Source organism: Salvia splendens, chromosome 9 (genome assembly GCF_004379255.2).
Source record: "Salvia splendens isolate huo1 chromosome 9, SspV2, whole genome shotgun sequence".
In the NCBI taxonomy this organism is placed as follows: Eukaryota; Viridiplantae; Streptophyta; class Magnoliopsida; order Lamiales; family Lamiaceae; genus Salvia; species Salvia splendens.
In genome coordinates, this window is record NC_056040.1 from 24186068 (window position 1) to 24258156 (window position 72089).

The 72089-nt window shown below is 39.0% G+C and overlaps 4 protein-coding genes, 1 non-coding gene and 1 pseudogene across 10 annotated transcripts; 3 read left to right on the forward strand and 3 right to left on the reverse strand.

Moving 5' to 3' along the window:
* Positions 1-12515: 12515 nt before the first annotated feature.
* On the forward strand, positions 12516-15814 carry LOC121747346 (transcription termination factor MTEF18, mitochondrial-like). Its single transcript, XM_042141388.1, has 2 exons — positions 12516-14548; positions 15687-15814. The coding sequence occupies exon 1, from the start codon at positions 12692-12694 to the stop codon at positions 14438-14440; it is 1749 nt and encodes a 582-aa protein (XP_041997322.1). The 5' UTR covers positions 12516-12691; the 3' UTR covers positions 14441-14548; positions 15687-15814.
* A 720-nt stretch (positions 15815-16534) lies between these two features.
* On the forward strand, positions 16535-18714 carry LOC121747347 (annotated as a pseudogene).
* A 98-nt stretch (positions 18715-18812) lies between these two features.
* On the reverse strand, positions 18813-37897 carry LOC121747345 (pentatricopeptide repeat-containing protein At3g53360, mitochondrial). 6 transcript variants are annotated; one of them, XM_042141384.1, is made up of 8 exons: positions 37763-37857; positions 25233-25293; positions 23600-23784; positions 20683-23253; positions 20203-20581; positions 19591-20049; positions 19278-19336; positions 18813-19145 (listed from the first exon to the last, which is right to left on the reverse strand). In XM_042141384.1, exon 4 carries the CDS (start codon positions 22983-22985, stop codon positions 20703-20705), a length of 2283 nt encoding a protein of 760 aa, XP_041997318.1. In that variant the 5' UTR covers positions 22986-23253; positions 23600-23784; positions 25233-25293; positions 37763-37857; the 3' UTR covers positions 18813-19145; positions 19278-19336; positions 19591-20049; positions 20203-20581; positions 20683-20702. The 6 variants fall into 6 exon arrangements, with proteins under 6 accessions (XP_041997318.1, XP_041997317.1, XP_041997319.1 ...); XM_042141383.1 differs by lacking the exon at positions 25233-25293 and having other exon boundaries at positions 37763-37897; XM_042141385.1 differs by lacking the exons at positions 25233-25293; positions 37763-37857 and adding an exon at positions 23921-24055.
* Positions 37898-45522: 7625 nt separating this feature from the next.
* On the forward strand, positions 45523-45594 carry TRNAG-UCC. Its single transcript has one exon. It is a non-coding gene; the product is annotated as a tRNA-Gly (tRNA).
* Positions 45595-49996: 4402 nt separating this feature from the next.
* Positions 49997-50797, reverse strand: LOC121749325. The gene has a single exon (XM_042143905.1). The coding sequence runs from the start codon at positions 50795-50797 to the stop codon at positions 49997-49999; it is 801 nt and encodes a 266-aa protein (XP_041999839.1).
* A 19092-nt stretch (positions 50798-69889) lies between these two features.
* On the reverse strand, positions 69890-71905 carry LOC121747138 (cold-responsive protein kinase 1-like). The gene is made up of 5 exons (XM_042141133.1): positions 71171-71905; positions 70853-71063; positions 70555-70786; positions 70307-70487; positions 69890-70213 (listed from the first exon to the last, which is right to left on the reverse strand). Exons 1-5 carry the CDS (start codon positions 71891-71893, stop codon positions 69920-69922), a joined length of 1641 nt encoding a protein of 546 aa, XP_041997067.1. The 5' UTR covers positions 71894-71905; the 3' UTR covers positions 69890-69919.
* Positions 71906-72089: the final 184 nt, after the last annotated feature.

Sequence of the window (72089 nt, forward strand, 5' to 3'; positions counted from 1 at the left end):
CAAACTTCTATGACGTATGCCCTTAAAATAAAATAATATTTTTATTAAAAAATAAATAGTGCAAATAGCTTGAAACTTTCTAAATAAAATATGGTACCAGTAGCTAACGGCAGAGGAGTTAACATAGCAGTAATTTTTTTGACAAATTTCAAAACAATAGAATATTTTATAATCTGATATTTAATGTGAATTTTCTATAATTTCATGAATATATACACCAAACAATCAAAACTATATTGATATAACTTATTTTTTTAAATATCAATTTTTTTGAGCGGCCCATATTAATGTACTTATGTACCAAACATGTATTTTAGGATCATGTGTTACAAACTTTTATCGCTGAGTGACCTATATTAATTTATTATGTTATTATGGGATAATAAGATGATGTTTCATATGATTTGCGTACCAATTGTGCGGTGCGCAAATATTTAATTTGCTTTATACTAATCTAAATTTATAAAAGTTAAGCAATATCTATACCACACAAAATAAAAATATATCCTTTCATAAACACCTATTCAACGGCAACAAACTACCAATCAGTGCCCACAAACTCTCTCATAAGAAGAGCCATGGGGCCCATGGAACCCCCAATATTCAAAAAAATTTGTAGGGGTATTTCAGTAAATTCACATTAAAATTAAATTAAATGTTATCTAATATCTATCAATATATAAAGTGATGAGAATTTTTTTAAAATGCCAGTTTTGCCCTTTTTGGCCGGAAACTGTGCATTACCACTGCTGTTTTTTGTGTTTTTTTGCACCATTTTGTGTTAATATTCTATATCATGTTTTTTTGCACCATTTTCGGCCATTTTGGAAAAATGTGTAGAGGCAGCAGGCCTATATCAGTTTGATTAAAAGTAAAGCTTATATCAGTTTGTATGTACCGAGAATTGTGTGGGGGTAGGATGCAGCCTGTGTGTTTTATACTTGCATAGGCTTATGTAAAAGAAATACTATTATATTACACAATATATGTATACTGTATATTCTATTCTTCCAGAATATCTTTCCATCTCTTCCCAATGAAATTAATCCCTGAACAAATATTAATATCATGTTAGCACTCATACTCAAAACCTATAATGTATACATACAATTTTAGAACATGAAAAATAAGAAAGAAAGGTCTTAGAGTGGGACAGAATATAAATTTATAAATCTGTTCTAAACGAACAGATACAATACCAAATGAAAAACCTATCAAATAGTATATATATTTTAAAAACAAAGCATTGAATTCGTTTGTGTAAAGAAAATTGGAGGCATAATACATCCTATTAAATAAATAGATAATAGGATTTGCAAAGAGTAGCAATTGTAGTCATTAAATATGTATTCTATTACAAAATATATATTTTACATATTTCCAAAGCTGTCATTGGTAGATTTGTGTATTTTAATGCAATTTGTCTCTGATAATAAATGCAACATATATTAGTAATCAATGTAATTCGTTTTTGTAAATAAAATAGGAAAAATGTAGAAATCCCAATAAAGTCAATAATATTAACTACAAAGCATTAAGTAATTAGTATATGCAAAGTAATAATGTCACTGTAATGATTAGTATATGAAATTTATTTCGAACTATTGTTTTATTTGTGGCAGTTTAAAAAAATGTAACCTCTTAATCTTTTCCAAGTCTTAATGTTATTTTTCGAAGGTATTTTGCTTCGCAATCAAATCTAAGACTACTAATTCTAAATTTACTCTGATTCACTAATAGTATTGAAGACCTAATCTCCTTTATGCTCAAGAATGGCATGGAATTAGTAACTTGAAACTGATTCAATCTGAATGACAGATTATTAAATGTAATCTAAGTTGTATTGTGCTAATTGCAAAGAAGATGTAGTATTATGTGGTTAATATTTAAAGTATATGTAGTTAAAAGTATATAATTCTGACTAGGTATAGTAATTAATTTGGATCCATTAGAGTGAGATGCAAGACATATAACTGAGTCATTTTGTTTTCATATTTAAAAAGAAAAGAATTTCATACCTATTCTGTTTTATGTTGACGAAGTAGAATAGGTTTGAACCCCTCATGTCTGACATGTCATGTCATGTGTGCTTTGGAAATCTAAATTACTTTTTTTAAGGAGCATGCTGACCATTTTTACCCTATAAATACCATTTCCTACACTTCTATCACTCACCCACTCCTCACAACTGAAAGACTCAACCGAATCAACAACACAAGCTTGGATAAGTTTCTTTTCAAATTCTATCTGCACTCCTCTTTATTGAATCTTCTTTATAGTATATTTCTTCCTGTTTCTGAAATGCCCTATATGTATTGAAGTTAGTTTATGATATTTAGCTCCGGTAAATACTTAGTTACATGATGATGCAGTTATCTAACTTGAAATTGTCAGTAGTTCCATGTTTATGTGGTCTTATTTCTCAATGTTATTAAAATTAGCATAATTAGCATAGTAAAAACTCATTTTATAATGAATGTAGTTTTCTAACCTTGAATCTGCCATCACCTCCATGTTTATATCATCTTTTTTTGCCATGCCTCCGTTGTTTGATATTTTTGTAGATCATTCCCTGCAATCAATATGTGATACGGAGTATTATTTTCTCTGTTTCGATGTTCACTATGTTTCAAACCATTTTAAATTAGTAGTTAGCTCCTGTTAATAGTCATTTTACCTTATTTTACAGTTTCTATGCATTCTTGGATCTTTTCCTGCCACTTCGATTTGCAATCTATGAACATCATTACCTGCAAAAAAATGTTTAAATTATTTTCTTTTATTTAGAAATATAATTATATGTAAATTTGTTGCATACTAATAGGAAGAAATGACTGAAGTTGAAATCATTCCAATTGAATATTAGCTCTAAATTGATGAGATTAGTTTGCTATTTTGTCCATCTTTATGTGATCTTTATTAACATTAGAATCTGCTTCTGTTTCTACCATATTTGTTTATTCCCAGTATTTCATTTAGTTTATGAAGATTAGGCATTACCTCATTAATATTTATATATAATCTGCTTTCCATAGCTGGCATCGATACTTTTTTTTATTAATCCCTGCACAAAAGAATGAAGTTCTCAAATAGTAATTCCTCTGAATACTAATGCATTCAGATTTGAGCTTCATTTTTGGTTCTTCTCATTCTCCAGCATGGTATGTTTACCATTTTTTATGTGATGTTTAACAATATTAGTATCTACTTTTGTTTCTACCATATTTGTTTCTTCTTAATAGTCTATTCAGTTTAACTAAATTAGGCATTACCTCATGAATATTTATGCATCAATACCTTATTTTTCAATCAGTCTCTGCACAAAAGATATGAAATTATGTCAGTAATTCATGCATCGAAAATTGCATAGGTGCAAACATATTTATATTAAAATTGCCTAGGGGTTCTACCTTTAAATAGATAATTAGAAATTAGATATATTTACAATTTTAGCCTCAAACAGAATTGGCTCACAAAAAAAGCTGATCAACATCGACTCAAGTGCAAAGATTGTGTAGAGGCTCATTTTCAGAGAGGCTTGAAACATTTTTGAAAATTGTTATTAATCCGCAGAGATGAGTTTTGAATTATTAATAAATATGAAGTTGGCTACCGAATACACTTTAGGTTATCAGAATTATAAATAGGACAGAACCATCAAGTCTTTCTCCATAACATTTCCAATTAGAATAACAAAATTTTCCTGTTACAACAAAAGCCTGAAGAGAGTTAGAGGCACAACAAGTCAAAGTAAATGTGACATTGTGATTGCAATTCAAGTAGAGTGAGAGCCATCAGATGCAATTGTTTTTCATACAGCAATTGGTATGCAAGACCATCAACAAACTCTAATTGATCTACTATCTCGGTTAAGGTAAAGTTTTATTAATACTATCAGTTTACACTGTTGTATGAATGAAGTCGTTAAAGTGATTTGCATAGAACAATGGAAGACACAGGCAAAGAATAGTTCTCAATCAGAGTGACGGAAATTCCATCATCAACAATAAATATAGTCACTAAGCAGAGAGATATCACCACATTTGTTCCTTCCACAACTCAGCTTGAAAGATAAACGAGGGTTTGTTCCATGAATAATATACAACTCATAATCAGGAAAGGGCTCATGCTACAACATAACATGATTCAAGTCACACGTTGACAATCATGAAGATCTCCACAGTTAATCTGTAAATGAAATAGCTCTAAGCTTTACCTTTTACAGGAACCGGCATTGATTTTCATGATTTTAAAAGCTCTGCAGCTGAGAAAATGAAAGCTTATCGATTTTTTTAGATCCAGTCCTGCTAACATTTTTTCACTGAAATTAGTTCATATCTAAACGTGTAATGAAGTACCTTTTTTGGTGAGGGAGAGATGATCGGTTGCCGATCTGGTAGGGGTTTGAAGAAATCGCTTCGGCGTCCTCTGTTTCTCTTTTTTCGATGGTGGAGGCAGCTCGAAGGTAGAGGGAAATAGGGTTTTGTCACTGAGGCGGCGAATAGGATTTAGACCGCCGTCGGCGACTGGCCAAATGGTTGAAGCGTCTCCGATTTGTTGTTCAGTCGAGTCGTTGCCGGCGTTCTCTTCCTCTTTCTCCGTTTTCGTCGGTCGAGGCGTGGAGAAGATAGAGGGAATTAGGGTTTTTCACCGAGGCGGCGATTAGTGTTGTTACTGTCGTTGGAAACTAGCCTTAAGGTGGAGGAGTCGCCGATTTGTTGTTCCTGGACCCGGTGTCACCGTCCACCGCCTTTCTTTCTCCATTTTTGCAGGTGGAACCGTGGAGAAGTTAGAGAGAAATTAGGGTTTCCAATCTAGGTGGCGCATGAAATGTGACAAAAACACTATTTATATCTTCTGAGCAATAAGTTAATAATTCCTAATGTCTTTAATTATGCTGATTAATTTTAGTTAGTGTAATGTTAAGTTTTAGCAAGTTATTGAAAAAATCGTTTGGGCTTTTATAAATATATTGAGATGAGATATTCGGCCGCTATAATTTTATCAGTTAATCAAATTGGGCAATATAGAGTAAGAATATTTTGGGCTTCTATAATTTTATCAGTTAATCTAATTGGGCAATCTAGAGTAAGAATATTTTGGGCTTCTCAATTTAGTTTGGAGTATTTGAATTGGCTGTTTCTAATACCTATACCGATAAAGAAAATAGGCCAGATGTTAATTTTTTTGTGGCCCATTATTATGATAAATTTGTATGAATTATATTAAATTTAATAAGAGTAATTGTTTTAAATATATTTCCTCTTTTATATAATAGTTTTGCAAATGTTGATTTCTCTCTAAATTTTTTAAATTTGTAAAGAATTTTTTATTTGAAATTTAATTATATTTAATTTACATTGATTCGACTAATAACAATTTTTCTTTTTGTAGTTGATGTTGGTGGATTCGTTGATAGATCCATTATTTTAAGTGATAGGTTATTAATCAACATGGTTCGCGTAACGTGAGTTAGATTAGTTTGAATTCGTCAAATTTGAATCTGGGTGGAGGTATTTTTTTTACACTTTGTTGTATATATGGTTAATATTATTTATGCATTAAATTATTTTAGTTTGTATATATGGATTATGTAATGGCACAAGATTACTAATTACACGATTAGGTGATTATGTTTTGTTGGTTGGCCATAATGTTGGGCATAAAGTTTTGATCCCTCGAAGGTCTTTAATTCCTTTTGATCCAAGTTTGCCATTCAAATTTCAACGACTACAATTTCCTTTGGTTGTGTCGTATGCAATGATAATTAACAAAAGTCAAGGTCAATCTTTGGCTCATGTTGGGTTATCTATCATCTATCAATATATAAAGTGACAGTTTTTTAGAATGACACCTAGCACATTTTTGGCGGGAAAATGTGGTTTCATTGCTTTTCTTTTTTAAATAATTTTTGTAGGCTTTAATTTTTAGAAGCATATTTTAAAAAATTTCGGGCCAGTTGTTGCGCATGTTAGGGCGTCCACTATGGTAGGACGCGGCTATAGCCGCGTCTTGGGGGCGGTGGGCGGGCGGTGGGCTATAGTGGGGAAGGTGGGCGGACAACTTTTGGGGGCTATTGGGGCGGCGGACGCGGGATAGCCGCGTTCGGGGCGAGGACGCGGCTATTGGAGGGCGGTGAAAATGTAGAATTTTGTATTTGGAATTTGGGGGCTATTGGAGGTGTCCACTATAGTGGCGGAAATAGAATTTTGGGGCTATGGACAACAAAATTGGAGGCTATGGACAAAAACTGGGGCGGGGCTATTGGGCGTGTCCGCCTTATAGTGGATACCCTTAGAGTGTCCACTATGGGAGCGGACGCCCGACCGCCGCGCCGCCCCCCCTTCTCGCACAGCCGCCCCACCGCCGCGCCGCTTGCATCCGCCCCGTTTCCACACTATAGCGCGCCGCGGCCATCGCCCCACCCATTCTTCCTCCATTCACCCCAGCCACGGGCTCGCCCCGAACGCGGCTATCCCGCGTCCGCCACCCCAACCGCCCCCAAATGTTGTCCGCCCACCTTCCCCACTATAGCCGCCCGCCCACCGCCCCAACCCGCGGCTATAGCCGCGGGCGTCCCATAGTGGACACCCTTAAACTGCAGTGTGATGACTATCTTTTGAGATTTTCTTGGTTGTTCCAATGTCCATGTTGCAGGCCTATTTAAACAAACTGATTAGCTTTTACATTGGAAATATAAAATCCAAATCTATTACTACAAATCTTGATTATCTTTATTAGCTTTTCAATCAGCCGGTTCTCCTCTTGTGCGTCTCTTTACTACAAACCTGCAATTTAAAATAATTTAGAAGCCATAACTAAAAGTATAATCTTGATTTTTACATTGGCAAATAAAAATTTAACACAAATCTAATTCCTACTATCCCTTCAACCCTATTTGTCATCAAAATAAGTATTCCAACCCCGCATAATTGTAGAGTATAAACTTAATATGTTTCATAATTGACAGAATAATAACATATACTCCTATATTACTTGGGCATGATTATAAAACTAATCGAATTCTGTCAATTTATGAAAATCAAGATTAGTAACACTATTTTGAACCAGCAATCATATCTGCATTTTTCTTTTCTGAAATCATAACTTAAAACGAAAACAAATTATATATATACTTTTACTATCTTTCTATTTCATAAAAGAAGTTATTGACAAAGTATGATATTGTATGGATGCAATTTTTAAAATTTTTGGAGGGGTGCTATTCTTAATTTTTTTTGCAGCAATTATTAAGTCTTATGAAGCATATTATATTTGAAACAAATTTAAAGCCCTATGCGTTTTGTGAATGAAGTTTTAATAGTATACCTTTTTATCTTCTTTTGTCCTACTTCTTCCTGAACCAGTCTAGGCTATTAGGGACTACCACAATTCCACAAAGAAGACAACTGCTACTATCTTTTTAGGTTATGCTAGCCCTATTTATAAAGTGCATTGTTTTTGTAATTGACACGTGGCGGCTACTCCTTAATTCTATTGTTTGGTGAAACTTTTTGTTTGTTTGTTTATTTGATGTATTACTTTAAGTCTATTTTATTTGTTTTGAAAGTTAAAGTATTTGATTTCAAGGCCTTATTTACTCTGTTTATTGAGATGTATATTAAGATTTACTTAACCTAATATATTGATCATTTATACTTTACTAATCGTAATATTATGTTTGCAGGTGGGTATAATAAATTCTATTTATTAAATGCAATGAGTTTCCAATTGACAGGCTACACTAAACTCTATTTATTCTAAGATTTACTAAACCTAATTATATAATACTACATAATAATATTTTACTAACCATAATAATATTTTTCAGGGATGATAATTTATATCTGATACTTATATTTGTGTTATTTGGAAGGTCCTTTCTATGATTATGTTTTTAACTTTTTATGGGGAACATGCATACTTTTGGATTACACAACAGGCCCACCTTTTATAATGTAAGCCCACGTTTTTTTCTCTATAAAACCTACTATTCTTCCAAAATTTCTATCAAGTGAAACAAGCAACTGAAATATTAGGTAGTTACCTCCACATTCTTTCTTCCCAGATTTGTTCTCTTTTAATCTGCTTCGAATAGATCTTCTGCATTCCATATTTTTAGTTGCTTCCTTTCAAATCTGCAATATTCAAGCAGTAGCATTGTAGCATATTTATTTATTACATTGCCAACATTCATATGAACTCAATCGTGCAACATTCTTATTGTCACGCCCGCATTTCCTAAGGATAGAAAACACGGTTGATCGCGACTAGGGGAGGATTAAAGAAGCGGGTAAGAAAGGGGAAAACAACACAACTAGACCAAAGCTCGAAATAAATTGGAATAGCTCGAATAAAATCAGAGTATCTCAACAATCAACAACTCAAAAATGAATACTATCTCAACGATACAAGAACTCAAAAGAAGAACAACTACTTAGCGAAAGCATTTGAGAGAAGGAATATGTCATGTGTGAAGACATGACACATTCTACACACTTAAATTTCTTCAACGGTCTTGCTCAACACCCACCGCACCCGTCACGCTCAACCTGCACATTTTTTAAAAAAATGCAGGGCTGAGTACTTGATGCACTCAGTGGACTCATGCCGAAAACATTTTATAAAAAGTATTTATCATGCCACTATTGAGTGACCTTGGGGTTTTAACTTTAGAAATCGCCCAAGACACTAAAATCATTTCCATCGTAAAAACTCGTGACTGCAGTCATTTTCCCATAGATGTCTACCATATCTGATCTATTGATGACAAGGAACGTGGCCACATTCCAAGTCACTAGACCGGCCGACCCAAAAGACGGCTCACGATCTCCATAGGTGTACACTAGCCTGAATAAGGACTCACTCCCTAGACAGACCCGAATTCGATTATCCATTGATGGCAAAAGCCACATCAGATAGGTTCCATAGATAAAACAAAACACGGCATGACAAATATTCATATTATTTTCACATAAAAATATACTTAGGACATAGTCCTTATTTAAAAAGAGAGCCCACCTCGTTCGCTTAAGGCTTTAACTTGTGTTTCATTCCGTCCTCGAAAAGCGTGCGTAAAAAACCTTCGTCATCATGAGTGTTCTCCTTAGCCCACTTTCTAGTTATTCAATTTGGGCAGCCCCTTTATTCTTTACCAAGGCCCAAGCCTCTTAAAATTAATTAATTGACCCAAAACTTGTCACACCCATTTTGATTATTCAAGAGGCGGACGCATCTTCTCTCTTCACGCTAAAAAAAAGTCACCAAATTCTCTCTTCAAGAAAACAGCAAGCTCCTCATCTTCATCACCCTATGCTGCAGCTGTTGCCAGCATATCATCTCTCTTCAAGAAAACAGCAAGCTCCTCATCTTCGTGTCTCCGGCGTCCAGCAGATCTCGCCATCGCTGTCGTCTCATGTCCGGTGTCACATCAAATTCCCAAATCAGAGCACAATCTCACCTCTCTCTCAGCGTTGCTGTTTTTCTCCCGTCGTGGCTGTGCGCGATCCAGCCCAAAGCCGAGGTCGCGTCGCCGCTGCTGCTCGGTCGTGATTCAAGACTGAAGCCGCCGCCGTCAATGCCGCGACGCAGCAGGAGCTGCCGCTGTTCGTCGTTGTTCTCTCTCTCTGTGTCAATTCGCCGCCTCTGTTATATCGCGCTCCGCCTCGAGCCCTCTTTCTTTGATCTGCCAGCCCCTCGCTGCGACACCGCCGCCGCCACTGCCTCCTCGGATTTTCGTTAGCGCGTTGCTGCTGATCGGAGTAGGAGTCATCGTCGTCCAGCCCTGTTGTTGGAGCTTGTGCAGCCTTCTTCTCAACACGGCACCACGGTCGCGCCGCTTCTCCCTTTTTCAATACGTCGTTCAACGACCTAGCTGCTGCTGCATTCGGTTGAACCGGAGCCCTCATGCTCCTAATGTTGCCAATTCTCTCTCTCTCGCTGCCTCTCTCTCTCGCTGCCTCTCTCTCTTCTCTGATATCTTTCAATTTGCAAACTGTGGGAGGCGTGAATTGTGCATATAAATACCACAGTTTGTACTTTGGGATTGGATAAGAAGATTTGTTCCTATTTTTCAGCGATGCAGGATCGTGGCAAATGTCTTTGTATCAGATTTGAGTGGAAGAAAATCTCATGCTTTTAAAATCTTGATTGGGCTTCTCCGAAATTGGGCTCAAAAGAAAGAAATACCGTGTATCTTGGGCTCATAACAATTGAGTTTCAAATTGGGCTAGGAAAGAATAATTGTTTGGCTAAAAAAAAGTAAAATTCTTCTCTCGACAAAAGAACCAAGGTCGAAAAAATTTTCAAGTGCACAAACGACAGTCCTTTCAAGGAAGCAATAAAAAGGGTAGAAAAAGTCGGGGTATTACACTTATGTACCAGAATATTTAAATAAGCTAATTAAAGTGTCTACTAATTTTTGTGTTGGGGCAAAAAAGATAGATATTTTTTTTTGTGCTATTTTGTTTGGTGGCTTTTTAGGTTTTAATTTTGTACTAATATTCTTTAAATTATTAATGTAATTTTTGTATTATTATTATTATTTTTAAGTTTTTAGTAAATTATTTCTATTTCTTTTAATTTGAAAAGTAATAATAATTTAATTATATATTATTGATTAATTTTCTACTAATTTTGATTTATATTTTGTATATAATGTGGGTGGATCATTCCAAAGTCCTATAGTTATAAGTAATGTTGTTTTTTATGAACGTACTTCATCTATTGTCAATGAGAGCATTTTAGAATCATCGATTTTGAATGAAGATTGATGTATTTTCGTATTACTGCTTGGTTTGATTATTAGATTGTAGTTTTCTACACTCAATAATTGATAGTTGAAATTATTGTAACTTTTATAAACGATTGGTAATATTTCACCAAAATTTTTTTGTTGTGTATTTGAATCATAAATATAAATCTTAAGCTTTATTAAACCAAATAGAATTTAATCCAAATCATATAGTATGAGTTTAAAGATCTTTTGGCTCCACATTGTATAAACTATATTCAGTAAAATGTTTCTTACCTTTTCAGATTATTTGTATTGTTTATGCTTGTGCATGCACTAGAAACAAGATTTGTTCCATCGTTCCAAAGTTGCTTTGATTCAGGTTCAGTCCTTCTTAGTTCCTGTAGTGTACTTGAAACGTATATACTTCATATGTCCACGAAAAATAGTCTAGTTTTGCTATTTTGGGATGTCCACATAAAATAGTCTCATTTCGTAAAATGGAAAGTTTCTCTCACATACTTTTTCACTTTTTCTCCCCTCTTCATACTTTACCTACTTATTCTCCCCATCTCTCTTACCTTATCAATTTCTTATTAGAACTTGTGCCGTCCACAAAGCTAATATTACTATTTTATGTGGACAAAGGGAGTATTAAATTTTTTTAATTTCTATGTATAGTATTCTTTGAAATACCAGTTTATGATTATATGTACATTGAGCACATGTAAAACAGTCATAAGTATTGAGGGATGCTAATTATTAATACATTTTTATGTTAGTTTACAACTTCAGTCTTTAGTTCTAGATATTATGTAAACCTTTTTTATAATGTTTTTTATTAGACATTTATTCTTTTTCAGCAAGTATAATTATACAATTTTTATCATCTATCTCTTTTTTGTTCATTTATCTTAGAGTTCTCTGAAAATTTTATGGCCCGTGCATAGCACGGGTGGTAAAACTAGTTTAATTAAAGTTAAACATAGATAATTAGGAGTATTTGAAATCGGAACTTCTCTACTAGAATTCAAATCCGACGCTGCCCATTCTCCATCTTTCTCCTACCTTGGATACTCAAAAAACGTTTTGTCTTCACTCACTTGCTGCACTTAATAACACTTTTTAGAATTTATAAATAGTGACATTTTTATTACAACAAATAAAATAAAAAAATATCGTACTGACATCTCTGAAAATAGTTCCAAAACTCGCCATTTTTATTACTATTATAGATATAAATTTGATTATTAATATTATTTTTCTATGATACTCATTTCGACTATTTTTAAAAAATAGATAAAGTTGCAAATGACACAAATTTTAATGTGCAATTGTCAAAAAGAGATAGAGGAAAAGGTGGTGGAAAATTAAATTTTTTTAAAATTTTCATATTTAAAAATTAATCTAATTTTGGCTGACGATGGTAAAACTAATCTATGTTTTGCTATTTCGCTTTCGCTTATTTCTATGTCTTCTGTCATTTTTAAAAAAAATAGACTATTTTGTGTGTAAGTAACTAACCATAAACATAATTTATGATAATAAAATATTTTATTATTAGGGGAAATTGTGTTTTAATTTTTGAAATTGGAATTGAATCTCTTGCATAATTCATCCTTTCAAAAAAAGTTAGTTTTACTTAAAATAAATCAGTTCCATTTTTTTCCAAAATGATGAAAAGACTAAATTTATCAGTATTCTAATTTAAAAAATAAATACAGCTATTCTTTTCTTTTTTCCTTTTAGTTTAATTTCCAATGAGGGTATAACATCTCTTCAACCGTATACAGTAGTCAAAGCTGTGGAAGCTCGAAGCCCATGTCCAAACTCCTTCAAGAAAACCCCATCAAGGTGATAAACTCAGCTGCGAACTCAACGCTGGAAAAAGGAACAGTCCTTTTCTTTCCCTTAATTCTTTGATTTGTTACAGATTTTGTGAAAAAAATACTAATATTCATGAGCAGATTACAGATTATCAGAGCACCTCATTTGTTGCGATGGATTTCTTTACTAAGCGCAACTAGCAATTTTAAATCATCAAAATCCAATCTTTATGGTTATGGCTCGCATCATCTTGTACAAAAGGTTAGGTTGTATATAACAGAGAGTTCAATTGATTTGAAAAAAGGTGTGGGTTTTGGTGGGAGTGGGAAAATGGGGCGTATAGTGAAAGCACAAGCACAATCTGCTTTGGTAGAGTACTTCCATTTAACTAGGAGTTTGAGGATCATGGATGCTGAAAATATGGGGAAAAATACCCCTGAGTTTTTCAATAGGTTGATGAAGAGAGTGGCTATAGATGATGATAGCAAGATTAAGCATTCTGTGATGCGTTTTTTGAGGTACCATCCGGTTAATGAGTTCGAGCCCTTCTTTGAGAGCATAGGATTGGATTATTCCGAATACGTGGAGTATCTTCCTAGAAACTTGATGTTTTTGTGTGATGATGAGTTGCTGTTGGACAATTATTATGTTCTGCATAACTATGGCATTGAAAGGAATAGGATTGGGAAGATTTTCAAGGAAGCCAATGAGGTATTCCGGTATGACTATGGCTCTCTGCAGGAAAAGCTTCGATCTTTTGAGAATTTGGGGTTGAGACGGTCTCTCGTTGCCAAGATTGTTGCTGCGAGTCCTCGTCTTTTGAGGGGGGATGTTGATGAATTTGTTGAGTTTCTGGAGATGTTAAAGATGGTGGAGATTGAATGCGAATGGCTTTTGGAGAATATATGTGAGGAGGATTCTTACAGCTGGAAATGCATGCTTCAGCTCATGTGCTTCTTGTGCAAGTTGGGCTGGAGCGAGAAGCAAGTCGGGGAAATAATCAAGCAGCATCCCGATCTTCTGCTCAAGTGCTCTGGCCGCGTTACCTTTGGCCTAATTGGGTTATTGATAAAATTTGGAGCAACAAAGAGTGATCTACACACTCTTTTTCATCAGTTTCCTCAAATACCAGTTTTGAAGTTTACTAAGAATTTACATACTTCCTACATGTTCCTCTCTGAAATAGACATGGCTGCCATAGATATCGGTAAAATAGTCTGCTCATACCCTTCACTTTTGGGTTCCATTGAACTAAAAAAAGTGAATAGCATATTAAGCCTACTGTCCTGTGGCAAGAATAGGCTCTGTCAAATGGTCAATGATGATCCGTTCACTTTGGAGGCATGGGTCCTTGGTAGGAGAGTCGAACGACTAGAGACTCAAAAGAGGGCTGTTAAAAGTAAGGCTTTGAAAACTGAGTTTCTGATAAGCCTAGGCTTCAACAAGAATTCAGAGGACATGGAAAAGAGTCTTAAAATGCTTCGGGGCAGAGGAGTGGAAATTCAAGAGAGGTTCGATTGTTTGGTGAAGAATGGCCTGAGCCGCGAGGAGGCAATAAAGATGGTCAGAGTATCTCCTCAAATTCTCAACCAGACTCGTGATGTTATTGAGACAAAGATTCGGCTTTTCTTTGAGGAGTTGGGCTATGGAGTGTCTGATTTACTCACTCATCCCAAAATTATATCCTACACACTTAAGAGGGTGAAGCTTAGGCTTTTAATGTACAGATGGCTTAAAGGTCAAGGAGCAGTGCGTCCCGGTTTGTCCCTGAGCACGCTCTTGGCTACCACGGATGAAGAATTTTTCAGAGCTTATGTAGCTCCTCACGCTAGAGGGCTTGAATTTTGGATAAGTCTGAATAAAAAACATATCATTAAATAGTTTAGTTTCAACGAGCTCTTGGACTGGAATTCTTATGGCAGGCAGGCAGGGAAAAGTATGGTTCACTACCAGCAGAATCTGAATAAGGCAGACTATGCATAAGTGCAGGTACATGCTAATTAAACTTGGGTGTTAAACTATTGTTAACATTACAATATCACTGCAAACTATAGCTGAATGGAGATGTCCTCACTGTTTGGTTTCTGCCTTATGCCATTTCCCCTTAATTGTCGGTGAATGAGATTTTACTCAAAATGTCTCTGTTATTCAATCTGTCATTCTAGCACTGCTTTATTAGGATGTTTTATCTCTATTTCTTGTCTCCTTTACACCTGTTGGGATTTGGGAATTGCTTTCACAGTAATTCTTTTGGTTAAATATGCTTGAAAAGCCTATAAAAACTCAAATTTCATCAAGAGTCATAAGTCATATATGCTTTTATGCTTGTAGTGATTCTGAGTCGTAATTAGTTACGCAGAAAGCTCAGGTTGTTGAACTGGGAATGAATGATGATATATTAAAATGGAGATTGCTAAAACTTAAAGATTGAGTCAAATTTCTAATTTTGCTGAAGTTTGTTAAGTTTTCTGGTTACATGCTTCATATATAAAACTCACCTGTTCTTCTCTTGAGTCTTGCCCCCTTAGGTATGCACAATATGTGGAGTTGTTTTATTGGAATGATTTAGTTGGTAAAATAGATCACATTAAAGCTATAAATATTATGAGTTCCAAGTCTGGTGTACTATACTACTTTGTGCCTTTTTGTTGATTCATTAGCTCCAATAGGTTGCCTTGTAATACTATTTTGCAAGACAACAATAAGTTTGGTGTTTCTATTATTGTACAAGAATTAATACCATCATTAATAAAAGGGCTTTTGTTATTACTAAGATTTCATTTCTTTTATTTTTATTTGGAATAATTTAGCATCATTATGAAATGGGTGTAAATAAACATTAACATTATAAAGTTTTGTTGGATTTCAAGAACTTTATTATGAATTGCTTGAATTGGAATAATTAGCTTTGTTGAAAGAATGAGACAATTAAGAAAAGAGAGAACTACATTTTTACTCCTTGTACATTGCACTAATATCATTCGCGGTTCTTATTCTTTGAAAATATCATCAGACATCCCCAAACATTGATATAATATCACTGGAAAGACTTTTGCACTTTTTAATGACTCAAATTATAAGCACAAATGGCCTCCACTCCTTCCTTGATTCAATATTCAATTTGCAGATTCAATTCATGATTCAGATTTGAAAGGAGTGCAGTGCAGAGCTCGGCTATCTAGTGAGCCGGGACGGAGACCGGGCGGAGGACGGTTGTAGCATGGGGGTTCGGGGTCCAGTGGCGGTGGCGGTGGCGGTGGCGGTGGCGGTGGCTTGTCCCCAAGCAGATCCGTTGCTGAGTATTAGCTCTACTTGATTCTCTCAGCCATTGGTGATTGAAACAGATGCTTCAAGTTATGGGATATGAGCTGTTCTTATCCAGAGTGATCATCTTATTGGCTATATTAGTAAAGAAACAACTTTTTTTTTAATGAGGATCAATAATTGCTCCCCATCTATCTTATGATGACTCGAACCACCAACTTATAGGACAAAAGAGAAGCTTGGGTTATCCACATGGGTCATTCTGTAATGTATGCTATACAGACAAGAGATTATCTTCTCAAAACTATTGGGATAAATAGAGAAACAGATAAGGGCATATATTAGAGTTTGTTTTATCTGATACGGTCAAATGGAGGTGATGAATAGATGCTTGGAAATCTACTTGAGGTGTAACAGAACTTTTACAAATCATGAATGAAATAGCAATTTCTCTTCCATCTTAAAATGGAAATAAAAAAAGGAAATTACGGAATTAAATAAATCTTTAAAAAAAAAACTAAAAAACCAATAATTTCACTCATCAAATGATTTCTGATAGTCAAAATTCCTCCAACGAATCAAAGTGGCTGATTTATCACTGTACCAAGGTGACACTGAAGAAGAAGCCAATGAAGTAGAATCGAGATCGAGTCTTTTATTAAACGGGGATTATGATGCAAATATAGCTGATAAAGCTTAGAAAAGTCGCAAGCTCAGAATGACTTGAATTCACATATTGAAAAATGAGTAATAAATGTATATAAACCAATCACTATTCAAGTGATGAAAAAAAGTCAAGCTGCAGTGACATTCTTCCAAATCTGTCCTTGCTTTGGATGAAGTCTCTCTGAAACACTGCTTCGGAAATCCACCGTGATTGCCCATTGTCAGGTTCTCCACACAAAAGAGCTTTCAACTCCTGGCTTCTGTTTTTGTTTTGATACTTGTTTCAATTTATTTAGCTTTTCAAGTATTTTTGGGAGAATACCAAAAAAGAAGCCACTTTTAATTCAAAGACCCCATTTTTATTGAGACCCCATTTCAATTTAAAATAATGGATGTGGGGTTGAATAATCTGATTTACAAAACAGCCTCAATGGATGGTCTGTAGAGAACAAGAATGGAAAAGGGCTCTTCTTCTTCTTCTTCTTCTTCTTCTTCTTCTTCTTCTTCTTCTTCTTCTTCAGCTAGCCAAGACCCTCTCAATAGCTTCAAGTTTGGCAAGAAGGGGAGGACTGCACCTATGTGTCAGGTGGAGGGTTGCAGAGTAGATCTGACTCATGCCAAGCCTTACTATTCAAGGCACAAAGTTTGTGGGATGCATTCCAAATCTCCTACTGTCATTGTTGCTTCCCTTCACCAACGGTTTTGTCAGCAGTGTAGCAGGTCATCTCTCTCTCTCTCTTGATTGAAATTGTTTTTAGTATTTTTGAAGCTGATTGCTTTTTCATTACTCTATAGTAGTATGCCTTCTTTCTTGCTTTCTGTTTATTTGTAGATGTTGATTGGGCTTTGATACTGTATGGTGCTTTCCTTTTCATTGTAGTGGTTGCGTTTGATACTGATGTTTGAGGTTTTACACTTGGCATATTTTATGTGCGTGAAATAGTGCTGCTTTTGTTTTTTTCTGGAGTGAGAAACTAATTCATGAGTATAATTTGGCTTAGCTAATGTGATAGGGATGCACTGACCATTGAAATTCACTTGTAACTCAATTTTTAAGCTTTTTTCTTTCATTTTCAGTGAACTAGTATTACAAAAACCTTCCACTTTTAAAGAGATTTGGCATCTGTAATTCATAGCCGATTCTTTGTTGATATAATCTGATTGTCTAAGTCTTAATAGTTCTCATCTGGTTCTGTCAAATGAAATGATAGAAGATTAAATATGACAAAGAATTTGGTGAGTTTGCAATGATTATGAATAACACATACTACCTTCTAAGTTTGCTATAATATGTTGGCCTTGTTCCAGATTTCATCAGTTGCCCGAATTCGACCAAGGAAAGCGGAGCTGCCGGAGGCGCCTAGCCGGGCACAACGAGCGTAGGAGGAAGCCACCAGCAGGATCCTTGTTGTCTCCTCGCTACGGAAGCCTTTCTCCATCCATTTTTGGTTAGGCATCACTGAACTAAACTCCTTTGTCTCGCTCGCTCGCTCTCTCTGTGAATATTAACTAACAGATCATGTTAGAAGACCGCAGCAAATCTGGAGGCTTTGTGATGGACTTCAGCAACTACCCGGCTCTCAATGGACCAGATACATCATCAGAACGAGTACTGGGAAAGCAAGCTTCGATAACAGGAAAGTACCAGCTTCCACTGCAGAGCAGCTCAGGTACAACACCTAGGCCCAGTCACTCTGGTCCCGGATCATCCTTACACGGATGTTTCAATGGGGTCTCCGACTCCACCAGTGCTCTCTCTCTTCTGTCAACACAGCCCTGGGGCTCAAGAACGAGCTCCACCATTGGAGCAAGCAATGTTCCTGGAAACAACGTTGCACGGGCGCCCATGGTTCAACCATCCATCAATCATCGTGGTGCTCCATTTTCATACAACCAGGTTCATGATGTTTTCTCTCCATGAGATGCCTCCCGATCTTGGTCGCGGACAGACCACTCATGGCGCCAGCAACGAGTTCATTGGGGACCTCGGCTTGGCTCAGCCAAATGAGGGGCACTTCCATGACCAGGCTTCCCTCCAGCATATGAATTGGTCTCTTTAAACTCGAACTCAGTCGAAGATCTTGTGTTTTAATAATCGACAATGTACGTGTAGAACATGTGATGTTATTTAGTGTCTGCTGTTTGTTCCTCTGCAGATCGAACATACTTGCATTTGATTTCCTAAGCTAAGTATGATGATCAACTATTTGCAGTTTTTCATGAAAGTAATTGTCTAAACTCTTAAATATCTGCTTCTGTTAGAACTGAACTTTAGCAATGGTGACAGAAATGGATGATTATATCAAGCTGTTTGGACGAAATATAGTAAATAAACTGAAATTTATTACTCCTATCATTTAAACCTGAAACTTTGATACAACTAAGATTGATGTTTCTAGTTATTTCAGAATGAAATAGACCAGTTGCTGATCTCACAGAATAATAGATAATTCTTCAGGAGTAGTTGTCTAGATATTTAGAATGCATCATCCTGTCTAGCTTTCCAACGTTCAAGCGGCAGGACTTTGGCCAGGAGCGCCCGTTATAAGAATTCGGTGTAGACCAAGTCTGAGGTGGTGCCTGTAGGTTTTAAAGTCTGGTGGTCGTCTTCATTAATCCCGAGGCAGTTTGATTCGAAGGTCTCCATGGACTCATACTGAAAATGTTTAAGGTGGTCAAGTAAGATCCAACAACTACTAAAACGTTAATAAACAAGCATCCCGTTTCAAAGTTAAGCAATTATATTAACAGACATGGCATTCAATCACTGTCACTGCGATCTTTTTACCTGGCATCCACGGAAGAGACTATTTGAACTCATTTCTTAGCTTCAGCTATTAGCAAATCCTGCATCAAAGGAAAGATACGATTAACCAACAAGATAATCCATGATTAGCCAATGTGCGAGCTTGTTTAAGCATGGGATGATGGTATCAAAGAGCTATCACTTGGAACCTTCTAGTACTAAATGCAGATAGAAACACAATATTGCACGATTTTCATGCACCATTTCAACTTTAGAATTATAAAAAAGTCACACCAGTCACTAGATTGATCAAGCCACACAAAATTTAATGTTTTTAAGAATATTGTATTTGTACCTCTTCTGTAATTTCTTCTTCCTCCTCTTCAGTTTCACCTTCTTTTTCCTCATTGTCTTCTTCCTTCCTTTCCACCTTAACCTCCCTATTTTCAAGCTACGCCAGAGCAGCATCTGCCTTTCTGAAGTTCACTACGACTCTCCCTCCTTTCCACCACTTCTTCTGGTGACTCCCCAAAACCACCATCAACTCACTCTCTTTCTTCCTCTTATTCATCTCATCTTTGCTACCTCTGGATCTTCTGTACTGATTCCAGCCCGAGCCCTTCTGATCTTCAGAGAAACTGGTTCAGCCCTCCCAGAACTTTCCTTGCCCAATGCAGAGCGAGGACTGTAGCCCATTTGTTTCAACAGCTTGAAACCAATATTAGACTGGTCTTGCAACACCTGAATTTTCTAATTTTAGTTTATCCTATTCGATTTGCTTCCTTTTGTGGTCGAGCCATATAAATGAGAACAACTGGAAAAGGAAACATCAAAGTATGCACAAATAATTAGCCAAGAGTTCCAGTTCTTGCAAAATTCTGGAAATAGGGATTCGTGAAGATTCGTGAAGTTTAAGACAAAGATTTACTACCAGAACTGAATGTGATAATGTATACAGTAAACAAACCTTTTTTGAGGAAGATTGAGTAACCTCTGGTGGTATGAACTGGAGAGGTCTCCCATATATCATCACCTTCCTCACTCCAGACATAAAATAAAAACAGCCAAGGGCTTCAAATTTTGATTATAAAGATGCTCTTGTTTTCCAATTTGTATCTCTAATACTTCTAAGAGGTATATTGGGTAATATTTAAACCCTAAACCCCCAAAATCAGGCAAAATACGATCAGGAATTTCGTATAGTAGTATACAAAACATGATACTATTGTACAATCTGACGAGACTGGCATAGTGCGCACATCCCCCCCCCCTCTCTTCCCACCCTTTCCTCCTTCGCCTGCCGCATCCTCCTCCACAGGCTTTGATTCTTCATAATCTGCCCAAACCTGCAACCAGAGAAAGAAAAGTGACTTCTTCAACTTCTTTCCTTTCATTCTAGAGTTATGTAACCTCGTACAATCAAACAATTAAAACAAACAGTGTGTACCTTTGAGGAAGTGCTGATCTCTAGTTGAAGGTGGGAACATCACCAACCTCAGAGATTTGCGACAATAACTCATCCAAAGTCAAAAATATCATGTCCTTTTCCTGATGCAGTCCATCTTTTGCTGTGAAAACGTGGATCTGTTCCTTGACTTTGATCCAGCTCTGTCCGCGGAGTTTCTTGATGCCTTTCTCTCTCATCGAAGCTCTCAAACAGGCCACATCTTTCCAGTTGCCAGCAGAGGCATGTATGTTGCACAGCAAGACATGAGCAGCGGGGTTGGAAGGATCAATTCTCAAGATTTTCTCAGCAACACGCCTTCCAACTTCAACATTCCCACAATTTTTACAAGCAGCCAATACAGTTTTCCACGTCACTACATCAGGTTCGAATCCAAGTTGATCTATGAAAGCTTCTGCATCATGGATACGACCAGCTCGAGCAAGAAGGTCAACAACGCACGAGATGTGCTCTCGTGTAGGGATCACACCATGCTCGCATTCCATAGATTTCAAAAGCTGTATCCCCTCATCCACCAGTCCAACATGACTACAAGCAATCAAAACTCCTACAAATGTAACCTGGTTAGGTTTTATGCCTTGTTTCTTCATTCTTCTGAAGAGATCTAGAGCTTCTTGTCCCAAGCCAAACTGTGCGTATCCCACAATTAAACTACTCCACGAGACAACATTCGGATTGGGCATGCAGTTGAAGACCTTTCCAGCACTTTCAAGTGATCCGCACTTGACATACATATCAATCAATCCATTCATGACAACAATGCCAGAGTCGAGCCCATACTTCACAGCACAACAGTTAACTTGATCCCCCATCTCTAATGTGGCGACTTTCCCACATGCTCCGATAACATTGGCCAAGATAACACCATCAGGTCTCCCGTGAAGTAGCAACATTGTTCTAAATAACGCGAAAACTTCGGTAGCCCGGTGCTGATGCATGCACATATTGATTATAGTAGTCCAAGAGACAAGATCTGCAGCATTGTCTCGAATATCATTGAACAATTTACACGCATCCATATGTTCTGAGCAATTAGCATACATTGAAAGCAATGTATTATATACTGGAAGGTCCAGCACGAGTCCAGTCTTTATAATATAGCAGTGTATCTGTTTCCCCTGAGAAAGTGTTGAGGGACCTGCGAAGCCACAGAGCAGGGAACAGACAGTGATATCATTCGGTTCTGACCCAGAGTGCCTCATCCGAGAAAAGAACAGCATTGCTCCATTTGCATCACCACCATATGCAAAGCCTGCTAGCACTGCATTCCATGACACTATATCAGGATGTTTGATCAGTTTAAATGCAGTTTTGGCCAAATACAAGAAGCCACATCTTGCATACATATCAGTCAGGGAGCAACCAGCAAAAGCATTGGCTTCAAACCCATATTTGACACTAACCCCATGTATCTGCCTGCCATATTCTGGCTGACCAAGAGATCCACAAGCTCTAAAAACACTCCCAAAGATAAATTCATTTGGGTGGTAAGTACCCCCTGACAGAATTTCCTTAAAACAACTCAGAGCTTCTATCTCATAACCCAGTTTTGACAACCCTGCAATAATTGAACTCCAGGAAATCAAATCCTTTAATTTGATTAAGGAGAAAACATCCCATGCCTCGTTAATTCGACCAAACTTGTTGTACATTGCAATGAGAGCATTTTGAGCTATTAGGTGGGAGCCAAATTCAGACTTAACAACCTTGGCATGCAACTGCTCCCCCAAACCAGCCTCTGCCAGACGTGAACAAGCTTTAATCACACCTCCAAACGTGAAGTGATCGGGCATAAAACCAGACCGCTGCATTTCGATATACGATTCAATGGCTTCAATGTCCTGGCCGTGCTGCGAGTATCCAGCAATCAATGCATTCCAACTCACCACATTTCTCTCCCACATACTGTCGAAAACTTCCTTAGCATCCCCAGTTAATCCACATTTCCCATACATATTGATTAGGTGATTCTCAAGAATCATATAGGGGAGCAAGTTAGATCCCAAGAGATGGTCGTGAATTTTCCTTCCATATTCCACGGATCTCAAAGCTGAGCATGCAGAAATCAAATGAATATATGTGCTAGGATCAATCAGGCAATCTGCTTTCTTTCGTGAAACATCAAAGGCATGAAGGGCGTCTCTGAAAAGCTTTTGATTGCACAAGGAGCCTATATACACATTAAAAGGCTGTTCATCCTTGAAACTTGGACTCGCAACATTGTGAATGCCACAGCTGACATGGCGGCAGGAACATTTCAGAGTAGACTGCAGTCTTCGCATCATCTTCTGGTGCAGAAAACACCAGAAGATATCTAAATCAGATATAGCATCTAGTCTGTGTGCACAGAAAACATAACAACAAATGCATTCACAATGTTCTTCCTTAGGTATTCATCCAAACGAGCAAAGATCACTACGGTTACGTGTTATATAAAACTCGTCTTGTGTAACATAACTATTTTCATTCTTTGTCGAATTAGAAAAAGACGTTCTGCTCGAAAGTAATAGTGATGCCAGCACTAGTTCTTCAGTTTCTTCTGTACGATCGCCACTTCAAAAGTGGAAGAAATACAATGTTTAGCAACCGCTGAACATCCATTTTACATTGCTAATTATGAACAGAGATTTCCCCCTAAACCTTAGTGGGAATTTCGTAGAGCAGGTTGATTGCTATTGGCCAACAGCTTTTTTCACATGCATTCTTTACGATTTAAGTGGAGCTGAGTATCCATCAATAAAGCTGATGAGATAAATTCTCAAAATCCATTCAAATTATCACACCCTAATCAAATTTCAAATTGAATTCAACAAATTTCCTAATAAATTAACCAATTTCAATCGAATTTCCAAAAAAGCATCAATTTTTCAAACAAATTCACCAATTTCAGTGGACATACCGTCGATAGGAGTGGTGGGACACCGGAGGGCGGAGGATGCCAATGAGGATGAGGGTTCCTATCCTCTATATGGGTCGGTCATGGCGTCTGTGAGTGAGCGTGGTAAAGGTACAGAAAAATACCGAAATATATGAGAAGCACCAATGTTCTTTTCTCCTTAGAACACAACATCCTTCCAACGCATGCTGCCACGTGACAAACATAACAACATAATTAAGCAACAAAGGATGATACAGAAGAATAAAGAATTACCTCAGATTGCATAAAGGACATATTAAATGTAATTTATTTAGCATTAAAATCATCGTTCGACTCTCCTACCAAGGACCCATGCCTCCAAAGTGAACGGATCATCGTTGACCATTTGACAGAGCCTATTCTTGCCACAGGACAGTAGGCTTAATATGCTATTCACTTTTTTTAGTTCAATGGAACCCAAAAGTGAAGGGTATGAGCAGACTATTTTACCGATATCTATGGCAGCCATGTCTATTTCAGAGAGGAACATGTAGGAAGTATGTAAATTCTTAGTAAACTTCAAAACTGGTATTTGAGGAAACTGATGAAAAAGAGTGTGTAGATCACTCTTTGTTGCTCCAAATTTTATCAATAACCCAATTAGGCCAAAGGTAACGCGGCCAGAGCACTTGAGCAGAAGATCGGGATGCTGCTTGATTATTTCCCCGACTTGCTTCTCGCTCCAGCCCAACTTGCACAAGAAGCACATGAGCTGAAGCATGCATTTCCAGCTGTAAGAATCCTCCTCACATATATTCTCCAAAAGCCATTCGCATTCAATCTCCACCATCTTTAACATCTCCAGAAACTCAACAAATTCATCAACATCCCCCCTCAAAAGACGAGGACTCGCAGCAACAATCTTGGCAACGAGAGACAGTCTCAACCCCAAATTCTCAAAAGATCGAAGCTTTTCCTGCAGAGAGCCATAGTCATACCGGAATACCTCATTGGCTTCCTTGAAAATCTTCCCAATCCTATTCCTTTCAATGCCATAGTTATGCAGAACATAATAATTGTCCAACAGCAACTCATCATCACACAAAAACATCAAGTTTCTAGGAAGATACTCCACGTATTCAGAATAATCCAATCCTATGCTCTCAAAGAAGGGCTCGAACTCATTAACCGGATGGTACCTCAAAAAACGCATCACAGAATGCTTAATCTTGCTATCATCATCTATAGCCACTCTCTTCATCAACCTATTGAAAAACTCAGGGGTATTTTTCCCCATATTTTCAGCATCCATGATCCTCAAACTCCTAGTTAAATGGAAGTACTCTACCAAAGCAGATTGTGCTTGTGCTTTCACTATACGCCCCATTTTCCCACTCCCACCAAAACCCACACCTTTTTTCAAATCAATTGAACTCTCTGTTATATACAACCTAACCTTTTGTACAAGATGATGCGAGCCATAACCATAAAGATTGGATTTTGATGATTTAAAATTGCTAGTTGCGCTTAGTAAAGAAATCCATCGCAACAAATGAGGTGCTCTGATAATCTGTAATCTGCTCATGAATATTATTTTTTTCACAAAATCTGTAACAAATCAAAGAATTAAGGGAAAGAAAAGGACTGTTCCTTTTTCCAGCGTTGAGTTTATCACCTTGATGGGGTTTTCTTGAAGGAGTTTGGACATGGGCTTCGAGCTTCCACAGCTTTGACTACTGTATACGGTTGAAGAGATGTTATACCCTCATTGGAAATTAAACTAAAAGGAAAAAAGAAAAGAATAGCTGTATTTATTTTTTAAATTAGAATACTGATAAATTTAGTCTTTTCATCATTTTGGAAAAAAATGGAACTGATTTATTTTAAGTAAAACTAACTTTTTTTGAAAGGATGAATTATGCAAGAGATTCAATTCCAATTTCAAAAATTAAAACACAATTTCCCCTAATAATAAAATATTTTATTATCATAAATTATGTTTATGGTTAGTTACTTACACACAAAATAGTCTATTTTTTTAAAAAAATGACAGAAGACATAGAAATAAGCGAAAGCGAAATAGCAAAACATAGATTAGTTTTACCATCGTCAGCCAAAATTAGATTAATTTTTAAATATGAAAATTTTAAAAAAAATTAATTTTCCACCACCTTTTCCTCTATCTCTTTTTGACAATTGCACATTAAAATTTGTGTCATTTGCAACTTTATCTATTTTTTAAAAATAGACGAAATGAGTATCATAGAAAAATAATATTAATAATCAAATTTATATCTATAATAGTAATAAAAATGGCGAGTTTTGGAACTATTTTCAGAGATGTCAGTACGATATTTTTTTATTTTATTTGTTGTAATAAAAATGTCACTATTTATAAATTCTAAAAAGTGTTATTAAGTGCAGCAAGTGAGTGAAGACAAAACGTTTTTTGAGTATCCAAGGTAGGAGAAAGATGGAGAATGGGCAGCGTCGGATTTGAATTCTAGTAGAGAAGTTCTGATTTCAAATACTCCTAATTATCTATGTTTAACTTTAATTAAACTAGTTTTACCACCCGTGCTATGCACGGGCCATAAAATTTTCAGAGAACTCTAAGATAAATGAACAAAAAAGAATTAGATGATAAAAATTGTATAATTATACTTGCTGAAAAACAATAAATGTCTAATAAAAAACATTATAAAAAAGGTTGACATGATATCTAGAACTAAAGACTGAAGTTGTAAACTAACATAAAAATGTATTAATAATTAGCATCCCTCAATACTTATGACTGTTTTACATGTGCTCAATGTACATATAATCATAAACTGGTATTTCAAAGAATACTATACATAGAAATTAAAAAAATTTAATACTCCCTTTGTCCACATAAAATAGTAATATTAGCTTTGTGGACGGCACAAGTTCTAATAAGAAATTGATAAGGTAAGAGAGATGGGGAGAATAAGTAGGTAAAGTATGAAGAGGGGAGAAAAAGTGAAAAAGTATGTGAGAGAAACTTTCCATTTTACGAAATGAGACTATTTTCTGTGGACATCCCAAAATAGCAAAACTAGACTATTTTTCGTGGACATATGAAGTATATACGTTTCAAGTACACTACAGGAACTAAGAAGGACTGAACCTGAATCAAAGCAACTTTGGAACGATGGAACAAATCTTGTTTCTAGTGCATGCACAAGCATAAACAATACAAATAATCTGAAAAGGTAAGAAACATTTTACTGAATATAGTTTATACAATGTGGAGCCAAAAGATCTTTAAACTCATACTATATGATTTGGATTAAATTCTATTTGGTTTAATAAAGCTTAAGATTTATATTTATGATTCAAATACACAACAAAAAAATTTTGGTGAAATATTACCAATCGTTTATAAAAGTTACAATAATTTCAACTATCAATTATTGAGTGTAGAAAACTACAATCTAATAATCAAACCAAGCAGTAATACGAAAATACATCAATCTTCATTCAAAATCGATGATTCTAAAATGCTCTCATTGACAATAGATGAAGTACGTTCATAAAAAACAACATTACTTATAACTATAGGACTTTAGAATGATCCACCCACATTAGCTACAAAATATAAATCAAAATTAGTAGAAAATTAATCAATAATATATAATTAAATTATTATTACTTTTCAAATTAAAAGAAATAGAAATAATTTACTAAAAACTTAAAAATAATAATAATAATACAAAAATTACATTAATAATTTAAAGAATATTAGTACAAAATTAAAACCTAAAAAGCCACCAAACAAAATAGCACAAAAAAAAATATCTATCTTTTTTGCCCCAACACAAAAATTAGTAGACACTTTAATTAGCTTATTTAAATATTCTGGTACATAAGTGTAATACCCCGACTTTTTCTACCCTTTTTATTGCTTCCTTGAAAGGACTGTCGTTTGTGCACTTGAAAATTTTTTCGACCTTGGTTCTTTTGTCGAGAGAAGAATTTTACTTTTTTTGAGCCAAACAATTATTCTTTCCTAGCCCAATTTGAAACCCAATTGTTATGAGCCCAAGATACACGGTATTTCTTTCTTTTGAGCCCAATTTCGGAGAAGCCCAATCAAGATTTTAAAAGCATGAGATTTTCTTCCACTCAAATCTGATACAAAGACATTTGCCACGATCCTGCATCGCTGAAAAATAGGAACAAATCTTCTTATCCAATCCCAAAGTACAAACTGTGGTATTTATATGCACAATTCACGCCTCCCACAGTTTGCAAATTGAAAGATATCAGAGAAGAGAGAGGCAGCGAGAGAGAGGCAGCAAGAGGGAGAGAAAATTGGCAACATTAGGAGCATGAGGGCTCCGGTTCAACCGAATGCAGCAGCAGCTAGGCCGTTGAACGACGTATTGGAAAAGGGAGAAGCGGCGCGACCGTGGTGCCGTGTTGAGAAGAAGGCTGCACAAGCTCCAACAACAGGGCTGGACGACGATGACTCCTACTCCGATCAGCAGCAACGCGCTAACGAAAATCCGAGGAGGCAGTGGCGGCGGCGGTGTCGCCGCGAGGGGCTGGTAGATCAAAGAAAGAGGGCTCGAGGCGGAGCGCGATATAACAGAGGCGGCGAATTGACACGGAGAGAGAGAGAACAACGACGAACAGCGGCAGCTCCTGCTGCGTCGCGGCATTGACGGCGGCGGCTTCAGTCTTGAATCACGACCGAGCAGCAGCGGCGACGCGACCTCGGCTTTGGGCTGGATCGCGCACAGCCACGACGGGAGAAAAACAGCAACGCTGAGAGAGAGGTGAGATTGTGCTCTGATTTGGGAATTTGATGTGACACCGGACATGAGACGACAGCGATGGCGAGATCTGCTGGACGCCGGAGACACGAAGATGAGGAGCTTGCTGTTTTCTTGAAGAGAGATGATATGCTGGCAACAGCTGCAGCATAGGGTGATGAAGATGAGGAGCTTGCTGTTTTCTTGAAGAGAGAATTTGGTGACTTTTTTTTAGCGTGAAGAGAGAAGATGCGTCCGCCTCTTGAATAATCAAAATGGGTGTGACAAGTTTTGGGTCAATTAATTAATTTTAAGAGGCTTGGGCCTTGGTAAAGAATAAAGGGGCTGCCCAAATTGAATAACTAGAAAGTGGGCTAAGGAGAACACTCATGATGACGAAGGTTTTTTACGCACGCTTTTCGAGGACGGAATGAAACACAAGTTAAAGCCTTAAGCGAACGAGGTGGGCTCTCTTTTTAAATAAGGACTATGTCCTAAGTATATTTTTATGTGAAAATAATATGAATATTTGTCATGCCGTGTTTTGTTTTATCTATGGAACCTATCTGATGTGGCTTTTGCCATCAATGGATAATCGAATTCGGGTCTGTCTAGGGAGTGAGTCCTTATTCAGGCTAGTGTACACCTATGGAGATCGTGAGCCGTCTTTTGGGTCGGCCGGTCTAGTGACTTGGAATGTGGCCATGTTCCTTGTCATTAATGGATCAGATATGGTAGACATCTATGGGAAAATGACTGCAGTCACGAGTTTTTACGATGGAAATGATTTTAGTGTCTTGGGCGATTTCTAAAGTTAAAACCCCAAGGTCACTCAATAGTGGCATGATAAATACTTTTTATAAAATATTTTCGGCATGAGTCCACTGAGTGCATCAAGTACTCAGCCCTGCATTTTTTTTAAAAATGTGCAGGTTGAGTGTGACGGGTGCGGTGGGTGTTGAGCAAGACCGTTGAAGAAATTTAAGTGTGTAGAATGTGTCATGTCTTCACACATGACATATTCCTTCTCTCAAATGCTTTCGCTAAGTAGTTGTTCTTCTTTTGAGTTCTTGTATCGTTGAGATAGTATTCATTTTTGAGTTGTTGATTGTTGAGATACTCTGATTTTATTCGAGCTATTCCCATTTATTTCGAGCTTTGGTCGAGTTGTGTTGTTTTCCCCTTTCTTACCCGCTTCTTTAATCCTCCCCTAGTCGCGATCAACCGTGTTTTCTATCCTTAGGAAATGCGGGCGTGACAATAAGAATGTTGCACGATTGAGTTCATATGAATGTTGGCAATGTAATAAATAAATATGCTACAATGCTACTGCTTGAATATTGCAGATTTGAAAGGAAGCAACTAAAAATATGGAATGCAGAAGATCTATTCGAAGCAGATTAAAACAGAACAAATCTGGGAAGAAAGAATGTGGAGGTAACTACCTAATATTTCAGTTGCTTGTTTCACTTGATAGAAATTTTGGAAGAATAGTAGGTTTTATAGAGAAAAAAACGTGGGCTTACATTATAAAAGGTGGGCCTGTTGTGTAATCCAAAAGTATGCATGTTCCCCATAAAAAGTTAAAAACATAATCATAGAAAGGACCTTCCAAATAACACAAATATAAGTATCAGATATAAATTATCATCCCTGAAAAATATTATTATGGTTAGTAAAATATTATTATGTAGTATTATATAATTAGGTTTAGTAAATCTTAGAATAAATAGAGTTTAGTGTAGCCTGTCAATTGGAAACCCATTGCATTTAATAAATAGAATTTATTATACCCACCTGCAAACATAATATTACGATTAGTAAAGTATAAATGATCAATATATTAGGTTAAGTAAATCTTAATATACATCTCAATAAACAGAGTAAATAAGGCCTTGAAATCAAATACTTTAACTTTTTTTCAAAACAAATAAAATAGACTTAAAGTAATACATCAAATAAACAAACAAACAAAAAGTTTCACCAAACAATAGAATTAAGGAGTAGCCGCCACGTGTCAATTACAAAAACAATGCATTTTATAAATAGGGCTAGCATAACCTAAAAAGATAGTAGCAGTTGTCTTCTTTGTGGAATTGTGGTAGTCCCTAATAGCCTAGACTGGTTCAGGAAGAAGTAGGACAAAAGAAGATAAAAAGGTATACTATTAAAACTTCATTCACAAAACGCATAGGGCTTTAAATTTGTTTCAAATATAATATGCTTCATAAGACTTAATAATTGCTGCAAAAAAAAAATTAAGAATAGCACCCCTCCAAAAATTTTAAAAATTGCATCCATACAATATCATACTTTGTCAATAACTTCTTTTATGAAATAGAAAGATAGTAAAAGTATATATATAATTTGTTTTCGTTTTAAGTTATGATTTCAGAAAAGAAAAATGCAGATATGATTGCTGGTTCAAAATAGTGTTACTAATCTTGATTTTCATAAATTGACAGATTAGTTTTATAATCATGCCCAAGTAATATAGGAATATATGTTATTATTCTGTCAATTATGAAACATATTAAGTTTATACTCTACAATTATGCGGGGTTGGAATACTTATTTTGATGACAAATAGGGTTGAAGGGATAGTAGGAATTAGATTTGTGTTAAATTTTTATTTGCCAATGTAAAAATCAAGATTATACTTTTAATTATGGCTTCTAAATTATTTTAAATTGCAGGTTTGTAGTAAAGAGACGCACAAGAGGAGAACCGGCTGATTGAAAAGCTAATAAAGATAATCAAGATTTGTAGTAATAGATTTGGATTTTATATTTCCAATGTAAAAGCTAATCAGTTTGTTTAAATAGGCCTGCAACATGGACATTGGAACAACCAAGAAAATCTCAAAAGATAGTCATCACAATGCAGTTTAAGGGTGTCCACTATGGGACGCCCGCGGCTATAGCCGCGGGTTGGGGCGGTGGGCGGGCGGTGGGCGGGCTGCTATAGTGGGGAAGGTGGGCGGACAACATTTGGGGGCGGTGGGGGTGGCGGACGCGGGATAGCCGCGTTCGGGGCGAGCCCGCGGCTGGGGTGAATGGAGGAAGAATGGGTGGGGCGATGGCCGCGGCGCGCTATAGTGTGGAAACGGGGCGGATGCAGGCGGCGCGGCGGTGGGGCGACTGTGCGAGAAGGGGGGGCGGCGCGGCGGTCGGGCGTCCGCTCCCATAGTGGACACTCTAAGGGTATCCACTATAAGGCGGACACGCCCAATAGCCCCGCCCCAGTTTTTGTCCATAGCCCCAATTTTGTTGTCCATAGCCCCAAAATTCTATTTCCGCCACTATAGTGGACACCTCCAATAGCCCCCAAATTCCAAATACAAAATTCTACATTTTCACCGCCCTCCAATAGCAAACTTGAATGGCAAACTTGGATCAAAAGGAATTAAAGACCTTCGAGGGATCAAAACTTTATGCCCAACATTATGGCCAACCAACAAAACATAATCACCTAATCGTGTAATTAGCAATCTTGTGCCATTACATAATCCATATATACAAACTAAAATAATTTAATGCATAAATAATATTAACCATATATACAACAAAGTGTAAAAAAAATACCTCCACCCAGATTCAAATTTGACGAATTCAAACTAATCTAACTCACGTTACGCGAACCATGTTGATTAATAACCTATCACTTAAAATAATGGATCTATCAACGAATCCACCAACATCAACTACAAAAAGAAAAATTGTTATTAGTCGAATCAATGTAAATTAAATATAATTAAATTTCAAATAAAAAATTCTTTACAAATTTAAAAAATTTAGAGAGAAATCAACATTTGCAAAACTATTATATAAAAGAGGAAATATATTTAAAACAATTACTCTTATTAAATTTAATATAATTCATACAAATTTATCATAATAATGGGCCACAAAAAAATTAACATCTGGCCTATTTTCTTTATCAGTATAGGTATTAGAAACAGCCTAAATTCAAATACTCCAAAATAAATTGAGAAGCCCAAAATATTCTTACTCTAAATTGCCCAATTTGATTAACTGATAAAATTATAGCGGCCGAATATCTCATCTCAATATATTTATAAAAGCCCAAACGATTTTTTCAATAACTTGCTAAAACTTAACATTACACTAACTAAAATTAATCAGCATAATTAAAGACATTAGGAATTATTAACTTATTGCTCAGAAGATATAAATAGTGTTTTTGTCACATTTCATGCGCCACCTAGATTGGAAACCCTAATTTCTCTCTAACTTCTCCACGGTTCCACCTGCAAAAATGGAGAAAGAAAGGCGGTGGACGGTGACACCGGGTCCAGGAACAACAAATCGGCGACTCCTCCACCTTGAGGCTAGTTTCCAACGACAGTAACAACACTAATCGCCGCCTCGGTGAAAAACCCTAATTCCCTCTATCTTCTCCACGCCTCGACCGACGAAAACGGAGAAAGAGGAAGAGAACGCCGGCAACGACTCGACTGAACAACAAATCGGAGACGCTTCAACAATTTGGCCAGTCGCCGACGGCGGTCTAAATCCTATTCGCCGCCTCAGTGACAAAACCCTATTTCCCTCTACCTTCGAGCTGCCTCCACCATCGAAAAAAGAGAAACAGAGGACGCCGAAGCGATTTCTTCAAACCCCTACCAGATCGGCAACCGATCATCTCTCCCTCACCAAAAAAGGTACTTCATTACACGTTTAGATATGAACTAATTTCAGTGAAAAAATGTTAGCAGGACTGGATCTAAAAAAATCGATAAGCTTTCATTTTCTCAGCTGCAGAGCTTCTAAAATCATGAAAATCAATGTCGGTTCCTGTAAAAGGTAAAGCTTAGAGCTATTTCATTTACAGATTAATTGTGGAGATCTTCATGATTGTCAACGTGTGACTTGAATCATGTTATGTTGTAGCATGAGCCCTTTCCTGATTATGAGCTGTATATTATTCATGGAACAAACCCTCGTTTATCTTTCAAGCTGAGTTGTGGAAGGAACAAATGTGGTGATATCTCTCTGCTTAGTGACTATATTTATTGTTGATGATGGAATTTCCGTCACTCTGATTGAGAACTATTCTTTGCCTGTGTCTTCCATTGTTCTATGCAAATCACTTTAACGACTATGTTTATAGAGCTGCATTCATTCATACAACAGTGTAAACTGATAGTATTAATAAAACTTTACCTTAACCGAGATAGTAGATCAATTAGAGTTTGTTGATGGTCTTGCATACCAATTGCTGTATGAAAAACAATTGCATCTGATGGCTCTCACTCTACTTGAATTGCAATCACAATGTCACATTTACTTTGACATGTTGTGCCTCTAACTCTCTTCAGGCTTTTGTTGTAACAGGAAAATTTTGTTATTCTAATTGGAAATGTTGTGGAGAAAGACTTGATGGTTCTGTCCTATTTATAATTCTGATAACCTAAAGTGTATTGGGTAAGCCAACTTCATTTTTATTAATAATTCAAAACTCATCTCTGCGGATTAATAACAATTTTCAAAAATGTTTCAAGCCTCTCTGAATAGGCTCTGTCAAATGGTCAACGATGATCCGTTCACTTTGGAGGCATGGGTCCTTGGTAGGAGAGTCGAACGATGATTTTAATGCTAAATAAATTACATTTAATATGTCCTTTATGCAATCTGAGGTAATTCTTCTGTATCATCCTTTGTTGCTTAATTATGTTGTTATGTTTGTCACGTGGCAGCATGCGTTGGAAGGATGTTGTGTTCTAAGGAGAAAAGAACATTGGTGCTTCTCATATATTTCGGTATTTTTCTGTACCTTTACCACGCTCACTCACAGACGCCATGACCGACCCATATAGAGGATAGGAACCCTCATCCTCATTGGCATCCTCCGCCCTCCGGTGTCCCACCACTCCTATCGACGGTATGTCCACTGAAATTGGTGAATTTGTTTGAAAAATTGATGCTTTTTTGGAAATTCGATTGAAATTGGTTAATTTATTAGGAAATTTGTTGAATTCAATTTGAAATTTGATTAGGGTGTGATAATTTGAATGGATTTTGAGAATTTATCTCATCAGCTTTATTGATGGATACTCAGCTCCACTTAAATCGTAAAGAATGCATGTGAAAAAAGCTGTTGGCCAATAGCAATCAACCTGCTCTACGAAATTCCCACTAAGGTTTAGGGGGAAATCTCTGTTCATAATTAGCAATGTAAAATGGATGTTCAGCGGTTGCTAAACATTGTATTTCTTCCACTTTTGAAGTGGCGATCGTACAGAAGAAACTGAAGAACTTGGTGCTGGCATCACTATTACTTTCGAGCAGAACGTCTTTTTCTAATTCGACAAAGAATGAAAATAGTTATGTTACACAAGACGAGTTTTATATAACACGTAACCGTAGTGATCTTTGCTCGTTTGGATGAATACCTAAGGAAGAACATTGTGAATGCATTTGTTGTTATGTTTTCTGTGCACACAGACTAGATGCTATATCTGATTTAGATACCTTCTGAAAGTATCTGGTGTCAGATTCAAGACACATATGTTTGCCCCGGACTTGCTCTTGTAAATATTTCAATAACCCAAACAAACCCAACAAGAAATGAAACAATAAAAATGGTTGAAAAGGGAGAAGGTGAAGATGTTATGATTTAGATAGATGCTTGGAACCTATGGATCTTCTACAAAACAATGAAGACAACCCAAGGCAACTTTCACCAAAGCAAGAATCTAATGGCTCCACAAAACTAGCAACACAAGAACTAGAATTGCATACCTTAACATTCAATCTAAGCCCGGCAATAGATTAAAATGCAACCACAAGGGATTTTAATAAATCTTCAAAGATGAAGAGGAATGCTCACAATGGAGTCTTTGGTAAGTTTACAAAATATTCAAAGCTGCCATAGAAAAACCCTAATATGTCTATTTATACTAGAAGAGAAAAATGAGCAAAATAAAACAATTCTTGGTCAAAAAGACACATCCCGGACAAAACGCCCGACCGGGCATTTCCCTAGGTTCATTTCACCCGCCCGGGTTAAGTTTCTGGACAAAAACTGATCTTTCGACAAAAACGCCCGACCGGGCATTTTGCATAAGGAAAAACGCCCGCCCGCGCATTTTGTTCTGCATTGCGCGGCTTTCTTCAACCGGCCATATCTCTCTCATCCAAACTCCGTTTGGGGCGTGTGAGGTACCCACGCAAAGGTATTTCGACAATGAAGACGATGGTGGTCTTGGATCAGCATTTGGACACCGTCTCAGTAGGCATATTGACGTTTGAACAGATCTCCACATTCAGCTTGACTTCTTGCCATGTCTCCACCTTCTTCTCGGACCCCAATCAACCCATGGCCCTCGATGTCGTTGTATCCTATGATTGTGAATACCCAGATTCAAATCATTAACTCACAAGAGGTGGTTAACATGATTCATAAGGGGAACCGAGGGGAGCACAGAACCGACACCTCTTGACAGATATTAGGAACAAACTGAGGGGCTGTAACTTCAAAGTATCGCACATTTATAGGGAGGGCAACAAGGTGGCCGACTATCTGATCACTGGATCACCTTTGAACAAGATACGACCCTGCCTATGGTCAAGGCACTGGCTCGCATGGATCGACAGGGAATTCCGAACGTTAGAGAATGGGGAGGAGAGCATGAAGAAGAGCCAATATTTTGAGGGTCAGAGTACACTGGCAGACAATTTCCAGTTCTGGTACTTTTTTAGATGAGAGCTACGTTGGAGTTCTTGTACATTTTGGTATAGACGTGAGTACAGTGGTATCCCTCCGGGATGTGGAGGACATACCTCGATACTCCGTTTTAATGTTTGGGCAAGTCTGCTTTGGACTGTGCATGTTTAGTAACCATTCTCCATTTTGATATAAAGGGATGAGAGACCCACGAACCCTCCACCGGAAGGGTGTTTAACTAAAAAAAGGAGACGTGTGACTTAAGCTTATGCATTATCCGATAGCCAAACCAAAGTCCACCTATCTCCCCCCTAAAACCGTGTTAGGGAAATAACCCTAATATATATCTAAACATAAAAGACCAAGTACCACGGGCCACAAATCATGAAATACCAAGTATCATGGGCCACAAATCATGTAATGAACAACATAAATTAAAATCACACAAATTTTGTAGTAAAGCGTGGCAGTAGCCAACCCTTTTCATTCCAAAACGTCCTATCTACACAAACAACACAATAATAGCCCTCCATCCCTGGGGGTTAAGGTGTTGAGAAGGCTTGGATTGCACGTCCAATAACCCAAAGCTAGGTCTTGGAGATTCTGCTCAACCTGCACGGGGAGTCTACTTGATCAAGTCCATGCTTTATCTTATCTATTATTTATGTGTAAACGCGCGTGAATATCCCAAGCCAACATCTGCCCACGATATCTAAATGTAAAGAATGACGGATAAATCACCAGGTCGGGTGAACTGAACTCACTGACTCCCGCTTCATCACTTCAACGCTCGGTCGGGTGTTTCGTGGGCAACAATCCTCCAACCCGAAAAAAACACTCTGGACTATCATAGAAAATGTCCGGTCAGGCATTCTTGATGCCCGACACAGGCAAACTCTCTACAAGACCGTTGTAATCGCCCGGTCGTGGGCATTCTCACTACCTGACCCGGACAAACTCTAGGGAACATCCATGCGAATGGCTCTTTTTGTAACACCCTTTGAACCAAGTTGGAGAGTCTCTATTGCAATCATCTCGCCATGGCTCTCGTCACGGGCCTCCCGTGCACCCTCAATGAGTTGTGTTCCTCGAGTACGGTTCCCTTATTCGTATCAATATGTTGGAAGATTTTAGGTCGAGTACAAATACGACACATGGAGAAGGCACGAGCTACATCGATTCTTTGGAGAATCAAGAGTTACGTTGATTATCCCTATTTAATTTGTTATGTTAATTAATCCATATAATCACCCAGATTCCAATTTTGTGAATTTGTTTACTTTATGCAAATTTTTGTTGTGAAAACTCCATATTAATACGGCCAATTGCCTATATTGATAATTCTAATTATCAACATTGACGTATCACCATGTATATGGATACATTTAAAGTGACAGGTAGACTATAGATCCAAAAACCAAACCACATTCGACAATTTTAACAAACACTTGATAGTCAAATCCATTATTCCAGATTGAGCATGTAGAAACAGAAGAAAGTTGCGTTAAATTTCACACGATCAGATCCACAGCCAATCCAGATCTATTCACGTATCTCACCGAAAAAAAAATCACATGCACAGCAAAAATCGTCAAATTCAGCTAAAAATAGGAGGCAAACAGCACAAATCAGAAGAAGATCTACGCGCATTTCCCCAATCCGCCAAAAAAAACAGAAACAATGAGGCATCGAAGAATCGAAAGGCATTGTAATGAAACGAGGAGGAAAAGAGGCGTACCTAGAGCGGGAGGCTCTCCGGAGGAGTGGTGGTGAGAGAAAGGAAGGGATGCGGTGAAGAGAGGAGTGGAGTGGCCATAAATAGAGGCGAGGCCCCAAACCAGTAGATTCTACTCAGCAGCTATTTGGTTTTTGGTTTTTCCCAAGAAGGGCGGGCCCCACGCCCTCAATGATAGTAGTCCCACTTCTATTTAATCGGGGCAATTTTGACCACTCATGCTAATTTTTCTTGTCTTATTTAATGTTTATTAATTTTATTAATTAGTAGGAGTAACTGTTTAAAGCATATTCCAGTGTATATTTCTGTTTACATACATAGATAGTGTAAATCGAAATAGTCTACCAAATTTTGGAGTGGAATAAGTTATGGATACATGCTTAAATTCATAAAAATCAAATACACGCTCATTGGAAATATTCTATCGTGTCTAATTTTATGCAACTATCAACTTGGTATAAAAAGTCAGTGGAATGTAAGTTATATTTTTATATATTAATTTTATAAAAAAAATACAAATGAAATGTGAGGTTTATTACCAAAAATAGTAAATGTGCTAATTAATTGGGACAGAGGAAAAAAGAAATTAGTGTATGGGGGACGGAGGAAGTATCATAATTTGTTATTCCTATATTGTTCTGTAGACGTAATAAAAAGAGTAATTGATCACACAACTCGTATGCTTTGAGTAGTCCACTTTGAAAGGGAAAACTCAGAAGTATAAAAATTCAAATAGTCTTCGAAAGATATGTTGACATTAGCAAAGATCACGTTCTTTTCGACGTTAAAAAAACATGGGATTTTTTAGCATAATGTAGTCAATAGATACAATGATGTATCCAAAGGTGCAATTGATCACACGACTCGAATGCTTCGAGCCCACTTCGAAAGAACATACCCCAAATCTAGAGATTATTATATGCCCTCTATGAACACTTCAAATACCTCAATGTTTGACGATGAAATACAACTTAGTTGGTAAAATAATTTTCCTACATAAAAAGTAGGTCAGAAGTTCAAGTCATTTTAGGGGCATATGGAAAATTATTATCTATGTTACTGAACTAAAAGAGAAAAAAAAAGAAGTAGCTCAATCTTTGGGAGAATGTGTGCAACTGCGAAAAATTGTTGGGCGTAGGAGAATCGGACTATGACTAACGTAAGCAAACAAAGAACGCCTTCGAGAGAGGATATGAGTACGAGCATGTTGCCTGATCTAAGCTATCCAATGAGCCAAAAGGCAGTATAGCTCATGGGAAATGGAAAGGTGGCGACCACATCTTCTTCTCCGAGAAAGTTAAGATAGACAAATAGCGGCGCAAATGTTGAACCAGTGATAATGGAAATTGAGACTCACATGTGTATTTTAATTTTTAACTGTGTAATTTTTTTTATTTCAATCAAGTCCTTTTTAATGAAATCTTTTTTAATTATCTAATTTTTAAATGAAATTGGTCGTATTTTTTATCCATTAATTAATTTGATTGAAATTTATAAATAAGAAATGAGAACTAAGAAAAGTGGGTGAATAATCAAGGGTTTAATTTCTTTGTGTCCAATGATTTCTAGGATAGATAACTCTGACCGTTACATGACTAAAAATGACTTTGGGCATGTTTGTTTGCCATGTTAGACATAGATAGCCCCCTTTATCTATGCTAATATCTATGTTTGTTTGCCATGTTAGAGCATCCGCAATGGCGGCGTCGGCGTAGGCGCGCCGATATTTCGCTGACGCCGAACCATTGCAGCCGGCGTCAGCGAAATCGGCGTCAAAATCGGCGTGCCTACGCCGATTCTGACGCCGATTCTCACGGCGTCATTGTAGGCCCCCAATCGGCGTCAGGTCGGCGTCAACATTTAATTTTTTTTTATATTTTTCGAAACACTACATATACGCGCTTTCGACGTCATTTTCATTCGCAACACTTGTATTAACGAGTACTCTCTCTATCTTAATTTCTGTACAAGATCAACAACGAGAAATGAGTAATGCCGGTGGTGGTGGTGGTAGTGGTGGGGATGCTGATGAGTACGAGCGTATGATGAGCGAAGAGCTAGATGTCGTCATGAACGCCGAGGTTGATCGATGGTTGGAGAGTTATAGGCAGCCGGCGGTACCTCGCCCACGACCAGTTGTCCACCGTCGACAAGTGGTTGATCGTGATCATGTAGCTGCACATCAGCGACTGTTCGCAGATGAGCCGCCTTTTAACGCCAACCATTTCAGGCGTCGTTTTAGGATGAGGCAGGACGTGTTTATGCGTATTGTTATCGGTTTGGAGCATCGGTTTCTGTATTTCCGCTTCAGGCACGATGCGGCTGGCAGACCCGGCCACACCCCTATTCAAAAGTGCACTGCGGCGATCAGGCTGTTGGCCTACGGGACTTCGGCAGACATGTGGGACGAATACCTCCACATCGGTGAGTCGATTGCCCTTGAATGTATGAAGTATTTCTGTCAGGGCGTGATTGAAGTATTCGGTGATCAGTATCTCCGAAAGCCTACCCCCGAAGATTACCGGGATCTGCTGAGGATGCATGGGGAGCAGCATGGGTTCCCGGGAATGTTAGGCAGCATAGATTGTATGCATTGGGAGTGGAAGAACTGTCCCGCTGCCTGGAAGGGGTTCTACACGACCGGCTACAAGGGAAAGAATCCCACGATGATCCTCGAGGCCGTAGCTGATTACTGGCTGTGGATTTGGCATGCGTATTTTGGGATAGCCGGTTCGAACTACGACCTAAACGTCCTCAACTCGTCGCCCCTTTTCAACGAGCAGGCCAGGACGTCGGTCCGGCCATCAGTTTTGTCGCCAACGGCGCGGCGGATGGGATATACCCCAGGTGGCCCGTCTTTGTGAAGACGATCCGTTGCGCATCAGATGCGAAGAAGGCCTACTTTGCGACGCGGCAGGAGTCGGCGCGAAAGGACGTGGAGCGCGCATTTGGTGTGCTTCAGGCTCGATGGGCTGCAGTTAAGGGACCAAAGCGTTTGTGGCATGTCGACTGCATTGCTGATATAATGTACATCTGTATTATCATGCACAACATGATCGTCGAAGATGAAGGTGTACAACTGACTGATTGGGCCAACGACGATTATGAAGCAGGTCCAAGCCACGACGTCGCCACCGGCAACGTACGAGGTGGGGTACCTCACGATGAAGAAGCCCTCCTCTAGGTGTGCACAAACCGAACCGGCCCGGCAGTTAACCGCCGGTTCGGGCCCGCCGGTTCATGAACCGGAACCGGCGGTGTGAACCGTCCGGCGGGTTGTCGATTCCAACGGGCCGGTTCAGGGTCAAGGCCTTCTTGAACCGCCAGTTCAACCGAATTTTTTTAAAAAAATTATTATTTATAAATATAAAAACAATTTTAACAAATGAATGAATACAACAAATTCATAATAGCCCATATATATTTGATGGGCTTGCGAATTATGAAACCATTCTTGGTTGTTTCTCTTTTATAGAGACATCCTTGAATGTTTTATGTTTCACTTTCGATGTGGGACAAAATCATTCTTGGTTGTTTCTCCTTTATAGAAACATCCTTGAATGTTTTATGTTTCACTTTCGATGTGGGACAAAATCATTCTTGGTTGTTTCTCTTTTATAGAGACATACTTGAATGTTTTATGTTTCACTTTCGATGTGGGACAAAATCATTCTTGGTTGTTTCTCTTTTATAGAGACATCCTTGAATGTTTTATGTTTCACTTTCGATGTGGGACAAAATATGTTGAAGTATTTTCTTTTATAACTACATGTTTAGAGCATTCATTCATCTTTTTCCAATGTGTGATACAAAATTTTCTTTTATCTTCTACTTTTCTTCATATTTTTTATGCTATATATAAACAAAATTATTATTCAAATATATTCTTGATTGATAAAAATAAAGAATTATTGAGAAAATGATTTGTATATAGAAAATATTTATTTGTATAATAATTATTGTTAGGTTTATACCATTTGTATAAGAATTATTCTTTTAATGTGTATAATATTATTTATTAGTTAACATATACATAAATTTATAAACATAAGCAAATCATTAATGATAAATAACTAATGAATAATAGTTTATGTAATAATATTTGTTATTAATTTATAATAATAGAAGATAGAGTATTAATATAGACGAAAAATGATGGACGATCTAGCATATACTTATAAATAATGACTTTTATTCCACATTGAAAGAAAGAGTAACACATCCAAGAATATGTAACTATAAAAAAGAATAATCCAATACACTATCTTCCAATTTAAATGCTCAAGTCCAATATTAAGTATTGATATTTTAAAAATCAAAAGGTTTAACTTTAAGTAGTGTTTATTAATTTTTATAAATTAAATATATTCATTATAAGTTGTAATTTTTAGTCTTACTCAAATTTATTATCAATAAAATTGTAATTTTTCACCTTATTGTTTGAAATTTGTTTAAGCACATTTTATACATAATAAAGACTAAAAAGATAAAAAAAAATACTCCATACTTAAAGTTGGATTTGATTTTTAAATGCCAATAATTGGATGAGAGTATATTGGATTTGATTTAATTTGGAAGATAGTATATTGTATTATTATCTTTTATACACTACACACACTACACAAATTTTACACATTTCACACACTACACACATTTCAAACACTACATAAACTACACAAATTTTACACACTACACACATTTCACACCACTACACACACTACACCACTACACACACTACACAAATTCCACACACTACACACATTTCAAACACTACACACACTACACACATATCACACAATTCACACATTACACAAATTTCACACATTTCACACTATACACTCACTACACACATTTCACACACTACACACATTTCACACACTACACACATTTCACACACTACACATATTTCCCGCACTACACACATTTCGCACACTACACACTACACACACTATACACGTTTTACACACTACACAAATTTCACACAATTGCCGCACTACACACAATTTACACAAATTTCACACATTTCACAATATAGACACACTACACACATTTCACACACTACACACATTTCAAACACTACACACATATCACACAATTCACACACTTCACAAATTTCACACTATACACACTACATAAAATATACACGCTACATACACTATCCACAAAATACACATACTACACACATTACACACAAAATACACACACGACACAAATTTTACACAAAATACACACTATACCCAAAATACATACACTATTCACAAACTAAAAATTCAAATTTGGTTCAGTTTAAACTTTTGGAAAATTTTAGTTTTTTTATTCATATTAGAAAAAATTCTAAAAATCGGATGCTTGAAATGTGTATAATGTGTATAAAGTGTGAAGTCTGTGAAATTTGTGTAGAGTGTGAAACGTGTGTAGTGCGGGAAATGTGTGAAATTTGTGTAGTGTGCGAAATTTGTGTAGGGTGTGTAGTGTGTGAAATGTGTGAAATTTGTGTAGTGTGTGAAGTGTGTGTAGTGTGTGAAATGTGTGAAATTTGTGTGGTTGGGAAGTGCGTGAATTGTGTGTAATGTGTGAAATGTGTGAAATTTGTGTAGTGTGTGAAATGTGTGGTGTGTGAAATGTGTGAAATTTGTGTAGTGTGTGTAGTGTTTGAAATGTGTGCATTGTGTGTAGTGTGTGAAATGTGTGTAGTGTGTGCAATGTGTGAAATTTTTGTAGTGTGTGAAACATGTGTAGTGTGTGTAGTGTGTGCGGTGTGTGTGAAGTGTGTGTATGTGTGTATAGTATGTGGGTGTTCGGTTTGCAATATTGTATTCAGGATTAAATTTGTAGTGTGTTTGATTCATAAGATTCAACCTCACAACTCAATCCTAGATGGATAATCATGGGATAATTAGTCATAGCTATCCCCTTATGACTAAAATAATCTCACAACTCAATCCTAGATTGTATCTTGGTATTATTTTATCTTGGAAACCGAACACCACCTGTGCACTTTGTGTGAAGTGTGCGTATTTTGTGTATAGTGTGTGTATAGTGTGTGTGCACAAATTATTCAAATTCAATTTCATATCAATTACTTTACTTTACCAAACATAGGATTTGGAATTGAATTCTAATTCAATTCCATCCAATTCAATTCCATCCAATTCAATTCCATAGAATTTCAATTCCAATTGAATTAAAATACGGAACAGAAAAAAGTAGGAGAGATAAAAAGATAGTAAAGTAGATGATGAAATAAAGTAAGAGTGATTCAATATTTTATTTTTTTATCAAAAAGGGAAATGATTCAACTTTGTTGGGACTTCCCAAAAAGAAATATGACTCAACTTAGTTGAGGCGGAGGGAGTACAATAATCTTTCCGTTCCCCAATAATTGTCTATTTTTACCATTTTCGTCCCTCTCCATTAATTTTTCACTTTCACTTTTTACTATAAATAATAAATAGGCATCACATTCCACTCAAGGGCGGATCCAGACTTTTTCAATTGGGGTGCGAGTTTCATGATAAATTAATACATGTATAATAAAAAAAATATATTTAAAATTATACCCTAAAATAATGATCAATTTATTCATATATATTAAAATAAAAATTAACTTTTATAGAATGGAAAATTACATTTTCGATGTCTTACCAAATACTACAACAATATCTAAAACTAATAGCAAATAAAATAAATTAATATCTAAAAACAGAAAAAACCAAATTCATACAAATACAATAAAATCTAAAACTACATAATATAGTAGTAATATACACATATATAAGAAGCAGAATATGTATGTAAAAGAATACAATGGTAAAATAACATACCATAAACTATTTTAAGATAAACATAAAAAATATAGTAATAAAATAAACTGGAACGATAAAAAGCAAACAAATACAACGTTAGGAAGAATCGACCCCTGCCTTGAAGTACGCGAAAAAGGCACCAGCAACCACTAGAGCTCACACACATTTTGTAAATTGTAACTCAATTTATAATTAAGACAACATACTTTTGGGGTTGTTATGAACTGGATCCGCTAGTGATTCCACTAATTCATTCACTCACATTATATTATAAAACTAATATATAAAAATATGATCCACATTCCACTAATTTTTTGAATCCACTTTTTTTTATTTCTTAAAATTCGTGTCAAAGCCAAAGTGGACAATTATTAAGGGACAGAGTGCCTATAAAATATGAGTATTAGTTAAAAATATCAACATATTTAGGCATTTTTAACTGAAAAATGTTATAGAATAAAAATATTCTATAAAATATGGGGATATCAACATACATAATACTATACACTTGTAAAAATGATATACATCGGATGTGGTTCATCCAGGTTTGGATAAACCAACATGACACAGAGTGAATGCAGTACCTGAACCATAAAATAAAACGTATAAAGAGCTTGGTTAGGGGGTCAGCAATGGGGCGCCCTAAGGCGCGCCCTAAAGCCCGCCTTATGCACCGCTACGCTAGCATTTTATCCTCCTACCTTTTCACTTGCAGTGGGGCGCCCTAAGGCGCGCCCTATGCATTTTCTTTATTTGAATATTTAAATAACTACAAAAATTGGAAAAAAACTTGCATTTCATTTAAAATTGATACATTTAAAATCCTCGCTTCACCGAATTCTACTTTTTAGTCATAAATTATCACACCATATTCAATCATAAGTGATGTGAATTTTTATTTTTGTCATATCATTCTCATACAAATAAAATAACTTAGTTTTCAAGATATCTCAACTAGCGTTTGTAGTTCAACGGTTAGGATAATTGCCTTCCAAGCAATAGACCCGGGTTCGACTCCCGGCAAACGCATTTTAATTTAATTATGACCAAAAATGCGTTGCAACGTCCGCGTCGCCCATAGCGCGGTCGTTCGCGCTTTATCCGCCGTCTATCTATCAGGCGAGGACTGCGAGGACTGCGCACCCACAGTGGGTGCGCTTACAAAATTTATTAATATTCACAAAAATTTAAATAAATTTTGACATCGAAACATATGCATGTAGGATCTCGGTAGAATCCTTATAAAATTATCTTTAATTTGATATAAGTTGTGCGAAAAAATAATTTAAATCGAGATAATTATACATTTATAGTTTTGAGATATTTTTCAAAAGTTAGTTATAACTAATTTGCTGTTAATTGACACTATTACCCTAATTGATATTTTTTATGCATGATATTGATACTCGGGGTTGAATGGTCTTGGCCTAGATTTGAAGATCTAATGGCTATCATTTAGTTGTAATTAGCAATTTAGGGATGAGTTAGCAATATAAAACACCCCTTATTATCCAATTTAGAGAACTCGATATCTATGGGATGTACTTGTAAATGACAATATGCCAATCAACCCATGATCTATAAGAGCATCTCTAAGGGGCGAGGTAAATGGAGAGGTAAACTAATATAACTACCATATTTACCTTTTTTTCATGAAAAACCATTCTTCAATGAGAGAGGTATTTGAGAAGGAATTATACATTTTCCCATTTCGAAGAGGTATCTTTACCTCTCCATTAATGGAAAGGTAAAATCTTATAACTACAAATTTACTTTATTTTCATAAAAAATCATTCTCAAAGGGAAAAAATATTTGAGAAAGTATTACACTTTATGCTTTTTAATGCATTTTGTATGATTATTTTATTTAAAAGAATGAATTATCTTTTTATATATTTTTTTTCCTTTGGAATATGTTATTTTTAAAAGGATATATTTTATTTTTTAAGAAGGTAAATCTATGATTTTCTACCTTCTCTACTCTACAAAGATGCTCTAAGAGTTCAGTTTAAATTTGCAATTGATTTCACTGTTATTGGTGCTAAATAATGGACTCACTTTTATAGGTGCTAAATAAGTATTATTAGAATGAGTAACGATTACTGTTAATTAGGAAACCTTGTCACGTGATAATAAATGTATCTGTATACTAAATTATACAGATGTATGTAGGGTCAGTATGTTATACCAGCACCTATAGTATAACAAAGATCATCAAGCATCGGATCTCGATATACACGAATAAGATTTCTGAATACTAATATATTGAAACTAAAATGTCAAATGGAGAGGTAATAAAATCGCAATTTGTCAGAATATGACCAGAGTTATTTTAGGAGATGCCATCAGGAACCAGTTCGCAAAGTATCTCCAGATGTTTGACGTCATTTTTCCTTGGATAAAAAGGTGCTCACGAGTTTCCCTCTGTGATTCCTTGCAGCACCTGCATTTGGACGCGAGGTGAATATTTCTCCATTGGAGTTTTGCATCCACCGGCACCCTGTTCACGAGAAGTCTCCATATAAAGATCGACATGGACGGAGATATGGCCGGTCTCCAAATCTGACTGAAGATGTCTAATTTTTCCTGCTGATGTCGAACACACTCCCATGCCGAGACTATAGTGAAGTTGCCATGGGGTGTTAGATTCCATCTTGCCACGTCTTTACCCGTACTGTCAATTGGGACTTCAAGAATGCTTTCAATCGTTTCATTTGTGATGCCGAGAGGGGTCAGGGTTGCTCTGATTCGTGCCTCATCCCATGAGTTGTTTACCCAAAAATCCCGAACATCTTGCCTAGGTAGGTTGTTCTGTCTCAGCGGTGTATCAGCCAACCACACGTCATCCCAAAAGTCTACCCCTTCTTCTCCAATGGACCACCTCATGTGTTGGTGTGTTCTCGTTCTGGCCCGAGTCATCCTCTTCCAAGTAGGGCTGCTCCGTTTCGTCATCTTCGCCTCAGCCGGGGCTTATTTGTGGCAGTATTTCTTGAACATGAATTCAACCCATAACGATTCTTTCTCTCTGAATCTCCACCACAACTTCATACCAAAGGCTGCCACAATGTCGTGGAATCTTTGCACACCTAATCCTCCTTCATTGATAGGGTCCTAAGCAATCCAGTGGGTCCTTTTCTTGTCGTTATTCGACCCCAGAAGTATCTAGCCATCATGCTCTCCATTTGCTTCATCGCCCCACTCGTCGGTTCCATGGCTTGGCAAATGTGTAAGGGGATAGCACCAAGTGTGCTTTTAATAAGGGTTAGCCGTCCTCCGAAGGACAGAAATTTATGCGACCAAGAGTGTATCCGCTTTGAGATCTTGTCCCGTAAGAACATGAACATTGATTGCAATGTTCGGGGGTTGTGAGGCTTTCCCCAGGTCTTGCATCATTTCCTGTGCAAGTAACACGTTATCAAGAGTAGTCTCCCTTGAACAAAGCCGCTTTGATTTGGAGAGATAATAAGTGGCATAATAGGAGCCAATCTGCTCGCAATGATCTTCGCTATAATCTTTTTTGAGACATTGCATAGACTGATCGGCCGGTAATCCGCCCAAGTACCCGGCCTATCTTTTTTCGGTAATAGCACGACGATAGTTGTTGTGAAACTTCTCGGCATATAGGCCCCACCAAAAAACTCTCTTACGGCTGTTATAACATCCTCACCCACAATATCCCAGCAATGTTGATAGAAGAGAGTCGTGAACCCATTCGGCCCCGGAGCACTATCTGCTGTGATGCTGAAGACGGCTTGTTTAACTTCCAAGATCGAGGGTGTGTTGCACAATAAATCCATGTTTACCCCAGCTGGTAGAGGTTTAATGATATCCAGATCCGGTTCTTCAAGTTCCTCATCACCCTCAGATAGCAGCTCGATGAAGAATCTTGTAGCCGATTCTCTGATCCCTTTCTCATTTGTGATGGTTTCTTTCCCCTCTTTGATTTGATGAATCCTCGCCTTTACGCATTTTTGTCGAGCCCATCTTTAAAAAAAATTGGTATTCCTCTCCCCTTCTGCAACTCATTTGATTGAGGCTCTCTGTTTCCAAAAATCCTCCTCCATTTTGAGCATTAGGAGGAGGTGTGTCGTTGCCTTGTTATAAGCACATCTGTTTGCTGTCGACGCATCTTTCTCATATTCTGACTGAGCATCTGTCACCCTCTCCTCTGCCATCATAATGTTCTCAAACAGGTTCCCGAATGTTTCCTTGTTCCAGATTTTCAACATTCTTTTAACTTTGGAAAGTTTGAGGTGTAGGTTTCGCATCCCTCCCAATTCCGAGTACTCTTCCCAAGCCTTTTTAACTTCAAGTCCGAAGGAAGCATGCCGAACCCACATGTTTTGGAATCGGAAGGAGTGACCCGTGGCTGTGTGTCCTCTGCTGCATCCGATCAAGATAGGTCCGTGGTCCGAGCAAACTCTCGGTAGGTTTGTGATTCTAGTGTTTGGCAAGGTTGAGTACCACCCATCTCCCAATAGGGCTCGATCCAATCTCTCGAACAGGTCCCCTCTCGCCCAAGTATATTGCACCCCATCGTACCCGGGGTCTAGTAATTGGCAGTCGCTAATTGCTTCAACAAACTCCAACATCTCCGTTTTCTTATTTCTGCTGCATGGACTCTTAGTCTTTCTTTCCTCTTCCGCCGACGAAGATATTAAAGTCACCCCCGATGAGCCACGGGATACCTTCCATTGTCCCTGCTATTTCCCTCATCAAACTCCATAATGGTTGCCTCTGCCTCCCCGAACATTTCCCATACATAGCCGGGATGAAAACTAGGTCCTTATCAATTGCATTTCTGATTTTTACGTGTAGCAGCTGCTTCGTGTCAATCCAGCTTTCTATACTCCACTATTTCTCCGCCAGGATCCAAATTTGGTTATTTAAATTTGCACACTTGAACTCCAACTTCATTCGAGAGCAAATATCTTGTCTCGGCAAAACCATAGGTTCAAGTATTGCAATGAGTACCTGCATTGGCCAATCCTCGCGCATTCCACATCATGAACTGGCTGGACATCATCAGGGTAGATGCTAGAGAGGTTTTACCCCCTTTGTCAATCTGCTCTGAACTGTCCATGATCATCATGTTGCTTCCTACCTCCACCGGGTGTGCCTTGTCTGCCCCCCAGCAATGAGTGTATGGGTTCATTCTCCAACCCGTCCTCTTCCTCCGTATCCTCCATCACAAAATCACTGGTTTCCAGCAGTTTATAATAGCTTGGTTTGGCAAAGAGCTTACTCATCTCTCCCAACTTCCCCAACCCGCTTCCGATTTTCTTGCTTGGCTTTTGTGCATTGCTGATGCTGAGCCGTATGTAGATCCAGCTTTTTCCCCAATGCCTCTCCCCACTCCTGTGTTGCTTTAGGTCCCCCGTTGAGTTTGGCCTCATTAGGATAGTGTAATTTATTTTCGCTTGTGGTAGCCTTACCCTCGACGTCGCCCCTGTTTCCGAAAGCCCTCTTCCTCAGGCTCCCACTCTCCGTCAACATTATGCTTCAAACCAGGCTTCTCCCTCGTCCCTTCCTTCCTCGGTCGTTGGTTGTTCGTGCCTTCGGGCTCATGAGAATCTGTTTGGGTTGTTGTTTCCTCTCCTTTATCCATCAGGTGGCTGTCTCTTCCCCCCTGTTCTGATCTCCCTGCCACTGGCTGGTTGGGCTGATAATTATGAGTTTTGGATGGATTACTGTACCTCGGTGTATGATAATCCCATTTCATTGGCTTCTCCCTTTTCCCATTGGCATAGCAGGTCGAGCTTGCATGCCCAACATGACGGCATTCCCTGCAATACATCGGTATTTTGTCCCATATAATCTTTTGGACCATTTCCCTTCCCATCATGTCTACGATAATTTCCTCAATTGGTGGCTTGGATATGTCAATTTCTACACAAATACGGGCATATGACAACCTCGTTTGAGTAGCCGTAGCGTGGCCAATTTGTATATATGTCCCCAGCATTCCTCCAATCGCGAAGAGTGCCGACTTTTCGAATAGATTAATCGGTAAGCCCAAGAGGTTGCACCACACCGCTGCAATTGGTATTTCAAAGTATGGATTAATGTCTGGAGTCCACGGGAACACCCTCATCGGGTGTCGATCTACAAACCAAACCGACACTCCGTTCTGTCCCACCAGCAACCTTGCGTAGTCTGTGGCATTTTCCACTTGGATTGCCACATGTTTAGCGTTGATATATTTCGATGAAAAGGCCCCAATGAACATCATGTTCTCTAGAACTTTTTGGATTTGGAACGACGAGGGGATCGAATGCGAGAACTTACCTACCACTGTGCGTCCCTATCTTTTCTGCGAGGTAATGTGTGTCTTCTCCAGAAAAATATATAGCTGGCTTGCCGTCGATGAGGCTAACATACCCAATCTTCTTGATTGTGTCCGGCTGGAACGTTATCGGTTCATTGTGCTTGGGGGTGTCATTGTTTCTTTTGAGCATCGAGGCCATAATTGGTTTTGGCCCTGAGCCCCCTTCAAAGTTGAGGTTTTGTTGTGGCAGAGGTATTCTCCCATCCACCTTGTGAGGCTGCTGGCCTCTGCCCGAGTTTCACCGCCTCTCCTCAGCGTGCTTTGTGTTCTTATCCCCAGTTTCCTCTGTTTGTACCGTGGCGGCTTGTGGTATCTAAAAGTTCCTCATGAGTTTCTTTGTTCGGCCGGCGGTGAGTGTGGGGAATTCCTTCTCAAATTGTTCTCTGTTGCAGTCCTTGTCTTCCTCCTCCATCACAACCTCATGTATCGCCCATTGATTTACAACCACGTTCGAGCTCATCTCCCCTGTTTCTCCCTTCCTTCATTCCATGATCTAGTTTTTGGCTCTCCCAACCAGGATATTCTCCCATCTAGGGGCGGCAGTCCATGTTGGAGAGGCTGTGTAGCAACCATGTTGAGGATCGTGTCGTTTGCTGGGCTCGGTACAACCACTTGGTCATTTTTTGACCGTATATTCCCCTCATTGGGACTGGGGAATTCGATAGCTATATTTAGTGTGTCTCCACCATACTTTCCAAAAGTTGGTTTTGTGTTTTTGCCGAGAGAGGAAATTTGACTGTTGTGAATCACAATAGGCTAGCAATGCTCCAGCTTACTGATAAGGCTAATTTCATGCATAGGTTTAGGGGTTTATTTTGTGAAATTGCTGGATCTAACGCACGTTTTAAGCCAGGTGTTTGAAGATTTTCGCTAGATCCAGGAATAGAAGAGGACGCTTGCATGGTCCTAAGAAACTAGCGAAAGAAGTGAACATTATGAAGAAAATTGTTGGACGGAGGAAGCCTCGGAGTTGAAGGGTAGAATAGGGATGTCTACGAAGACTCTAGAAGGCTATTTTCGCATCTATAAAAGGGGGGAGCATGCAAGCTGGAGGGATCTTCTCGGCTGGAGACCTCGCTAACAGCCGGCTGCTCAGTTCACTTTTCACACACTTGGTTCACACTGTGGGGTTTCACCTTAGTCTTCAAAAGTAGTTCGAGGGGAGTAACACAGTCCTTATTTGGGGCGAAGAAACAATTTAATTTATGCATTTTCGTATTTCACTGAATTCGCCGAGCTTCGCTGTTCGAAGCTCGGTCCTCTGTTATTTCTGAATTCCTTCTGTTTTATGCAAGTTTTATTTTCGCTTATGTCTATTGTGTTGGTTATTGGTTTGTTGGTTGAGTTTATTTGAATTTCGGAGTTGGATTGTTGGAGTTGGATGTTTTCGTAGTAGTTTTCTGAGTTATTGCAGATTTATGTTTGGATCTGAGTGAATGGAGTCTGTTTGTGGATGAATCGGAGGTTCAGTTTAGCTGATGTGCAGGATTGTTTGTGATTGCTGGAATTAGGAGTTGATCGGAGCAGATCTGTGAGAACCAGAGCTATGGAGTTGATTCTGTCGGACGTTGGGTTCGGATTGCTTAGATCCGGAGTGGGTTAAGCGTCCAACGTAAATCTGAGCAGGAGTGATTTGATTTTATGCCTAGTTTACGTGTTTTCATTTCGTTTCGCCTAGTGTACGTAGATCTGATGTATTTCTGATTTGTAGCAAGTTTCCGACGTCCGAATTTCTATGTTCTGTTTGAATCTAGGTATGTACTCTGTTTTCTCCACTTGCGTATCTGAGTCAGTTAGGAAATTGCATGTAGATGTTAGTTGGAGCCTGAAGTTTGTTATCTACAGCTTTTGCCGTACTTACTATATTTGGATTTCATGGCCCCACTCTTTTATTCTCTCTGCCTAGTCATATTTAGTTAGTTACTTTTCGGTCTAGGAAGTAATCGTACCTTTCAGTGTTAATGTCTGATCTAAGTGTTCTTTGTCCTAGGTCTAGCATTTAAATTTCGTGCCTAAGTCTAGAGTTAGTTAGAACTCTCAACCCAATTTGTGTGGCAGCAACCGTTTTATTCCAGAGTCTCTTAGCACTACTTGCGAATCCATCTCTGTGGGATCGGCCCCACTTCCCTATACTAATTCATAGTATTCGGGTTGAGGGATTATTTTTGAAGGGGAGTCGAGTGTGTCCAACGACAAAAATACTGTGCGTTCTCTTGAATTCCTAGACCCAGTGATCCAGTGGATTTAAGAGTCTTTGGTGTAAATAGTTTTGATTTGTTCTTTCCTTTTCTTTGTAGTTTATGAGCAAGGGCTCACGATCTACTTATTGGAGCAACTCGTCTGAGTGGAAGCACGGCCAATACGTTTGGAAGGTCAAGGATACAGTATCCACCGTAATCACCAGATCGGGGTTCACCACGGGAGATCCATTTCCGAGTGAGTTTTCTAGCGACGAATCTTGGGAATCATCTGACGAACAGATCCGGAGTCCCCACCCAAATCAGAAACAGAGTCAGAAACAGGGGAGGCAGAGGAAGTTGAGATGGCGCAAGTAGCAGACCCAGATCCCGAGATAGGGTCACTAACGGCTCATCTAGATGGAGAGCCAGCACAAGCAATAGTAATGAACCCACGTCAGAGGTCTATTGAGATAAAAACGAACGTGCTTGGCGTCTTGCCGACATTTTCTGGGCGAAGGAGTGAGTGCCCATACGAGTTTTTGAACGAATTCAGTAAGCTATGCAGCATTCAAAAGAGACCGAATGACGCGACAGAGGAGGATTTTCGCTTGCGTGCGATTCCCTTCACTCTCAAAGGGGAAGCCAACACTTGGTTATTGAGGTTACCCCCAGATTCTATCCGCACCTGGAGGGATTTCAAATTGGAGTTCATAGACTATTTCTTTCCATCCAACAAAACAAACGCCCTGAAGAAAGAAATTGTAGAGTGCAAACAGGATTATGACGAATCATTAAGCCAGGTATGGTCAAGGTTCAAGGGTTTGTTGGATGCATGCCCGAATCACCGAATGATAGAGGCAGGGACCTATTCTCTGTTTTATGAAGGGGCGACTCCTGAGTCAAAGGACTTAATGAACTCCACGAGCGGGGGAAATTTTACAAGGAAAAGAGGAAGCGAGGCAAGAGAGATCCTGGGGAGGCTGATAGATGCCAAGAAAGCATATGATAACCCGAGGAATACTGTAAGAAGAGGCTCCGCGAATGCATTGAAGGAGCAAAAGGACGATAAAGTGGAAGCAAGAATAGACATACTTGAAAAAGCTCTTTTGAACGCTATTGAGAAAACCAATGCGCCAGCGCCACAAGCGGAGGAGAAACCTCTAGGTCAAGGAGAGCCTCAAATTCAACAGTATTACGGATCCCAGGAAGGAGATTACCAAGCCCAGGTGAATGCAATGGGGAGTTGGAATCCTGATGGTAGTTGGAACCCTGGAAGACAAAGAGATGCACCATGGAGGAATCATCCGAATTTCAGATGGTTTGATTACGAGTCAAGCCAGCCAACGCCACAACAAAGTACACAGGTTGTACCTCAGCCCGAGAGGCAGGGCAACTGGAGGAATCAGGAATGACAAGGCAATTGGAACACTAGGAATCAAGGGGATCACTCGACCTGGGGGAACATGAATCAGAACAATCAAGGGAGCTCTTATGTACCCCCGCACCAAAGGAATTTTCAGAATAATTACCAGGGTCAAGGAAACCAGTTCAACAACAATTCGGGAGGTCAAGGAAATATACGTCCAGGCCAAGGAAGTGGAACAAGCCAAAATGCTGGACCTAGTCAGCCATGTCCTAAGCCACCAAGGAACGTTGATGAAATGGTGCACGACCTCATCAGTTCTCAGCAGCACATGCAGAACAACTTACAGTCGAACAATGATGTAGTCCATAAACTTCAGGAAGCTCAACAGGAGCAAAAGGCAGCCATGGATATGCTGGCTAAGCAATTGTCCCAGATAGCCACTTCTTTGAGCGATATGAGGGGAAATGAAGGAAAGATTCCCGCCTCAGAAAGACCACCGGATAGGGCCAATATCAGCCAAATTATTTTGAGATCTGGAAAAGAATATGAAGGCCCGGAATTGAAACCAAAGGAAGTTACAGCGCCCACCGAAAGCAAGAAGGACGAGGATACAATTCCAACGTCTAAGAACTTGGAAGGAGAAAATCCCTTGGTTAAGGATGACCTTAAAGCAGGAGATCTAGAGAAACCCTTACCTAAGTCCACTGAACCATTCTTCCTCAATCCAGAGCCGGAGTTAGAGAACGAGGCAGTAAGGGAGGAAATTGGAGAATTCTCCGCTGAAAGCTCTACAGGAGCAGGGAAGCGACTGAGACCCTTCCCAAGCCGGGGGGAAGCCAAGAAGAAGAAGGAAGAGCCGGTAGACTTCATGGATATTTTCGGGAAATTGGAGATTAATCTACCATTCTTACAGGCTTTAAAATTTCCGGTGTTTAGCAAGTTCATCAAGGAATTTATAGCTGGGAAGGCTAGACCCAGTGGGAAGATTTTGATAGGCGAGAGCGTTTCTGCAGTGATTCAAAAGCAGAGGATGCCTTCGAAATGCAATGATCCAGGTATGTTTACCTTACCCATCTTTATTGGTGATGTAAAAATCGAGCATGCTATGTGTGATTTAGGTGCATCCATAAATGTGTTACCACTATCTATATACAAGAAGTTAGTAGGGGTAGGCATGGTGGACACGAAAGTTGTGATCCAATTGGCAGACAGGTCATGCATTTGTCCTGAAGGAGTGCTTGAGAATGTGAAAGTAAAGGTACATGATTTCTTGTACCCAGCTGATTTTCATGTGATCAAAATGAGTGATAGTGAGTCTGCAGAATCTGGCGGAGTACTCTTAGGGAGGCCCTTCCTGCGTACCGCAAAGACTATCATTGATGTCTTTGATGGTACCATCGCCTTGATTATAATGGGGAGAAATATACATTCAGCATAGACGAGGCAATGCAAAAACCTCTTGACGTTGAAAATATGCATGCTATAGATGTTATTAACCCCTTGGTCCAGGAATATCTTGAGGCAGAGTTAATGCAGGAACAGATCGAAAATTCCGAAATGAGTCATGCCGTTGATAGAGAAGTAGCTAGTTGGTGTGAAGCGATGAACTCAAGTGAGTTATCAGATGATGAGCTAGCTGAAGCGATTCTGGAATTCTGTACAAATCCGGAGCTTGCTAGATCAAGGAAGAAACCTTATGTGGCGAGCATGGACAGTTCTACTGAGTCTGAGAAGGGAATAACAACTGGGTCAACAGAGAAAAACCCCTTGCCCCAGGAAAAAGATGTCCCCAAGAAAGAATTGAAAACACTTCCACCTGGGCTCAAGTATGCGTATCTAGAGGAAAATGAAAATTTCCCGGTGATTATTAACAGCAGCTTGACCAAGGGACAAGAAGAGGAATTGCTGAATGTAATCCGGAGAAATAAGAAGGCCATTGGGTGGACACTCTCTGACTTGGTAGGAATAAGTCCAGATATGTGCATGCATCACATTAGCCTAGAAGAAGGAGTAAAACCCTGCAGAGATCCGCAACGCAAGTTGAATCCGAACATGAGGGAAGAAGTGCTGAAGGAAGTTTTGAAGCTGCTATCCCTAGGAATCATATATTCCATACCGGACAGTGAATGGGTTAGTCCTGTACATATGGTACCGAAGAAGTCAGGAATACATGTGGTCATGAATTTCGAGAAGTGTCATTTCATGGTTCCAGAAGGCATAGTCCTAGGGCACGTAGTATCGGAGAGAGGAATACAAGTTGACCAAGCCAAGGTAGATGTAATCTCGAAACTGCCTTACCCGACAAATCATAAGGAGGTAAGGGGATTCCTAGGGCACGCAGGATTCTATAGAAGATTTATAAAGGATTTCGCAAAGATTGCTCAACCACTCACTCACTTGTTGCACAACGATGTTGATTTTGTTTTCGATAAGGAGTGTAAAAAAGCCTTTCAGCTGTTGAAGGACAGATTGGTATCCGCCCCCATTATCAGAGCACCAGACTGGAGTTTGCCATTCGAAATAATGTGCGACGCAAGTGATTACGCAGTAGGGGTAGTGCTAGGTCAAAGAGTTGATGGGAAAAGCTACGTGATTTTTTATGCATAAAAAACGCTCAATCAAGCCCAGAAGAACTATGACACCACGGAGAAGGAAATGTTGGCAGTTGTATATTCATTTGAGAAGTTCCGACCATACCTGCCTGGGTCAAAGGTGATCGTTTTCACAGACCACACCGCGATCAAGTACTTGCTAGCAAAGAAAGAGTCTAAACCGAGATTAATCCGGTGGGTGTTACTTTTACAAGAATTTGATTGGGAGGTTAAGGATAAAAGGGGAACCGAGAACAAGGTGGCCGACCACCTGAGTCGTATCTTTCAAGGTGAAACTGACGAAGCTATACCCGATGCATTTCCAGAGGAGCATCTGTACTATATAGGGAATTTTCCCAGACCCATCAGTTGGGAAAAGATCATGGCGGTAACAGGTCCAGGAGATGCTGAAAAAGGGAAATGCCAGAGAAACGCAGAACCGTGGTTCGCAGACCTAGCAAATTACTTGGTAACAGGAGAGGTGCCCAGTTCGCAGGAAATTTCTCGGGCCCAGAAGATGAAGCTAAAAAGCGAAGCGAAGTATTATTTCTGGGACGACCCATATTTTTAGAGAATGAGAGCTGACCACGTAATCCGGAGGTGTATTCCGGAGTGGGAACAGATGGATGTGCTAAATCATTGCCATGCCCTAGCTTGTGGAGGTCATTTTGGACCAAGGAAAACTGCTAGGAAAATGTTAGATAGTGGTTTTTACTGGCCTACATTGCATAAGGATGCTTTCGAGTTTTGTCAGAACTGTGAGAGGTATCAACAGACCGGGGGAATCTCCAGGAGGGACGAAATGCCACAAGTCCCAGTGATTGTGTGTGAGATCTTCGACGTCTGGGGGATGGACTTTATGGGTCCATTTCCGTCTTCATACGGGAACGCATACATACTTGTGGCAGTTGATTATGTTTCGAAATGGATAGAGGCCAAGGCGACCACGTCTTGTGAAGCTAAGTAGGTAGCGAAATTCCTTAGAGCTAACATCTTTAACAGGTACGGAGTGCCCAGAGCTATAATATCTGACAATGGGACGCATTTCCGTAACCGGACTATTGAAGCTCTAATGAGGAAGTACGGAGTTCACCACCGCCTTTCCACACCATACCATCCTCAATCAAATGGGCAAGCAGAGATCTCCAATAGGGAGATAAAGGCGATACTGGAAAAGATGGTTAATCCGTCAAGGAAGGACTGGAGTAAGAGACTTGACGACGCACTATGGGCATACAGAACAACATATAAAACGCCCATTGGAATGTCTCCTTACAGGTTAGTATTCGGCAAGATGTGTCACTTGCCGGTGGGAATTGAGCACATGGCGTACTGGGCGGTCAAGGAGATTAACATGAATCCTCAAGCTTGTGAGGGAGAGAGGAAACTGCAGCTCCAGGAGTTGGAAGAACTGAGGCTTGAGTCTTACGAGTCAGCAATGTGGTACAAGGAAAAGACCAAGCTTTGGCATGATAAGAATCTCCGGGCCAAGGAACTGCAAGTCGGGCAGAAAGTTCTCCTGTTCCAATCCCGGCTCAAGTTAATTCCTGGTAAGTTGAAGTCCAAATGGGTTGGGCCATACACTGTTGTGAGTCTGCGCGCAAATGGAGCAGTAGAGATCCAGGGAAGTGCTTCAAACTCTACTCCTTTTCTTGTTAATGGTCATAGAGTGAAGGTATTTAGGGATACCTCGGAAATGTGTGTAGTGGGCGACGTGCCGCTATGCGCGCTCCTTGATATCGCCTAACTGTCTGGGAAGGAAGTGTTCTTAAATATTCCTGGGTCAGGTGACTAAGAAATCTTTATGTGTACCTCGACCCAGGTAATATTGAGAGCACCCGAAAGAATTTGTAAATATTTAGTTGCCTTCTTTAAATCAAGAAAAACCCAAACAAATCAGAAAAAAAATAATCTTCTAAAAATATTTTCGAAATACCAGACTCCTTAGGAATGCTTTTGATATTGTCATATCCTAGACCTGGGGGGTCTGGCGTTTCAATTTTTTAGTTTGATATCATTTTAAGTGTGGTTTGCAGAAAGCATCTACTGGAGCAGGGAGTTGCGGAGTACAAAAATTTGGAGGGAGATTGGCACCGGTTCGGATTTCAAAAAGCACTTTTATGGGTAGGCGTACGGTCGCTGGCGTCAGACCTGCAGTCGCCTGCAAAACGTCTTCGCCCACACCTACGCTATAACCTTGTTTGCCTTTTATTTCTCATTACTCATTCTCTCTCTACACTCAAATAAAATATTCCCAATTCTCTTTCGCTTTCTTTCCCAAACCCTAACTAAAATACAATTTTCGTCCAAGTTTCTCTAAAATTTTCTACAGATTTCCTCATGGAGAACAAACAGGAGACCGGAATCACGTCAAGAACAGTCGATTTAAGCGCGGCGGCGTTTATGGCCGGCATTCTACAAAAATTTGGGGGGCCAGAAAAGGCGATGGAGGCGTTTGCTATGTTCGCAGCCGTGATGGGGAAACCCGTACCGGCCGTTTCAACATCTGCCGTACCACCACCGGAAATTTCAGGGGTTTCAACATCCCAACCGGAGGCCGTCGCAGAGCCCGACACTACTGCTCCAGAACCTACCGCCGCAGAAACTCATACCGACGAAGCAGATCTGGCGGGAGGTTTGGGGTTGTTGGCTGTGAGTGTACCCAGGTTAGACTCTACCGCTGAGGGGGAAACCCCTGTTACTGATGGTCGTGTTGAGGGGGAAACCCCTGTTTTGGAAGAAGTTGTTGAGGGGGAAACCCCTGTTGTGGGCAACGAAGCCCTAAATTCTGAAAGAAATTTGGAGGGGGAAACCCCTGTGGTTGATGATGACGTGCCAGAAGGCGACGTAGCCCTATACTCTGAAGGAAATTTGGAGGGGGAAACCCCAGACGTGGTTGGGGGCGCCGACCCCCATACTGTTAAGGAAAATGTCACTGAAGGGGAAACCCTTGAGAGGCCCACGTTGAAGAAGGCTTGGAGGGGGAAGAAACCCCTATCTACTTTGCTGGGGCAACCCCATTGTCAAGCAAGGGGGGGGGGGGAAAGCCCTAGGTTCTGAGAGTGCCCGAGAACCCGTCGATGTCAGATTAAATTTGTTCGGGGATTTAATCGAGATTACAGAAGAGACTGATTCACCAGTCAACCCCAGAGAAGCGAGGAGGCAGGCTCGACGGAGCCTGATCGATGAGATTGACGATACCGTCCACCAGACGAATGGAGGAGCGCTGGGTCTAGAGACGGCAGCTCCCGAATAGGTTACCTCCCCCAGACCGAGAGGAGGGGAGAGTGAAGAGGAGAAAAACCGCCGCTCGGTCGAGAAGAAGAGGAAGGGAAAACAGATAGCTACTTCCTCGACCAAGAGAACAAAGGGGAAGTCCGACGAATCCTCTCTTCCCCCGCCTGCTAAATACCGTATGCTGCTGAGCCAGGAGGCCCTGAGTCCGGTGCCTCCGAGGACGAACAGGATGAGGAGCTCAACTTCGAGCCGAAGAAGATCTGGATCACCAAAGAACTGCTGAACGAGTTGAGGAAGTTTGAGGACCCAAAGCGTGCCGCCATATAAAAGGAAAAGAGTGAAGTGGGAAAAGTCGCCAAGTCTGGGAAGATGTATGACTCGGCGGAACTCAAGGAGATCGCGTCTGATGACGAGTTTCAGGGGTATATAGATGCGATCGGCTTTGACTGGTTGCTAAAGCATAGCACTCTTGAAGCTCCGATTGACTTGGCACGAGAATTTTTCTCAACTTTCCGGTTTAAATCTACCACCGACTTGGACGCCGATTCCATTACCTTTCGGCTTTTCAATGAAGAGAATGTGATGAGCGTCCGTGAATTGACTTTACGGATGGGACTGCTGACATGTACAGAAGATGACGAGGGATTATGGAACGAGAGGATGGTCGGTCCACCGAAGTTCACACCAGGCTTCAAAGCGCAGAGCGCATGGGAGTTCTTGACTCACCCGAGAGTGGGTCAATTTAAAACCAGTTTTTCGAAGGCCCACCATATAGAGAACATGATCCTAAGGTTCGCCCAAACTTTCATTAGCTACAATCTAATGGGCACAGCCAACAATGCATTGACGACCCCCGACTTATACTTTACTTGGTGCATGGCCACGGGTGTCCGTGTCCACTTGGGTTACTGGTTAGCTCAAGCCTGCCACCAAGTAACTGCCAACCCTTCCCGGATGACGGAGGCCGTCTCTTTCATTAGCTATAAGTCTTGCCAAGAAGTGAAGATGTGTCAACCCCCGGAGGTATTTAACATAGATTACTTTTTTAACAAAGGGTTGCTGATTACGCACGGGAAGGAAGTTTGTTTTTATGAGGTTGGCAAGTTGGAGGCCTAGATCAAACAGGAACCTGAGATGGTGGAGGTGAAGGAAATTGCTGGTGTGGACGAAATCAGGAAGTCAGTCGAGGAAGTGATGAGTGAGGTCAAGGCTGTGAGAAAAGAGGTAATCGGGGTACGAAAAGAGGTGATCGAGATACGGAGGGAAATCCTGAGGAGCAGGGAGGAGACCGTGGCCCTGAAGGGGCGCATCACCGACCTGGTGGCGGCATCATCGAGGCACTCCGACAGGATGACGGAGGCCATCTCTTTAATGATGACGATGATGAAGTGGTTGCGCGAGAAATTTCCAGATGCACCAATATCACTTCCTGGACCTAGCAGCGTTTCCAAGACGCCAGGTCTAGTAAGTCTATCTGCGGAGAAACCACCACAAGCCCCAAGGCTTCAGACTGCCCCATCCTCCGTTAGACCCGGGATTGTGAAGAAATCAGTGCCCAGACAGACAGAAGAGAGACCAGAGACGCCGGAGTCGCCGGCAAGAAAGAAGACTAAAGTGGCCCAACAGTTCGTGCCACCCAAGTCTGGCTCCCGCGGGGGCCAGACCACGAAGTGAACCCGCCCGAACCAAGTAACTTTTACTTTTTCATCTGTTATTTTTCGTGTTTATTTTTTTTATGTCCCAGCATGCTTCGTATTTGTATATATATGTTGTTCCTTCCACACTTAGCCCAATTTTTGGTCTAAGTGTGAGAAGGAGTTGTTTTGTCCTGCATGTCTTGGTTTTGTTTGATGTGTTTTCTCCCACTTAGCCCGATGCTCGGTCTAAGTGTGAGAAGTTTTTCTTTTTTTTTTATGTTTGTAGGTTGTTTTGTTTTGTGTCTGCTGTTCATACTTTCCCTTTCCCCCCTTCACTGCGATAGCTTGGGGACAAGCTTGAGTGAAGTGGGAGGGGGGGAGTAAGTATGGTGTCTGTTTTTCTGTCGTAGAGTCTTTAGGATGTGTGTTTTGCATGAGCTAGCAAGATAATAAGGCAAGTTTCCCTTAGCAAGAGCGATTGAAGAGAGAGTGCATGTCAACTTTGACACCTTCTTCCTTAATAAACCGAAAGCGGTCTGAATGAAGTCAGGACGATGGAAAATGCTTAGATAACTTAACTGTGCAGCCCTACTATAAGAGCGAGTTATAAGCTTAAACACTTTTTGTGCCAACACGTAAAATGGGCCACCACTTGATGCTTAGGGAGAAGAGTAAGAAGGAGAAAAGAAATTGGGTTTTGAAGGTATAAGCTGGACGAAGTCCAGGAATAGGAGGAATAAGCTGGACAAAGTCCAGGGGATGAATGAGAATAAAACCTTTGGAGGAATAAGCTGGACGAAGTCCAGGGAAAAAGGGGATGTTCTGATGAAAAATAATAATAATAATAATAATAATAAAATAAAAAATAACTATATTATCCTCAAGGGTAGGAAGTAATCGTAACCTTACCCAGGAAATTAATAGGAAAGGTGTAGTAAGAAGGGGAAAACTCTCATAACCCAAAGCATCAGTGGTATAACTTTAACTGTGGAGCGTTCTATCATAACATCCCTGGTAAGGAATGAGTGATCGAGCGAACCTAACAGCCGGGGAGTCGACAGGCTATCTTGACAAACTGACGGATCGTTTAGGTAGAAGGGGGAAGGGGGAAGATTTAAAGGCTGTAAACGCTTGGATTGACCTTAAACTTGTGGGGACGGTCGCCTAAAAGTCGAAATTAGTTCATGCTTGCTTGTTTTTGTGTTTTGTCCTTTGTGTTGTTTTCTTTATTAAGTCTATTTTCTTTGTAGTAGTATAGGTCTAGGAGTCTGTTTTGTTTTTGTTTGTAGAAGTCGTACTTGGGAACCATGCATTGAAATTCGCCTTATTTCTTTTTCTTGTCTTTCATTCTTGAGGACAAGCATGGTTTAAGTGTGAGCAGTTTGATAAGGCTAATTTCATGCATAGGTTTAGGGGTTTATTTTGTGAAATTGTTGGATCTAACGCACGTTTTAAGCCAGGTGTGTGAAGATTTTCGCTAGATCCAGGAAGAGAAGAGGACGCTTGCATGGTCCTAGGAAACTGGCGAAAGAAGTGAACATTATGAAGAAAATTGCTGGACGGGGGAAGCCTCGGAGTTGAAGGGTAAAATAGGGATGTCTACGAAGACTCTAGAAGGCTATTTCCGCATCTATAAAAAAGGGGAGCACGCAAGCTGGAGGGATCTTCTCGGCTGGAGACCTCGCTAACAGTCGGCTGCTCAGTTCACTTTTCACACACTTGGTTCACACTGTGGGGTTTCACCTTAGTCTTCAAAAGTAGTTCGAGGGGAGTAACACCGTCCTTATTTGGGGCGAAGAAACAATTTAATTTCTGCATTTTCGTATTTTGCTGAATTCGCCGAGCTTCGCTGTTCGAAGCTCAGTCCTCTGTTATTTCCGAATTCTTTCTGTTTTATGCAAGTTTTATTTTCGCTTATGTCTATTGTGTTGGTTATTGTTTGTTGGTTGAGTTTATTTGAATTTCGGAGTAGGATTGTTGGAGTTGGATGTTTTCGTAGTAGTTTTCTGAGTTATTGCAGATTTATGTTTGGATCTGAGTGAATAGAGTCTGTTTGTGGATGAATCGGAGGTTCAGTTTAGCTGATGTGCAGGATTGTTTGTGATTGCTGGAATTAGGAGTTGATCGGAGCAGATCTGTAAGAATCGGAGCTATGGAGTTGATTCTGTCGGTTGTTGGGTTCGGATTGCTTGGATCCGGAGTGGGTTAGGTGTCCGACGTAAATCTGAGCAGGAGTGATTTAATTTTATGCCTAGTTTACGTGTTTTCATTTCGTTTCGCCTAGTGTACGTAGATCTGATGTATTTCCGATTTGTAGCAAGTTTCCGACGTCCGAATTTCTATGTTCTGTTTGAATCTAGGTATGTACTCTATTTTCTCCACTTGCGTATCTGAGTCAGTTAGGAAATTGCATGTAGATGTTAGTTGGAGCCTGAAGTTTGTTATCTGCAACTTTTGCCGTACTTACTATATTTGGATTTCATGGCCCCACTCTTTTATTCTCTCTGCCTAGTCATATTTAGTTAGTTACTTTTCGGTCTAGGAAGTAATCGTGCCTTTCAGTGTTAATGTCTGATCTAAGTGTTCTTTGTCCTAAGTCTAGCATTTAAATTTCGTGCCTAAGTCTAGAGTTAGTTAGAACTCTCAACCCGATTTGCGTGGCAGCAGCCGTTTCATTCCAGAGTCTCTTAGCACTACTTGCGAATCCATCTATGTGGGATCGACCCCACTTCCCTATACTAATTCATAGTATTCGGGTTGAGGGATTATTTTTGAAGGGGAGTCGAGTGTGTCTAACGACAAAAACACTGTGCGTTCTCTTGAGTTCCTGGACCTAGTGATCCAGGTGATTTAAGGAGCGTGATGTCTTGACCGAGCATTTACATTGATAATTTCTGTGCACACTTGCCTATTCACTCACGCACTTCACTCACCTAGGTTACCGTTGCTTAGGATATGCAGACTTTTGTCTCTTGAAAGCCACCGGCGATAAAGGTACTAGGTTCGAATTTCAGATCCTTTTTTTCCGTCCTTGAAAGCCACAGGGGAGCAGGGTTTTACTGTCCGGATCTTGATGCCTACCTTCTTCTTCTGTTGTTTCATTACACCTCCTTTCGTCATGAAAGAGAAGGTGGACTTCGTATGTTCCTTATTTTGGTTGTCCCCTCCTTCCTTGTTCCGTAGACGGCTGAGTTTTAAGAGAGAGAATCTAGAGAGAGGCGAGAGAATGAATTCAAACACGAGTATGGATTGAAATTAAGTCATGAGGCTCCTTGTTGACCAATTAGGGCGGAATTTAGGAATGAGAAAAGAAACGAAGTTGAGTCACCATTTTTTTGCACTCGTTTTAAAAAAATCGTACTCCCTCCGTCCCCCATAATTTGTTACCATTTGACCCGGCATGGGTTTTAAGAAATGTAATAGAAAGTGGGTTGAAAAAGTTAGTGGTAGGTGAGTCCTACTTTTATATATTAGTTTTATAATAAAATGTGTGTAGGAATTAGTTAATGGAATGTGGGGTCCACTACCAAAAATAGAAAAAGTGAAAGGTGACAAATTTTTAGGAACGAACGATGATAAGGCCTACTTCATGCATCGGTTAAGGGGGTAAAATGTACTCTACTTGATTGATTTATCGCGCAAAGCAAGTGTTAATTATGCAGGAATGCCGCTTGACCAAGGCAACAAGGCCAAACTGATCAAGCAAGTACAATAGGCGAAAAAGGCCAAAAATCGGGGGAGTTGATCAAAGGGAGTGATCAAGCAGTTAAGGCGGGGACCACTGGTTTCTAGAAGAAGGACACGTGAGGCTAATGAGCTGGATGGTGGTCATCAATCTGTTAGCAAGGACGACATTCTAGAAGAGGGACACGTGCTGATACATGAGACACAAGGACGGAGCTGAGTCATCAGTTTGTTATTGAAAAACGACGTCATTCTAGAAGGAAGGCACGTAGCAATCGATGAGTCGCTCGCTCACAGCGTGAGCAAATATCCTCTGTCAAGATCGTTATCCAGCTGGAGATTGCGTGAAGTGCCTATAAATAGAGGATGTGCTACCACAATCAAGGATCTTCTTCCGTCTTCAGCAATTTTCCTTTTTAGTTTAGTTTAGTTTTCCAGTTTCCAAAGTTAGCTTAGTTAGAGAAATGGTTAGCTAGAGAGAGGGAGCGCGAAAGAGTACTCGATATCTGTTCGGCGTTATCTCGCATTTCTGTCTGAAGTGTTAGCTTGCTTTCGTATTTTCCGTTTGGAGAAATGGTTTTACTTGCTTTCGTATTTTCCGAAGTGTTAGCTTAGTTTATTTCGAGTTGTTTTGTAGTTAAAGTTTTGATCTTTTTGTATTCCGCATGTTCGCTATACTTTTCCGAGTTTTGAGTATAAAATCGAAGTTGTTTTGTTTTCGTCATCGTGTTTACTGTTCCAGTTCCGTTTCGCTTTTGAGTCTTTGATTGAGTGCCTGAATCTTTAATCATGTTGAATGGTAAAGTGTTTTATGTTTTCTGCAGCATGTTTAGTTAGTTGAGTTCTTATTTCAGTCTGTCGTTTACTTGATCCAGTAGTTAGCAGTGTCTTGATCCAGTAGATAGTTTATTTTCTGCCTAAGGTAAAACCCGTAGTTAAAAACTCCCAAAATTAAAGCGTGGCAGCAGCTGGACCATATCCACTACGCACACACTCATTACACTTGCTTCTCTGTGGGATCGATCCCGAACTGGCCGTTTTACTGTTAAAGTAGTGCAAAATTGGGAGTTATATAAATTACATTGGCTGGCTAGCGAGAGCGTGAACGCCTTGATTAAGTGGCAACGATATTTGCTAACTGGTCCACCCGGTTCAGTTATCTTCCATATAGCTTGATCCATCAAATCCGGAATCGTTCTTCGCAAAAGCCGCACGCCAGACGAAAAAGGAAATAAGTGACAAATTTTCACGGATGGAGGGAATAATAAATAGTTAAAGTGGATATATAGTAAAGTAAAAGCTAGAATAATGTATAGAATAGTCTTATCTACATATTCTCACTTTTACTTTATTATATATATACTTTAACTATTTTTTACGATTTTGTCAAAATGAGTGCGAAAAAGAAGTGACTCAACTTTCTTCGGATAGATGGAGTACTCCCTTTATCCGCCATAATGAATCCTACTTGAGTCTGACACGGATATTATCAAATACAAAGGAAGTGAGTAATAAAAGATAGAGGAATGTGAGAACCATAATTATATACTACCTCTGTCCCATTAAAGATGATCCACTTTCCTTTTTAGTTTGTCCCAACTTAGATGACTCATTACTAAAAATAGAAATATATTTATATCTACTTTATTCCATTTCTCTTACTTTACTCTCCCAACTTCTCACACAAAATAAAGTTGCATAAATTCTCATGCCGCCCAAGGAAGGGGTCATCTTCCTTGGGCGGAGGGAGTACTAATTTTATTATAAAGAGTGAACTATGTTATTAGTCCCTAACCTTTAGGGTTATTGCACCACAGAACCTAACAAAAGAAAATATCTCTAGATTATAACCCTACCATTTTATATAATCACGAATGCGGTTTTTTAACCACTTTTCAAATGAAAATGTCAAAATCACTTGTAAGGCATTTTCGGCAATCCCTAAATTCGCCGACGTATGAATTATGTGACATTTCTGTTAGCAACTTCTATGTGATTTCCTAATAAGTTCTAGTACTTCATACATGATTAAAGATTTATCATTATTTGCGCAGAAAAAACTTCTCATATCCTTCTATTTCTAGCTAGTGGTAACTGGTAACAATATACTCCATTCGTCTCAGTGAAGACCACCTACTTTCCTTTTTAGTTTGTCCCACTCAAGATAATTCATTACAAAAAATAGAAACATTTTTATCTCTATTTTATTCTATTTGTCTTACTTTACTTTCCACTTAACACACAAAATAAAGCTACATAAAATCTCGTGCCGCCCAAGGAGTCATCTTCCTTGGGACGAAGGGAGTACTAGTTATATCGTGTAGGGAATTCATTGAGAAAGAATAAAAATTATGGAAAAGTGAAGTTATTTATTCAATAAAATCTGAATCAATAATACACATATTCACATATTCACATTTAATTGAATGATACATTAATTATTTTCTTGAAAACAATGGCATTTAAAATATTATTTCATTATATATTATCAAACTAATTTGTTACTATAAGCCTAATTTAAGACTATTTTTAAAATTGATATTTTATTTGGAATATTATTTTAGCTCAAAATGAAATTTTCAATATCACGTACATTCAATCCTTATATATAAATTTGCCTAGTTTCTTCCCATTCATGATAAAATTGAAACTTGAGTAATATTTTGAAAATATTCAAGCATGTGATATTACCTATTTAGTCATTGGAGAATTATTTTTATTAACAATAGTGTTTCAAATTAAGGGAATGTAAAGTTACAAATTAATAGAGCAAAATTAGGATATTTTCATAATAAATAAAAAAAGAAAAATTAGGGGAAAGAGAAACACAAAAATACTAGAAAATGAGTTTTATAAGAAAGAAAGGGTCCCGATTTATTATTTTCATATTAATTAATGCAGATAATGATAAATCTTAATCCCCCTGTCCCATTAGAAATGGAACGTTTTCCTTTTTGGTTTGTCCCATTAAAAATGAAACGTTTCTAAAAAAGGAAATAATACTATCTCAACGTTTTCTTCTCTCTTACTTTACTCTCTCTTCTTTAACTCACAAAACAACACTACATAAAATCATGTGCCGAAAAGCAAATGTTGCATATTTAATGGGACAGGGGGAGTATATTATAACAAATTAGAAAGTGTAAATAATAACAAAACTTTAATCACATATGAAATACCAAAACTTATTAGGAGATCTTATAGAAAGTTACTAACAAAAATGTAGTAGAAATCATATGCCAACAATATAATGGAGTGACAAAAAATGCAATTATAGGGCATGTGGGTGTTTTAGCCAGAAAAAATCTCACTCGTGATTATATAAAATATTAGGGTTATGTATGGATATTTTCTTTGTTAGGGGTCTGTAGTGCAATAACCCTAAAGGTTAGGGACTAGTGCTGCAGTTCACTCTATAATAAAATTTGGGGGGAATGAGTTAGTGGAATGTGATGCTTAGCTTCCATTTATAGTGAAAGTGAACCATGCCTCAATGATGGATGGACTAAAATTAGGGGAAATGCCTATATCATTATTTGCCAGATTTGGTAGTTGCTCCCATCAAGAATTGGAAGAGCAGCACTCATGACTCCAACAGTCCTCGATCCAGTTTCCATCACCCTTAAGATGTTTAAGGCTCTCGACACCACTTTGTTGTTTCAGACTTACTGATACGCTCGAATTTTGCACTGTTTTAAGGCCTTTATTTGGTTCGTTTTTAATGTCAAAAGCATAATTCATGTCCATATTTTGCATATTTTATCTATTTTAGTATTTTGATGTGTTTTGTAAGAAATGTGCACATTTGAGCCTAAAAGACAGCAAAAAGTCGAAGTTGGAAATCTGGAGCATTCGAGACACCCAGCGGTCCGCTGCAAACCATACAGCGGCCGATGGGGCCCAACGACCGCTGAGCTAGTAGCGGTCTACTCTGGAGAAAGATGTGCTGAAACGAAGAACACCCCCAGAGACTGCTGGATTATGTGCATCGACCGCTCCAAATGATCCAGAAGCTACGGGACGAATTCCAGCGATCGCTGCAACACAGTGTAGTGACGACTATCCAAGAGGCAGAGGCTATAGATCAACCTGCACCGGCCCGCTGGGAAAACGCGGCGCATAGAATTGATCTACTTTCTCCCCAAGATTTACCAAACTTAGCCACTTATATCACTTTTTAGAAATGATTCTGCATAGTGCATTCCACTTCCTGATATTCAAATCACTTAGAAATATTCCTTATATTATGAGATAGTAGAGAAATAGATATATATATATATATTAAAAATAGAGAAATAGAGTGCAGTATTGGTAATAGAGGAATTAGAAATCTAGCGGGCAGTGAAGTTGGTGAAGGATAGAGTGGCATTAGAGGCAGATGAGAGTGAAGCATTTGGTCCCTCAATAATGGAATTAGGCCTACGTGGAAGTCTCATCTCCTCTTTACCATCGCTTAACATCATTGCAAGAATTTCGGACATGCTTGGCCTCGAAGATGGTGGCGACTGTGTGCAAATCAAACCAATTTCAACCATTTTCTTCAATTCATCCACTCTATATTCCTTCGAATCCAACATGCCGTCCGCTAGTTTCTGATGCATCCCACACTCGTATAGATTCCACGCCTGCGCATTGCAATATACGGAGTATTAATTTTGGAAAAAGCGAACGCATTTTGGGACTTCTCACTACACTAACGTGTCTTTTATAGAGACTACCTCATCTAGGAGATAGGTTGGATTAGAATTGGAATTGGAATTGGAATTGGAATTGGAATTGGTGTGGAGATCACTGCATCTTTGGCCACTGATGATTTCGAGGACTACAACTCCAAAGCTGTAGATGTCGACTTTCTCTGATAAATGTCCATGCACCGCGTATTCCGGTGCTGTGTATCCCCTGATTCATCATGACCATCTATCATTTCAATGACATTGTAACAAATTTAAACATTTCCTAAACTTACAATGTGCCCGCGAATTTAGTGATGACATGGCTCAGATTCTCCGGTAGAAGCCTTGCCAATCCAAAATCAGCAATCTTCGCTTCAAATTCACTGTCCACTAAAATGTTGCTGGGCTTGATGTCTCGATGTATTATAGTAACGTGGTAATTCTCGTGCAAATATGCGATGCCCCTTGCTATTCCATATATCATATCGAATCGTTGTTTCCAGCTCAACGATCCCCGCTTCTCACCTATTATTATCATTATTTTTAGTTACATAACCAAATCTTAAATATTTATAGATTGATGATATATACCGTATAAGAACGTGTCGAGGCTTCCGTTTTCCATGTACTCGTAGATGAGAAGCAGTTGCGATCCGTTGCTACAACATCCCAAGAGACGTACAAGATTGCGGTGATGAACATTGCTGATCAGTCTTCCTTCACTCTCGAAATCTGCCTTTGCTCTGCTGTAACTTATATCCAGCCTCTTCACCGCCACCACGTTCCCATTTCTTAAGCTGGCCTGTCCAGTACCATCAAAACAATATTTCAGGGCTCGAACCATCCCACCTCAGAGAATTAGAAATTATATAAATTAGTATGGGGCCTTTTGGACATGGTCATACTAACCTTGTATACAACACCAAAGCTGCCTTCCCCTAGTTTTTTTTCGTCGCTAAAATTGTCGGTTGCGGCTTTCAACTCTTTGTAGCTGTACACATTTGGCCTTTGCAACTCAGTTGCTCCCAAAATATTACCTACAATGACACAAACAAATTGCTTTTTATTTCCCATACTAACTATAAGAAAAATAGACAGCAAATGAACAACACAAGCTGCTTTGGCACTTGCAGACCATACAACAAAACCAACTAATATAACAAGGCCACCAACACCACCAACCACTCCCCCTACAACAACTTTTCCGTTGCTGGACTTCCCTCCTACGTCTAATAAAGGGGTGATATCAGTTGTCTGATTATCCGAGAAGAAGGGCGCGTCGGAATATCTCAAGAAACAGGCAGCATCAGCAAGCCTTGCTTCAGCAGCCGGGAAGCAGTTGTTGATGCTCTCGTATGCTGCATTCAAGCAGCCCTGGCACCCGCTTTGCGTGACTGTTTCAGCACATTGCGCGGCTGCGTATATGGTGAGGCCGTCGTCAGACACCTCCCTCTTGCTGACTGTGGAATAGGCGCTAGCTCTTGGCGTCGCGATTGCGAGATCGGTTAATAGCTTCTGTGCTGCGGCAGTGAATGCCTTCTCCTGCAGTGCGCTTCTGTCTCCGCACATTATAGTGTTCTCTATCGTCTGCTCGTAGAAGTTGTAGCTCTCGTACCTAAAATGGAAAACCATACTATTTTTATGAGACAAAAAGGGAGTATTAATTACCTAGTGTCTCACTATTTTTTAAAAAGTGCGATTATTCTAAAAAAGAAAATATTAGTCACTTTGTCAGACGTCAGTCATTACTTGTCACTAGTTTTCTTTTGGATTTATCCGACATACTTGCATAAATTGTCACACTTACGTTTGACTACTTTTGATAAAG

What these genes read in the sequence shown, in the direction of transcription:
- LOC121747346 (XM_042141388.1), top strand. Translation starts at nt 12,692, where the DNA reads ATGAGCAGATTACAGATTATCAGAGCACCTCATTTGTTGCGATGGATT.
- LOC121747345 (XM_042141383.1), bottom strand. Translation starts at nt 22,985, where the DNA reads ATGATGCGAAGACTGCAGTCTACTCTGAAATGTTCCTGCCGCCATGTC.
- LOC121749325 (XM_042143905.1), bottom strand. Translation starts at nt 50,797, where the DNA reads ATGATGTTCATTGGGGCCTTTTCATCGAAATATATCAACGCTAAACAT.
- LOC121747138 (XM_042141133.1), bottom strand. Translation starts at nt 71,893, where the DNA reads ATGGTTTTCCATTTTAGGTACGAGAGCTACAACTTCTACGAGCAGACG. An exon ending in GCTTTGGTGTTGTATACAAG is followed by an intron (nt 71,064 to 71,170) that starts GTTAGTATGACC and finishes GGTACTGGACAG; the next exon opens with GCCAGCTTAAGAAATGGGAA. An exon ending in ACTAAATTCGCGGGCACATT is followed by an intron (nt 70,488 to 70,554) that starts GTAAGTTTAGGA and finishes ATGATGAATCAG; the next exon opens with GGGATACACAGCACCGGAAT.